At 49.0% G+C, this 71,710-nt stretch overlaps 1 protein-coding gene across 1 annotated transcript; it reads left to right on the top strand.

The window, feature by feature from the left end:
- The first annotated feature begins 24,473 nt into the window (after positions 1–24,473).
- LOC138246651 (zinc finger protein 574-like) lies at positions 24,474–53,913 on the top strand. Its single transcript, XM_069201385.1, has 2 exons — positions 24,474–24,745; positions 50,749–53,913. The coding sequence occupies exon 2, from the start codon at positions 50,829–50,831 to the stop codon at positions 53,823–53,825; it is 2,997 nt and encodes a 998-aa protein (XP_069057486.1). The 5' UTR covers positions 24,474–24,745; positions 50,749–50,828; the 3' UTR covers positions 53,826–53,913.
- Positions 53,914–71,710: the final 17,797 nt, after the last annotated feature.

Genomic DNA, 71,710 nt, shown 5'->3' with positions numbered 1-71,710 from the left:
CCATCACAAGGGAGCTCCCATCGGCGGACGAGTCTGTGTCGCTGCTTGGTGATCCGGTGGCCGACGTGAAGCTCCCCTCGCCCTCCGTCCCACTGGTGCATTCTGAGTCCGTGGTGTGGCCCTCCATGGCCATGTGGGATGCAGCTCCCTCGTGCTCCGGTGCCACTGTACCTCCGCCTGATAATGCTGATGCACAAAAGAACAGGGAGACCACAAAAAGGGGGGGGGAGACAGAAGATAGACAGGTTGAGTGCATGGCATACCGCTACCGTTGGCGGACCATACAGACACAGCAGCCCCCTGCACTACGCCGTGCTCCTGGCCTCTGCAGATGCAATTTCTGGGATCTGGCCTACATGGCGGACATCTGCACACATGGATGACACAGGGGTATGTATAGCTGTACTTTGCACTCTACTGTGGTGGGGTGGAGTGCCACATGGCCTGCATTACGGAGGGGCTTAGTCTACGTTTTTCTGCCTGGCCTAGGTACACCCACAGGCCTCCTCCCCCACCCAGACCCCTCCACTGCACGCAAAGTCCGCAGATTGAGAGTGTACTCACCCCCTTGTGTCTGCTGTGATGCCCTGAAGCGCCCATCCAACTCCGGGTATGCCACCGCCAGGATCCTGAACATCAGGGGGGTCATGGTGCGACGGGCACCCCTACCACGTTGGGAGGTCATCCCCAGCTGAGCCTCCGCCGTCTTCTTGCTCCAGCGGCGAATGTCCACCCATCTTTTCCGGCAGTGGGTGCCCCGTCTCTGGTGGACCCCCAGGGTCCGGACGTCCTTGGCGATAGCACGCCAAATGTCCTTCTTCTGGTGGGCGCTGACCTACATGACATGCACAAGGGAAGACGAGAAGTCATTACCAACTGCACCGTCGATGTGAGTGGCCCTCCTTCCTACTCTAGCCATGTGGCCCATTCATTCACATGCATTAATGTTCCCTGAACTCTGCCCCCTTCCCTCTTACAACCAGCCCTCTCCACCCAGGCCTAGCCCATACAACGTGCTCCCTGTGTACTAACCTGTTGGTCTGGAGGACCATAGAGTAGCGTGTACTGGGGGAGGACCCTGTCTACCAGTTTCTCCAACTCCTGAGCAGTGAAGGCAGGGGCCCTTTCCCCAGACGCAGCAGCCATTGTCTCTTCCAGACCGAGGTCACAGCAGCTCTTGCAGTGTAGGTCCTCTCCTGTCGAAGATCGGGTATCGAGTGATTGAACAGATAGAAAATGGCGGTCACGTCCGCGGCGGTGACGTCCGCGGTGGTGCATATCATCACCGCCGGCGCACCTGTTCATTGGCTCCTGGGACCCATAGGGTCCAATGTTAACCAATGCAGCATTGCGCCGCGGTCTACGACCGCCTACCGCGACAGTGTGCAACGGCAACGCAGTTACCCCACAATCCCATTGTCCCAGTTTAGAGGTCAGGCAGCCACCATTTCCGGGGCCCACATGGCTTCATTTACTTCTGCGTCACACATAGCTAGGCCTACACTCAACACACATACAGGAAGGGTTTTGTGTTTGGTGTCATCTTCTGTGTAACTGTGGGTACATACCTGGAAAAAAATTGATTTGATCGTCGCTGTTGTCCTTCCTAGGCGCCGTCAGCTGGGACATTTGAGAAGATGGTGGAATCCTCCGGTGTACCGACCGCTGGTGGACCTGTTGACAATGGAGGAGAGACATTTAATCGTCACCTACAGGTTTGACCGTGCCACAATCCAGGAACTATGTACCCAGTTGGAGCCAGACCTGATGTCACCAATCCTCCATCCCACTGGAATCCCCCCTGACGTGCAGGTGCTGTCAGTGCTCCATTTCCTTGCAAGTGGGTCATTTCAGACAACAGTGGCCATGGCATCAGGGATGTCCCAGCCTATGTTTTCCAACGTATTGTCCAGAGTGTTGTCTGCCCTGCTGAAACACGTAAGGAGATACATCATTTTCCCTGAGGTGGAAGATTTGGCTACAGTGAAAGGTGACTTCTATGCCCTTGGACATATCCCCAACGTCATAGGTGCCATTGATGGGACCCATGTAGCTCTGGTCCCCCCCCACAGGAGTGAACAGGTGTACAGGAACAGGAAGAGTTATCATTCCATGAATGTACAGATGGTATGTTTGGCAGACCAGTACATCTCCCAGGTTAATGCTATGTTCCCTGGCTCAGTGCATGACGCCTACATCCTGCGGAATAGCAGCATCCCTGATATGATGGGTCAACTCCAGAGGCACCGTGTGTGGCTATTAGGGGACGGACTAGGAGGGTGATCAAACGCACCTTTGGCCTCCTTAAGGCCAGGTTCAGGTGCCTCCATATGACAGGTGGTTCCCTATTCTACTCACTGAAGAAGGTGTGCCAGATCATCATCGCCTACTCAATGCTTCACAATCTTGCTTTGCGCCGCAGGTGCCTTTTCTGCAGGAGGATGGTCCAGATGACGGTGTTGTGGCAGCTGTGGAGCCTGTGGACAGTGATGAGGAGGAAGCTGAGGAAGAAGACAACGACAACAGGGAGTCAGTCATACAGCAATATTTCCAGTGACACACAGGTGAGAACATTTTCATTTTTACCATTACATTCACTGTCACACGTCCTCCTCTATCCTGTGTGTAATTTCATGGGATTATTTGGTAACTGAGTTGTTTCTTTCCATTACGGTTTCACAGGTGTGGTTACCAACGTGTGTCATCTGCTTGCATCCTTCAAGGACTTGTGATGTGTGACATTGGTATGTTGCCTTTACATCTAACAACGCATTTTGACACTGTCATAGATATTACATTTTACCAAATCATAGACTGACTCCAGATTGTTTTGTGTTTCAAGGGTGTTTATTGAAGTGCTCAAAAATGGAGGGGGGTTGTAAAATGGTGATGGGTGATGGCGGAGGAATGTCCATGGCAGAGTCCAGTCTATTAGTCTCACAGGTGCACAGCCCATATGGGCATAGGAAGTGGAGCTGGGGCAGTTTAAGTATGGACAGGGTAACAAAGTGGGACAGTGGGGTGGTCTCATTTCCTGGCGGGGTATTGCCATCTTGCTCGGTCCTGTTCCTGGCTCTCAGGGACCGCTTGCGGGGTGGTTGTCTGTCTGCAGGGGGTGGGGTGCTGGTGTGGTGGTCCTGTGGCGGGGCGTCCTGTCCACTAGCGCCGGCGGAGGTGGTGGGCAGTTCATCGTCCATGCTAGTGTCAGGGGCCCCTTGGAGTGCCACGGTGTCCCTCATGATCTGCTGTATGTCCTTCAGCACCCCTACAATGGTGCCCAAGGCGGAGCTGATGGTCCTGAGCTCCTCCCTGAACCCCAAATACTGGTCCTCCTGCAGGCGCTGGGTCTCCTGAAACTTGACCAGGACCATCGCCATCGTCTCCTGGGAGTGGTGGTATGCTCCCATGATGGAGGATAGGGCCTCGTGGAGAGTAGGTTCCCTTGGCCTGTCCGCCCCCTGTCGCACAGCAGCCCTCCCAGTTCCCCTGTGTTCCTGTGCCTCCGTCCCCTGGACCGTGTGCCCACTACCACTGCCCCCAGGTCCCTGTTGTTGTTGGGGTGGTGGGTTATCCTGGGTTCCCTGTAGTGGTGGACACACCGCTGATTGACCTGTCCTGGGTACGGAGGTTTGGGCCCGCTGGGTGGGTGCTGTGCTGGTGTTACCAGAGGGTGGAAGGTCAGTGTTGGGCTGTGCCTGTGCGAGGGGAACCGACTGTCCCGAGGCCCACGATGGTCCGGGCTGGTCATCAGGCTCCAGTAGGGCAGAGCTGCTATCGTCACTGTGGGCCTCTTCTGTGGGTGGAGTGGAGTTGTCTGGACCCTCCGGTGTGGTGACGGTCCTTCGTGATCCTGCAGGGGCATAAGAGCATGATTATTGCATGTGTGTGTGTGATGGTGTGCAATGGGTGGGTGTGCGTGTACCCCAGTGCAAGCATTCCTGTGTGGGGGCTTGTGTGATGATGGTTAGGGGGTTGTTATGGGTATGTGCAGTGGCCATGCTTTGGTGATGGGTGTCCATGCTTAGTTGTGTCATGCAGGGCTTGGTGTTGAGATGTGTAGTTTGTGTTATTAGTACATTAATGAGGAGTTTGGGTGATAGGGGAGGGTGTGAGGGTGGGGGTGTGTGATAGCATGCAGGTAGGGTGGGGGATCTGATAGTTAAGATTTGACTTACCAGTGTCCATTCCTCCACCGACTCCTCCGAGGCCCTCAGGATGCATGATGGTCAAGACTTGCTCCTCCCATGTTGTTAGTTGTGGGGAAGGATGTGGGGGTCCGCCGCCAGTCCGCTGAACCGCGATGTTGTGCGCACCTTCCCCCGTAGGTCATTCCACCTCTTCCTGATGTCCTCCCGATTTCTTGGGTGCTGTCCCACAGCGTTGACCCTGTCCACTATTCTTCGCCATAGCTCCATCTTCCTGGCTATGGATGTGTGCTGCACCTGTGAGCCAAATAGCTGTGGCTCTACCCGGACAATTTCCTCCACCATGACCCGGAGCTCCTCTTCGGAAAAGCGGGGGTGTTTTTGGCGTGATATGGGGTGGTGTGTGTGATGTGTGGGGCGGTGTGAGTGTTGATGTGTGTGGTGATGTGTAGTGGTGTGTGGTGTTTTGTGCGTGGATGTTATGTGGGTGATGGTGTTGTGTGCCTCTGTATGGTGGGGTTGTCTTTGCTGTGCTGTCTCTCTGGCCTTCGTCTCTGATTTTTGGTCGTAGGGGTTTGTGGGTGATGTGGGTGTGTGTTTTATATTGTATTGGGTGTGTGGGAGTGTTGTTTGTATGTGTATCAGGTGTGTGTATTTGGAATTGTCCAAGGTGGTGGTGTTTTGGAGATGTGTGTGTATTTTGGGCGCGGCGGTGTGTACCGCCAATGGAATACCGCGGTTGAAAGACCGCCGCGTGGATTCGTGGGTCGTAATAGCATGGGCGTGTTTCTGTTGGCGTGGAGGTGGAGGATTTGTTTTCGCCAGTTTAACACTGACCTTTGGTGTGGCGGAGTTGTGTGGGTGTCTGAATTTTCGGCGGATTCTGAGATTTGGGTCATAATAGCTGTGGCGGGATTCCACGGCCGCGGCGGTGTATTGGCGGTCTTCTGCACGGCGGTAAGCGCCTTTTACCGCCAATGTTGTAATGACCCCCATGGTATCTAGAAGAGTGGCTACCTTAGAGTCTAATGGTTTAACCATGTGGAGGTTGAAATCTCCTAGCACTTAAAAAATGGGCATATTTGAGAGACCAAGAGGCCAAAGTGCTGCCCAGGGATCTAAAAAAAAGTACCAGAATGATATACATGAAACCAATTTTCTTCATCTAGAAAGTTAGAAATGTGCATTTCATGCTTTTGCAATGAGCGGACATTCAGTAAGGCAGCCACGGACTGCGCTGTGACTGGGCTATTTAATTGGGTACTAGCTGTAGTCATACTCTTTGCTGAAAGGTTGGGGGGCCCAATGACAGTGTGTACAGGAAAGATCATCTGTTAGTGTACTACGTGAGAAATGGGGCACAGAAGCTGACTTAGGGGCTAGGCTGCGCAGAATGGAGCTATCATAAGTAACTGTAGGAAAGTACCATCTTTCTCGGCATGTTACCCCCAATTTTACATGTATGTCAGTATGTTTTTGCCTGTCTCACTGGGATCCTGCTAGCCAGGACCCCAGTGCTCATAGTTTGTGGCCTAAATGTGTATGCCTGTGTAGTGCCTAACTGTGTCACTGAGGCTCTGCTAATCAGAACATCAGTGCTCATGCTCTCTCTGCCTTTAAATTTGTCACTATAGGCTAGTGGCTACATTTACCAATTTCAATTGACATATTTGACCTCCCCCCCCCCCTTATAAGTCCCTAGTATATGGTACCTAGGTACCCAGGGCATTGGGGTTCCAAGAGATCCATATGGGCTGCAGCATTTCTTTTGCCACCCATAGGGAGCTCAGACAACCCCTTACACAGGACTGCCATTGCAGCCTGCGTGAAATAGTGCACACAATATTTCACAGCCATTTTCACTGCACTTAAGTAACTTTTAAGTCACCTATTTGTCTAACCTTCACTGGCTGAAGGTTAGGTGCAAAGTTACTAAGTGTGAGGGCACCCTTGCACTAGCAAAGGTGCCCCTACATAGTTCAGGGCCATTTCCCCGGACTTTGTGAGTGCGGGACACCATTACACATGTGCACTACATATAGGTCAATACCTATATGTAGCTTCACAATGGTAACTCCGAATATGGCCATGTAACATGTCTAAGATCTTGGCATTGTTCCCCCATTCCAAATCTGGTATTAGGGAGCCAATTCAATGCATCCTGGTGACTCCACCATGGACCCCTAGTACTGCCAAACCAGCTCTCTGAGGCTTGCACTGCAGCTACAGCTGCTGTCACCTCACAGACAGGGTCCCAGGGCCCAGTCCCAGGAAGGCAGAACAAAGCATTTCCTCTGAGAGCAGGATGTTACACCCTCTACCTTTGGAAATAGGTGTTACAAGCTGGGGGGGTAGCCTCCCCCAGCCTCTGGAAATGCTTTGAAGGGCACAGATGGTGCCCTCCTTGTATAAGCCAGTCTACACCGGTTTAGGGAACCCCAGTCCCTGCTCTGGTACGAAACTGGACAAAGGAAAGGGGAGTGACCACTCCCCTGTCCATCACCACCACAGGGTTGGTGCCCAGAGCTCCTCCAGTGTGTCCCAGACCTTTACCATCTTGTTTTCAGAGGTGTGGGGGCACTCTGGAGGCCTCTGAGTGGCCAGTGCCAGCAGGTGACGTCAGAGAGCCCTCCTGATAGGTGCATACCTGGGTAGGTAGCCAATCATCCTCTCAGGGCTAGTTAGGGTCTCAAAGCTATTGAGGCTTTTCTTCAGATTTCGACTTGCAACAATCCACCAGGACTCCTTTGCACTTCTCTCTTCGATTTGTGCCAACGATCGACCGCTGACTGCTCCAGGACGCCTGCAAAACTGCAACAAAGTAGCCAGAAGACTACCAGCAACATTGTAGCACCTAATCCTGCCGGCTTTCTCGACTGTTTCCTGGTGGCGCATGCTCTGGGGGCTGCCTGCCTTCATCCAGCACTGGAAGCCACGAAGAAATCTCCCATGGGTTGATGGAATCTTCCTCCTGCTCCAGCAGGCACCAAACTACAGCCTCACCGGTACTTTGGGTCCCCTCTCATCCTGACGAGCATGGTCCCTGGAACACAGGTGGTGGACCCAAGTGACCCCGACTGTCCAGAGGTCCAACTGTCCGAATTTGGAGGAGGTAAGTCCTTGCCTCCCCTCCCCAGACAGTAATCCTGTGTACCATATGATCTGCAGCTACAAGGGCTTCTGTGCACACTTCCAAGAAATCCTGCATGCACAGCCGAGCCAATGTCCCCAGCACTCTGTCCAGCGATGCTCAGCTCTGTGAGTTGACCTCCGGTGTTGTGGGACCTCTCTTTGCAGTGTTGAGACGACCGCTGTGTTCAGTCTTCTTGAACCCGTGTTCAAGGACTCCAGCGGGTGCTTCCCTCCTTCCAGTGGGCTCTCTACGTTGCTGAGGGCCCCCTCTGTCTCCCCTCCTGAGTGGCAACATCCTGGTCCTTCCTGGTCCCGGGCAGCACTCTTTTTCTTCAACTGTGACTCTTGCGTGTAGCAAGGCTTGTTTGTGGTATTTTGCCAAGGAAACCAGCCTGCATCCACCAGCACGCCGTGGGACATCTTCTGCACAAAAGCAGAACCTCCTATCTCACTCCATTGGTGCAAAACCAGCATCTTCTTACAACCAGAGGCAGCCATTTTGCACCTTCATCCAGGGTTTAGTGGGCTCCTGCCCACCCCCCACCCCGGCGGACACTTTAGCGACTCTTGGACGTGGTCCCCTTCCTTTACAGGTCTTCAGGTCCAGGAATCCATCTTCAGTGCTTTGCAGTGTGGTGTGGTCCTTACAAAATCCTTTACCACGGCTTTAGTGTGTTTTGGGGGAAATAGTAGTACTTTGCTCCTGCTTTCCTGGGTCCTGGGGTGAGGTCTCCTCTATACCCTTGGTGTTTTCTAACACTCCCAGCAACCCTCAACACACTACACTTGCCTAGGGGTGCATTTGTGGTTCGCATTCCACTTACTTAGTATATGGTTTGTATTGCCCCTGGGCCTATTGCATTCTATTGTGTTTTACAGTGTTTGCACTACTTTCTGACTGTTTTACTTACCTGATTTGGTTATTTGTGTATATTTTGTGTATGTTACTTACCTCCTAAGGGAGTATATCCTCTGAGATATTTTTGGTACATTGTAACTAAAATAAAGTACCTTTATTTTTTTGTAACTATGAGTATTGTCTTTCTTATTATAAGTGGTATTGAATGAGCTTTGCATGTCTCCTAGTTCAGCCTTGGTTGCTCTGCTATAGCTACCTCTATCAGTCTAAGCTGCTAGAACACTTCTACACTCTACCAATAAGGGATAACTGGACCTGGTATGAGGTGTAAGTATCATTGGTACCCACTACAAGCCAGGCCAGCCTCCTACAGTAACGTATGGCCTATCTTCTAACATAGATCTGGTATAGTGGCTGGCCGCTTCTGGGACGCTGATGGGTGCAGAAGGGCTTGCCTTTAGTACGCAAGTAGTGCATCCATGCAGTATATCTACTTAAATACATGTGGCCTAAACAGCACCTCTAAATGTCCCAAAAGAGGGAAACACATGGCCACAAAATGAACAGATTACCCACAGTGGATTGTTAGCTACTCTCATCTCCCTTTCTAGCCCAAACAACAATTTCAAGTTCCCCTTTCCAAAATGCAAATTAGCGATATGTGCCAAGAAGTTAAAACACACTTAAAATGAACAGCAATTATGCATAAAAAAGGCCTTACTGCGTCTGCGCAGTGCCTCTACTTAAATACACGTCTAAAGACTAGAGTACACACTGCCCAAGATGGCACCTCTAAATGTCCCAAATGGGGAACAAATGACAGAAAAATGAATAGATTGCCCACAGGGGATTTTTAACTGCTCCCATTTCCATTTCAAGCTCCCCTTTTCAAACTGAAAATTAGTGATATGTGCCAAGAAGTTAAAACACATTCAAGCACTCTAAAGGTATGCTGGGTATCGAGTGCCTTGAAAGCGTTAAGTGGGGAGTTTGGTTGGTGCTGGTTTGTTTATGGTGTGCCAGAGGAGCTCTTTCGGACGTGATGTGATGTATGTCCAGCATGGGATGTTGAAAGTGAATCTGGCCACTGAGTTCTGAATGGTTTGCAGCCTCCTGTTGAGCTTTTTGTTGATTCTGCCATAGAGGGTGTTCCCGTAGTGTTCACTCTGCAAGGTTTGTAAAGAACAGTCAGTACAACCGAAAGTGAACGTTTAAAATATGCGCAATAATGAAATGAAAACATGTACAAAGAATCTTCAATCTATAAACAGCAAATTTGTATGCAAAGACGCAGACGTGAACATACACAATGCGAAGCTGATAATAGGAATACAAAATTAATCACCATGGGGCATAGTTGCTTCTTCTTTCTCCCATCAGCACAAAGTCGTTGACCCCAGATCGACTGTGAAGAGACAAGAGATCTACTCTCATGGGTAGGATGACAGGCATCGGCGTCCCGACCCTGCCAGAGGTCTCTAAATCACTTCACCATCAATCTGGTTTTAGGTCTCGTATATACCTTAGACAAGCCAGAGAGGAGATTTCTAGAAAACCCCTCCCGCCCCGCAAGTTGTTGTCCAAAAAACGCTGGCTACTTCAGGTCAGAGTTGAAAGGACCACGTTGGAACTGGCCAAGATCCCAAGGTGCTCTTCCAAAACCAAACCATTCCCTGCCGTACTATAAACATCATCCTCGCACATCCTTATCTCTCCGACTCCCCCATGTTATGCCTTAGCCCTTGGTGAGAAAGAACATGCAGAGTGAAAACATGAGCATAACCATGTCGGCAGAAAAGTACTTGCAGCTTCTGCACTTCTAACATCTGCACCTCTAACGTGGCAGAGGCTAACGCTAAAACAAAGACAATAGGCAAAATGAAGCTGGTGGTCACCAATGTGACGGTGTGCTGCTAGACTAAGTGCAACATGAATTCAGTGGTCAAAACACAAATATCATTACATATAGCGGTGCATGGTTGTGACAAGGGCATGGGTGACAGAGTTCCCGGTGCTGATTGGAAGCCATTTAAAAATCTTCCTTTGCATCTTTACGTTATGGAAGCATGAGGCGAAGTCGGCATTGCCTTGGGCAGCCATGGTGATGATAATCCCATGGTTCTTGGCATGGGTGTTAAGGGGGGGTGTCAGTCCCAGTTCTGTTGGCCACTAGGTGGATCCCAATGGTGAAGTGCTCTTCCTGAAGATCACAACTTCAGTCCTGTCAGTGTTCAGCTTCAGACAGCTGGTCTGCATCCAGTGGGGTGTGTCAGTCATTGAACTTGATCTGGGTAATGGGTGTCTTGTCCATGAGGGAAAGAATGAGTTGAGCGTAGGAGAGGACGTTGATCTTGTGAGGGTAGATGAGGCTGGCTAGAGGGATCACGTATCTGTTGAAGAGGGTCAGCTCAGGGAGGAACCTTGTGAAACTCTGCAGTGGTCACGGGCAGCTGAGGCATACTGTGCCAGTCTGCTGAGAGGTACTGGGAATCTTGTGCATGAGGGAGAGAATGAGTTGAGTGTTGTCAGCGTAGGAGAGGACTTTGATGTAGTGAAGGCGATGAAGCTGGCTAGAAGGATCATGTAGGCGTTGAAGTGGGTCAGGCTCAAGGAAAATCGTTGCAGAATGTGACAGTCTGCTGAGAGCTCCAGGAAGATGAGGGCCATCATGTCTTCTTTGTACAGCATTATGCAGATGTCATTCATGGCAGCAATGAGGGTAGTTTCCATGCTGTAGTTGGGTCTGAAACCAGGCTGAGTGGTATTGAGGAGTTGGTAGTGGTTGAGGTATTCGGTGAGGTGTCTGTTGATGATTTTCTCTTAGACCTTGGCTGGGAATAGTAGCAAAGACATTAGTCCATAGTTGTTGAGCGTTGAAGTGTCCTCGTGGGGTTTCTACAACAATGAGAGGACAGTTGTGTATTTCCAAGCATTTGGGAAGGTCGCAGAAGAGTTGGAGGTGTTCAGAATGGGTGTGAGCTTGGAACAGATGGGTTGCAATCCTATGAAGTAGGCGTGGAGAGGGGTTCAAGGGGGCCCGAGTGGATGGGACTTCATGATGGTGGCGGTTTCCTCTGGGGTGAAGGTGGGCCTTATGGTTAGCATTGGTTCTCTGGCTAAGATAAGGAGGGATTTGGTGAGGTCTGTCTTCTGGTTGTGAGTTGAATTTGCTGTGTAAATGGCGGTGATTTTGTTGCTGAGAATTGAGAGAGATTGTTGTAGAGGTCTTGCAAGGGTGTGATTGAGATGAAGGCTGTAGGAGGCTGGTTCTCTATATAGTGTACAAAAACGATGTACACTGTGCAGAGTCCAAGCAACCACACCTTGGTATCCAGAGGCAAAAATAGATTTTCTAATGCTCTATTTTTGTGGTACCTTGGTCGAGGAGTTAGACTAATTCAGGAGAGTTGCTAAGCATTTGTTGTACTCACAGTATCAATAAATGTGGACACACACTCAGAAGAATAACTCAAGACCAATTTGTAAAAATACTTCAGATTTTTATAACATTTTTAAGATTAAGATCAAGTTCATCAAAATTGGATAAGTACTTTTTAAATTATGATTTTTCAAAGTTTAGAACATTTTCAGTTTCTGTGTGTAATTACGCACCGTAGGAATCAATGGGAGAAAACTTTAAAATTGCATATAAAATTAGGCAATGCCTTCACAAGTGTCACCTTTTGTTTCTAGGTCAAGGTCATCAAGATGTCCTGTAGGCCAGCCAGAGAAGTCTGGGCGGCTCCCAGCTCCGGCGGGAGCAGCAGTTGAATATCTTGGAGCTAGTCCACCACAGGGAAGGGAACCACTTGGAAAGACACTGCACAGGGGGACTTAATAGTAAGCGCGGTGGGTCCCCTTGGAGGGTTGATGTTGCAAGGTGTTAGCGCCCCCTAGAGCACAGCTGGTTCTCCGATGCAGGGGCCAGGGAGGCTGGGTGCAGCGCAAACAGGTCAGCCAAGGGTCATGCGTTAAGGAGCCTTTGGAGCTAGGTGCAGGTCAATTTGAAGGTGATTTGCAGGTTAGCCGGGCCACTTTGGAGGGTGGTTCTTGAGTTTCTTGAAGTCCCTTGTCTGGTGCTTGCTTTTGGTCCTTGGAAAATCCAATGTGTACTTTTCTTCTGGGTGTCTGACGCTAGACGTCCGGTACCCCTGGCTATGGCACGTCTCCACCGCTGGAGGTAGCAGTGCCACCAAACTTGGCACAATTGCAGGGTTGGTCCTCCAGGTTAGTCAAGTGGACTTTGGTTGGGCTGCTGTGTCCGATTCATTGGTCAGCGGCTGGTCAGTGAATTGGACTTCACAGAATACAAGGAGTGATGCCTTCACTCAGAGGGAAGTTCTTGCCGATTTTTAGAAGGTTGGAGGTCCTCTGGGAATTCTTAAGGTCACCCGGTGTCCAGTCGACCCCTCAGCGGCGACTGTTGAGTCCTGGGCAAAGTAGGTAGTTTGGCACCTTTTTCTTCTGGCTGCAGGACTTCTATTCTCGAGCCTCGAGTCTTCTTTGTTGCTGGCCTTCTTGTTGCTTCTTGTGCCCATTGAATCTGACTTGCAGGTCTAGGGATGCCCACTACTGTATTTAGTGGGCATGAGAGGGAGTTCCTGATAGTGACCAATGGGGCACATATGTTTGGGTGTTTACGCTCACCATGTGACCACTTCCTGTGGGAAGGGGTCATATCTCTAATCCTGGTTGGCTATTTTCCTGCCATCCAAGATGGAGGAAAATGAAATGGCGTGGTCACCTCGTCTGCCACACCTGAGGGGTGGTCACCCCACCTATCCTTTGTGTTTCCTGCCGTTCCTTCAGCCAACTGTGGGGTCTGGGATAGGGGGGTGGCCATCTGCTGCTAGCAGCAAATGGCTGGAGCACTGCTTTAAAAGGCGGCACGGCCTTTGATGCTTCTTGCAAGAGCAGGGCACATTCCTAGGGGAGGAGCAGTGACACTTCCGCCCAGGAAGGGCTTTGTCTTTTGGTCCCAGAGAACAGGAGCTCTCACCCCAGGGAACCAGAATTGTGCCTGGTGGGGGCAGGCTGGTTTGGACTAGCCAGCAACCGTGCCAGGGTGATGTAGGTTTTGCAGGGGCACCTCTAAGGCAGCCCCTGGGTACATAGTATAATAAATCCAACACTGGTACCAGTGAGGGTTTATTATTCTGAGTTGTTTGAACCCTGGGTTGTTGGTATCAGAGTAGCCATCATGTAGCTGCGTAACTCATAATGACCAGTGTCCAGCACATATACTCGCTATGGCTCCCCTGTACACTTACTATGCATTAAGGTTTGTAAAGACACAGTAGGGGCATATTTGCTCATGGAAACATATGCCTTCACATGTATTACAGTGCACCCTTAGGGCTGTAAGGCTTGCCAGAGGGGTGACTTACTTATAATGCATGCAGTGTTAGCGGACAGGGCACTCTTGGTGAGTGCCATGTTGAGTTTGTAACTCTTGAATACACTAGGTCAGGCACTTCCTCTGGCAGTCTGCATGAGTCTGGTGTGGGATCTCTCAGAGTGGCACAATTGGTGCTACAGCTCTGGGGACCCACTGCAGTATCCAGGCCCTAGGTAACAGGGGTACCAGTTACTAGGGACTTACAAGGGTAGCTGAAGTGCCAAACATAGTACAGTTTTGGGGGCAGAGATCCTGGAACCTGTTTGGCAGGGGCCCAGGGCACTTACAACCTGAAACCACATCATTTTCCAGGCAATAAGTGGGGAGCTAACCATGAAAAAAAGAGGCCTCTCTCACAGAGGCATCCCCTGGGTGTAGGAGGCTGGCCTGGATTATAGTGGGTACCTTGTGTTACTTACACCTTGTGCCAGGTCCAGTTATCCCTTATTAGTAGAATAGAGGGGTTTCTAGCAGCTTAGGCTGATAGAAGGTTGCTATGGCAAAGCAGCTTAGGCTGAACTAGGAGACATGCAAAGCTCCTAATATACCACTTATATCATATGCACAATATCATAAGAAAACACAATACTCAGAGTTACTAAAAATAAAGGTACTTTATTTTTATGACAATATGCCAAAAGTATCTCAGCGAGTACCCTCAGTTAGAAGGTAAGTAATATACACAAGTTATATGTACACAAACCCAAAACAGGTAACAGTAAGAAAAGTAGTACAAACAATGTAGAATCACAATAGGATGCAATAGGTGAACATAGGTCTAGGGGCAACACAAACCATATACTCCAAAAGTGGAATGCGAATCACGAATGGACCACAGACCTATGGGAACTTGTAGAGGGTCGCAGGGACTGTAAGAAAACAGTCAGGGTGTCCAAGATACCCCACCCCAAGACCCTGAAAAGTAGGAGTAAAGTTCCCCTACTGCCCCAAAAGGACACAATAGTTGTGATAGGGGGATTCTGCAAGAACCACAAACACCAGCAAAGCACTGAAGACGGATTCCTGGACCTGAGGACCTGCAAGGCAAGGGGTGGAAGAAGCCGAAGATTATGCAACAACGAAAAGGGCTAGGAACTTCTCCTTTGGATGGAAGATGTCCCACAGCATGCTGGATGTTGCAGAGGTGTTTCCATGCAGAAATACCGCAAACAAGACTTGCTAGCTGCAAGGGTCACAGTAGAGGTTTTTGGGTGCTGCTGGGGACCAGGATTGACCAGGATGTCGCCACTTGGAGGAAGAGACAGAGGGGGCGCTCAGCCACTCAGAGAGCCCCCACAGAAGCAGGCAGCACCCGCAGAAGTACCGGAGCAGGCACTTAGAAGATTGGTGTAACCGGAGTCACAAAAGGAGGGTCCCACGACGTCGGAGTCCAACTCAGAGGGTTGAGCACTGCAGGACTGCAGGACGGAGTGCTGGGGACCCAGGCCATGCTGTGCACAAACGAATCCTTGGAGAAGTGCACAGAAGCCAGAGCAGCAGCAAATCACGCAGTACACAGGTTTGCAGTCTAGCGTGGGTAGGCAAGGACTTACCTCCACCAAACTTGGACTGAAGGATTACTGGACTGTGGGGTTCACTTGGATCTAGCTCCTGTGTTCCAGGGACCACGCTCGTCAGGATGAGAGGGGACCCAGAGGACCGGTGAATCAGTCTTTTGGTGCCTGCGTTAGCAGGGGGAAGATTCCGTCGACCCACGGGAGATTTCTTCTTGGCTTCCAGTGCAGGGTGAAGGCAGACAGCCCCCAGAGCATGCACCACCAGGAAACAGTCGAGAAAGCCGGCAGAATGAGGCGCTACATCTGCCCATCAAAGCATTTCCAGAGGCTGGGGGAGGCTACTCCTCCCAGCCCTTCACACCTATTTCCAAAGGGAGAGGGTGTAACACCCTCTCACAGAGGACATTTTTGTTCTGCCTTCCTGGGCTGGGGCTGCCCAGACCCCAGGAGGGCAGAATCCTGTCTGAGGGGTTGGCGGCAGCAGCTGCAGTGGAAACCCCGGAAAGGCAGTTTGGCAGCACCCGGGTTCTGTGCTAGAGACCCACGGGATCATGGAATTCCATGATCTTAGACATGTTACATGGCCATGTTCGGAGTTACCATTGTGACGCTATACATAGGTAGTGACCTATGTATAGTGCATGCGTGTAAGTGTGTCCCCGCACTCACAAAGTTCGGGCAATTTGCCCTGAACGATATGGGGGCACCTTGGCTAGTGCCAGGGTGCCCACACACTAAGTAACTTGGCACCTAACCTTCACCAAGTGAGGGTTAGACATATAGGTGACTTATAAGTTACTTATGTGCAGTGAAAAATGGCTGTGAAATAACGTGGACATTATTTCACTCAGGCTGCAGTGGCAGGCCTGTGTAAGAATTGTCTGAGCTCCCTGTGGGTGGCAAAAGAAATGCTGCAGCCCATAGGGATCTCCTGGAACCGCAATACCCTGGGTACCTAAGTACCATATACAAGGAAATTATATGGGTGTACCAGTGTGCCAATGAGAATTGGTAAAATTAGTCACTAGCCTGCAGTGACAATTTTAGAAAGCAGAGAGAGCATAAACACTGAGGTTCTGGTTAGCAGAGCCTCAGTGAGACAGTTAGGCACCACACAGGGAACACATAGAGGCCACAAACTTATGAGCACTGGGGTCCTGGCTAGCAGGATCCCAGTGACACATATCAAACACACTGACAACATAGTGTTTTCACTATGAGCACTGGGCCCTGGCTAGCAGGATCCCAGTGGGACCTTAAAAACACCCTGACATATACTCACAAACAGGCCAAAAGTGGGGGTAACAAGGCTAGAAAGACGCTACCTTCCTACACTGGGGCAGTGAAATCCTTCACAATGACAAAGATTTCTTTGCTCCTGCTGGTGCTGGCATCAATGCGGTGCGCCAGAGCAGCACGTTTGGTGGTCTGGATCATTGGGTGGTAGCGTTTTAGGGCAGATGGAAGCGTGCTCCGGTCTGCATTGTTATGGCTAATTTTCCATTTATGCTCCAGTCGTTTGCAGTGGTGTTTCATCAGTCTAAGTTCCTCCAAGTACGAACTGACATGGGGTATAGATCTTGTTGTATTGCTGTGTTTCGGGGGGGGGAGGTAGTCAGGGCAGGAGATTATCCAATTGTTGATATTCTTGATGGCTTTGGAGAGGCTGCTGCTGTGGTCAGGCTGGTGCGCGTAGAGAGCACTGTTCTAGTCCTTGTCAGTGATCCTGTTCCAGTTTCAGCAGATTGGTTTGGCAGCAGTGTTTACGCACTGGATTGAGATGGAGATGCTTAGCTTGAGGAGGGCATGGTCTGTCCAGGAGACTGGTATGGGCTTGTCAACTCTCATGTTATCAAAAGTGGTGAAAACAGTGTCCAGCAATGTGGGTAGGTCCTTTTACTCGTTGGATGAGGTCCAGGCTTCCAAGGTCTTCGATGAGTGCTTTTGAGTTGAGGGCAGCATGGTCTTGCTGGTGGAAGTACAGGTCCCCAGGTTCGGTGTAAGAGCTAAAATCGAGGGTGAGTGGTGCAGGAAAGTCCTTGATGGTGTCAGTGACGTTGATGTGTGCCTTGCGAGTGGCATAGGACTGTTGGGAACGATTCAGTCAATGACATCTTGATAGCCCCAGCTGGAGCTATTGTATTTCTAAGCAATATACTGAAGTCTCATCTTTGAAAATGGATATCTTTTCTTGTGTATGTTGGGTTTTTGTTGTTTTGGTCTTGTTTTATTCAGATAAATATTGACTATTTTTCTAAACTGCTTGTGCCAAGCTACCAATGGAGGTGAGCAGGGGTTATCTTAGGTGTGTGACTCACTCAACCCGACGTTTTTCAACATCTACATGGCCCTGCTTGCCAAGATCATCAAACAACATGGGCTAAACAGTCTCCTACACCGACGATACCCAACTGATCTCTCCCTATCCAACGTCCCTGTAAAGGTCAAGAGAAAGTTCCACAATAGGATGAGAGAAGTCGCCGCCTGGGTCAAAGCCAGCTGCCTCAAACTCAACTCGGACAAGATGGAGATCCTCGTAATCAGCCACGCCCCCCTCCCCCTGGAACGACTACTGATGGCCTACCGCACTGGGAAATGCCCCCGCTCCCACTGACCACGCATGCAATCTGGGCATCATGCTGGACTCCTCTCTGTCCATGACCCACCAACTCAATGCTGTCTTGTTCTCATGTTTCTACACCCTCTGACTTCTTAGAAAGATCTTCAAGTGGATCCCCACCGGCAAGAGGACAGTCACCCAAGCACTCATCACTAGCAAACTGGACTACGGCAACAAACTCTGTGCCGGCATTACTAAGAAACTGCAATCAAGACTATAAAGAAACCAGAATGCAGCAGCCAGGCTCATCTTGGACAGCCACATCTCCTCCAACCTCGGAGACCTACACTGGCTTCCAGTCAACAAGCGCATCACATACAAAGGCACTACACAACATAGGACCAGCCTACTTCAACCACCACCACACCATCTAAGTACCCAACAGACAACTTTGTTCTGACCAGCTTGCCCTCGCAGCCATTCCCAAGATCTGGAAAAGTACAGCAGGAGAAAGATCCTTCTCCTACCTTGCAGCCCAGACATGGAATATGCCACCTCTCAAACTCAGACAGACTGCATCACTGAAGCAGTTCAGGAAGGACCTCAAGACCTGGCTTTTTGATTGAGCAGCACGCACGCAAACAGCACCTCGAGACCCCACAGGTGATTAGCCGCACTATAGAAGTATTGATTGATTGACTCCCTTACCCTGACTACAGTGAGGATCCCTACTTGGACAGGGGGCAAACCACTGCCAACTAGAGACCCCATTTCTAACAGGTACAATGTGCTATAAGGGCAAAGCAGAGCGCCGCATTGAGTCGCTCGGTGGGGCCTTTTAACCTTTATCTTCTCTCCTACACATACCACCTCCAGTACATTCCCATCAGTGGCAGAGACTCATTCAAGAGTATTCAGAATGGGGACAGGGAGAGAAGGTAGGGAGCGAGAGAGGAGAATGGGAGTTTATTTGGTAAGAGGGTTATTGTCATAGTCCTGATATTATTCACTTCTATTTCCTCCATGAGAGAGATTTGAAATGATTGCCCTTGTTTTATAATTCGGGTCTCATGTGGGTTGGGGTGGGTGAATGGGGAATAAAAGACTGAAAAATAAACGTTTACTTATGAAAAACCAGGGAAAGGGCAATATCCACATTACCATTCGCAAATGTAGCACAGTCCAGGTTTGTGGTGTAGTCTGGTGACCATTTATAAGTTTGCTTTCTCAGCTCCCAAACTCTGCACCAAGGTCTGGTAATCTTTGGCTGAATCTTTTCACTCTATACTGTATATTTTCTTTAGATACACTTCAGCATCCCTACACACAGCTCACCAGTAAGAACTGCATTTCCTTTGACAATTCCTATATTTCAAAAGCTCTGTGCCTTCTTCAAACACTTTCCCACGATTACAAGTGGTACACATGACCATCATGCTCTCTGCTCTGCAAAGAGTTCCATGATTGGATGTGCATGTAGCCTGAACATCTTTCTGAACCAATAACGGGCACAGTGAGAAATTTGCAGTGTCTTCATCTTCAACTCCAGAGCTCTCAATTGTGCCATGTCATAAACACCCACCTAAAACCTGAACTCACCCAGTTAGATGTGACTCACTTCACTAAATGTGCTACACTAGAGACTCATGTTGCATGAAAGAACTACAAAAAACCCACAAAATCTTAAAATAGCAACTCATGCAATGTAAGATGAAAAGTGAAGACACCTCATTGGTGGCAAAAACTAACTTAAGAGCTTTTCCAGTCATTGTTGAAGGACATGCCTTTGTTACTTACCAATAAATCTCATTATCCTTAGTCCCTAAAGTCCTTGTCACAGTCATTACTTTTGAAGTAAAATCTACCTCATGACACGAGAGAAAAAACAAGAAGTGTTGGGGTAACCCCATCCACCTAGGGATAGTATATACATCCCCCTTATCCACATCACTTCTGAACCATACCAAGCCACATGAAGGCCATCTGCCAGGATGGGTACTAATGAATGACAAGGACATTAGGGAGTAACGATATGAAGCTATTGAAAGCTACCGATACCTACCCGGGCATTGCCCCTACATTCCTGGTTCTCATCTCAGTCATTACTTTTAAGAGGTACCCAAGTGAAAAGCTGGCTTTCATGACCAACCTAACTCCAGAAAGATTACTGACATCATACATCAATCATGTTCTTCACAGTTTTAATCACTGTATTAACAGATGAAATTAAACCATGCAGAAAATAGAGTTGTCAAAACATTTCCCCAAAAGCTTTGCCAGCCAAAATATTTTCAATATGGTAATGTTTTAAAAATGTATGAGCAGAGGTCCAAGTGGCCGCTCTACGGATTTCTGCCAGGGGAACCTTTGAGCCTCAGCCCAAGAGACACACATTTCTCTGGTAGATCTACCACGGATCCCTTCAAGTAGAGTTATATAAGACCAAGAATATGACAACACAATAGTAACTCTAATCCATATACTCAAAGTAACATTGAAAACCTTGTGACCATGACTCGATGCCCCAAAGGTTACAAAGAACTTTCAGATTTTCTGTAACCCTCTGATCTCTGAAGGTAGATTTCAATCACTCTTCTGATATCTAACAAATGAAAAAACTCCTCTCCATGCAAGGGAAAAATAACCTGAAGCAATACTCCTCCTTCTTTCCTGTGCAACTTTGAAGCCACCTTGGGAAGGACAGCCAGATTGTGCTTGAATAAAACTCCAAACTCCTTAAGAAACGAGGTTTGCACAACAATGCAAACCAGCTCGCCAAACCTTGTAGCAGATGTAGCCCCCACTAGGAATACCACTTAAAAAGACAAGTATTTTAAATCTACTGACATAAGGGATGCCAAAGGTATAACCAGCAGTGCCTTAGGCACTAAATGTAAGTACCAGGGAGGGAGTGACACTCTACAAACAGGTCTGGATATGGAAACACTTTTCAAGAGTCGGACCACTAAATCAAAATCATTGCAGGGGGTTGGACCACGGTTCTGTAGAAGCCCTTATCACGGCCCGCTGGGCTCTTAGAGTAATCACTGTCAATTGCTTCTGAAACCTATCCAGAAGAAACTGAAGAATCGAGAAGATTTCACACTGGACCACAGAAATAGATCTGGAGGCACACCAAACCTCAAAAGTCCTTTAATGCTTGGCATGAGATCTTAGCGTGGAGGGGCATATAAAACCCTGAATAATCTCCACTAAGTGCAGTGGCTACTTTCTTCTCTGGAGCCCAATCCTTTCAATGCCCAGACAGACAAAGCCAGTCTCTGAAGAGGTAGACACCCCAATGATCTGAGAGGGGAGGGGAACAACAGGTTTCTCTAAGGCAGAAGAACCGCCCACTGCTCCTCATGAGAGGGAACTAAGAGTGTCTTGGCGAGAATGGGACCACTACTGTGATCTCCACACTATCTCTCTGGACCCCTAAGAGAAAGTGAGGAATAAGTGGTAATGCATACAGAGGTTGAGGAGGCTATGTTGAAGATAAAACATCTATTCCCCATGCTTCTGGATCCGGATATCTGGAGAGGAACCTCAAGAGTTGAGTATCTTACCCAGAAGCAAACAGGTCTCAAAAAGGTTCCCCGAATATAAGACATATTTAGGAGCATTCCAGCGGATAGAGGAACAGGGTTTGAAAAGAGTAGAAGGCCATGCTTAGTCTGCCTGCCACTGATTTGTCCTCTCCCTTGATGTAGATTGCCATCAAGGAAAGAAAATGTTTATCTGCCGAAATCCCAATCGTCAAGGCCACTACATTGAGAGAGGCAAACCTTGCTCCCCACTGTCCTTTCACATGATACTGCCATAGTGTTGCCCGTTATGATCAACACATGATGATTCAGAATGAGAGGTCCTGAAATGTAAGAGCTTGGAGGACTGCTGGCAACTCCTTCCAGTTTGAAGCTTTTGCTCTGTCCCTGAAAAACCATATCCCTTGAGCCTCCTTAGTCTGTAATGTTGCACTCAAGTCTAGGGAACAGGCATCTGTGGTTATAACCATCTCTTGTCGAGCATGAAGAGGAAACCATGTGCTCAAGGAATTCTCCTTCAGACACAATTGCAGCGGTGTCCTGATCGAGTACGTGAAAGAAATATACCTCTCCCAGTCAATGGAAGACAGTCTCCAATACCTCACTAGATTAACTAACAAAGGTCTTGTGCCCCGTTTCACCCAAGGAATCAGGAACACACAAGTAGCCATATGACCCTGAACTCTGAGCCATGCTCTTGCTGTTGCTTCCTTCTTGAATAAAAGAAACAAGAGTTTTCTTCCATCTCACCATTCTCTCCTACAGAAGAAATACCATGCCCAGACCAGTCCTGAAATGGTGCCATCATGTTGGTAAACACCCTTGGGGCACATTTGATACCAGTGGGCAGTACCTGGAACTGAAAAGGTTTCTTCAGAATGAAATCATGAAGGATTTGTCTAAAATTAAATGAATAATTATTCGTACAGTCACCATTTTAATGGAATATTCTGAATCCAATGGTTACACCCTGTTAAGAAGCAATCTGAATTCACCTGAAGGTCTGGCAACCAGGAAATACCAGCCTCAAGTACACTCATTTGCCCCTTTCTGATCTGGGGACAGGCACCACCGCATCCTTCTAAACTAGACTCTGAATTGCCTTCCTCAAAGCTGATCACCTTATCTCGTCTGGAAGAACTAGTGTAGCAATGATCCTCGAGCACACAGGAGTTTCCAGGAACACTTAAAGGTATTCCTTCCTCACCAATTGATAAACCCAAGTGCCAGAAGTAGATTATTCCCAGACTTCAAAGAAAGATTTTATCTTGCGTTCCACTGGAAGGATGAAATGTCTTTGGCATAGTCAGGAATGCTGCCTGGAAGGAGAAGAGGCTTTGCCCTTCTGTTCTCCTTGATTCCAAAAAGAGAACTGCTGCTGCTGTTGTTGTTGTCACGCTCTCCTTGATGGTTGGCAAAAAGAAGACTTGGAATAAAATGAGCGCGAGCTAAAAGTACTTCCACTCTTACAAAATGACTGAGAATGATTTTCTTTAGAAATACTATGTACTGTCTCCACCAGACCAGTGCCAAACAACCTAGGTCCTTCAAAAGCATATGTGAGATGGCCACCTTTTAGGCTACATCAGTGTGCCACTCTATTAAAAACAGGTTTCTTCTAACAGAGATGACTGCACTGCCAGCAAGGGCAGAGGCTTGCACAATGTCAAATGAGATGTCTGACAGAAACTCTGCTGGTTTCTTCCTAGCTTCAAGAAGTTCAAAACCCTCTGAGCTATCCTGAACTGCCTTGTAACGACTCTAAATCCAAGAGATGAGATTGAGAGACATAAGTACTATATATTCCAGCCCCCAAAGCTAGATTAACACCCACATAATATTTATTTAAAGCAGAATCGGTCTTTGTTTCCGTTTGACCCTTATGAATGCTCTCCTCTGCCATAAAGGTTCTGCCAACCAGGCTGGCAACAAGAGTCCAGTGCAACAAACTCAGGAACAGATTTATTCACTTCCTCCGAAGGATACAATTGAGAGATAAAGATATCTGGCCTGGATCCTTCCACTCTTTTCTAACATCAGAAACATGTTGATGTATAGGAAGACCCAAAGGATTAGGTTTTGATAGTACTGCTGTAGAAAAGGTTCTGAAGAAGTACTAGGGAGCTTTTCCTGAAGGAAAAACAGATTAAGTTGGTCTCTGCTCAGAGTTTCAGGTAGCAACTCCTTTTTGATGTACTTGTCCTTAAATTCAGAAGTAACTACCACTAAACCCTGCTTCTATTCACAACTCGAAATGGAATAATATTGGTCTTCGGCAGGATTTACAGAAGGTACCTCACAGCAGACAAGGTCTCTAAAACAACTGTCCTAATGTTGTCCTCCAAAGCTTTGTCTTCGTGTGTAGGCGTTTTAGACAGTCTAGCAGGAGAGGAACTTGAAGAGTTCGGATGGTTTCTAGTCCTAGAGCATTTAGGCATAAAAAAATCAGATTTCTATCAAATGTCTCTAGGTTTAAGGTGAGATATAGTTGTTGTTAACTTTTGGAGCAGGATTTGAAATCTTGTCCTGAAGGAGTCTGCAAAATCAAAACCAAGCGTCTGTCCCACTGAGCTATAGCTCCTGGCTGCCACCAAAAACAAATCCAGCACAGAGTCAGTAGTTAACATACTCTATTGCCCTCGCCGTGAGTTACACAAAAACAAAGTAACTCACAGGGATGGTGTTTAAACAGCTATAGTAAGTCTGCACCCAGCCAGGCCAGGAGCAAAAACAGGAAACGGTGAGTAAAAGGGGTGTATATACCATTCCTGGGGGGGGGGGGGGTTCCCCACCACTTCCTGTCTTTCTCTCTGGCCTTAGGTGGGCTCACCCCTCAATGAATGACTGTGACAAGGGCATGGGACAATACATTACTGCTGGGCCGAGACCCGGGAGGCCCTGCCTGGCTTTACGCCCTGGAGCAGTTTGATCTTCTAAGTTTGACCATTCACTGCTTTGTGAGGAGGTCCTTTGCAGTTCACCGAGCTTCCAGTGGTACGGATTATTTTGGCTCCGGGTAGAAAGCAATACTGGCCAGATTACCCAAGCCACGTACCAACACCTCCAAAAAGGTCAAGCTAAAATTATTGTCCGTATGAAAGTTGTTCCGCTTCGGTGTCAGTTAATGACAATCACAGCGCCTGCCCTCCAGTGTGAGTCGGTCGTGGCACTGCTGGTGCCCAGAGTGAGGCTGGCGTGCCTCTAAGCGCTGCACATTGCGCCACCCATCCGTGCCCAGGTCTGCCCCAGTTGTGCCCAATCTAATATGGCTGTCCTGGTACATCCGCCTCATACGTAATGAGCAGTACCTGTCCCTCTCCAAGATGGCAGCAAAGGCGGAAGAGCCGCCATGGCGCCAGCACGGTTCCCGTAGTCCTCCAAGAGCGCAGCTCTAAAGCTGTTACATAGTTACTACAGGCGTGTAGCCCGATCCAGCATGGCTACAGGCGTCACTCAACGCAGTCCTCTTTCTATGTCCATGCCCAGCCTGTCCCTCCCGCCCGCGCATTGGCCGCCCACATTCTTCCAATCGTGCCCTGGAAGGTGGTGCGGTCCGATCCCGGCAGCTGCGATCTCAGGGAGGCCGGTAAGTGTCCGGCGCCCGCGGTCGGGGTTCCGAGACGCTGGTGTTCTCGCGCCACTGCTTTGGCGGCCCAGAGAGACCACAGTGGGAGGGGCCGGACGCCGAGGAGCGGGGCAGGCGCCCGAGAGAGCCGGGATGAGAGCGGCTCCTACTGCGGGGGAGGGGGGCGCAGGCGACGCAGCGCCACCTGCCGACAGAGCCGCGAGCTGCAGCGCAGTGCCAGCAGTCCTTCCTTTGTGTCAGTAAGGGAGGCGGATTAGGATTGAGCTAGAACGCAAACTCTGACCGTATAATGTGCCACGCCCGGCGCCATGGTGGACAGTGCAGCAGCTGTGAAACCCACCTACAATACAGTGCAGTTCTACTTTATTGGGCCTTAGCTCCTGAGTATTCCTAGTAATGCATTAGGGTCTTATGAATTTGTAATGATTTTGATTAATCGCACCATAAATCATTTTTATCTTTTCCTGCCTAGTTTGACCAGTCCTGTGGTGTTTTTTTCTCTCTTGGAATTCAGGGACTACTGTTCTTGGTTTTATACTGTTTTTAATAAGACTACAAGTTTCAGATTTCTAAGAAAATAACAAGACTGGTCTAACTAGTCACACATGAACTGGGGAAACTTGGCCGATATGTTGTCCTTATTAGCCCGGGGCTCGAAAAATCTACTCAACCACTTGCTATAGCGAGCCCTACTTGATCAGGTGGAGATATTTTTAGGACTTACTGGCCCCTTCTGGTGAGTTAACAAAGAACAGGTGTTCTGTTCAGTCAGAAAGTGGAGGGGCAATAAAAGATGCCTTTAAATCTTGTTCTTAAGTCACATGTGCTCTGTGCTCACAGACAGAGGTCAAAAGTCAGTTTGTCTTGCAACTAATTTTCCTTCTTAATGCAAAGTTCCAGGACTTTGTAAGGTGAACTGTGTGACCTGCTGCTTAGAGTGTAAAATAAAAGGCTATAGGGTGTCAGGTTTATCCTAACATACATTTAAATGACTGTCAACTGTACAAACATTTCAAAATATATTTCAGTAGTAGCGAAAGCCCGTTTTTTTTGTATTTGTGTGATGAAAAAATAATTTAATACAATGAAAACAAATCCTTTGTGTTGATGTGCAAAAGTTATGTTTTCTGAAACCCAATTTTCACAGATTAATACACTATATAGTTTTATCAGTAAAGCTGCAAGTTAGTGGAAAGGTTTTTAGAAATTTCTTGGAAATGTACTGTGTGTAGATGACAATATGCTACCACATCATGGTTTAGTAATGTACTTATTAAAAGTGAGTGTTTAAACATAAACTGGGAATCACTCCTGCCCTGATGGCAGTGCTGTTAGTAAACTAAAAGCAAGTCATGTGTCCACTATATGTGGACTAGATTCTTGTAATACTTGCAGCAAACTTTAGTTTACTTAAACACAAGTATTTTTTGTACTGCAGTAATGCTGAGCTCACATATTTGAAGGTGCAATCATATGTGAGAATTAAGAAAAAGGCAACTCTGTAAACTATTTGCGTAGGATCACAAGATTTGAGACCCCTTTACTGGTCAAGTTCATTACAGTTAGGTCGAGTAGATTATTTAAGTTACTCGACCTGCAGGTCTACTAAAATTTTTATACTTTTGAGGCCTGCAACCCTAGGCGTATTGCCAAAACATAGTTGTTTCCAGGGCTTTATTTGAAATTTATTGAGATGTCATGTTTAGTTATGTTGGTGTCACAATTTAAAATCTGTTAGTTAGGCCTCTTCACCAGGTGGAGCTTTGAGTGGAATAGTTTGGACATTAAGAGTTTCTGAACTATTGAGGAGGAAAGTTTCCGTTTAATTAAAGGCTGTTTTGCTTCACTAATGACCAAGATGAAACATTCATGCACTGACATAAAAATCTCTGGAATGCAACTGTTAGTCCGAGAAATACATTTATTAAACCACTCTGCAATGTTCGTAGAGGAAGATTAGCATGCTGAAAGCACACATTTAAAAATGGTCATAGCAATGAAATAAAAACATGTTCAAATGATCTCCACTACAATATATACAACAAATGTGTCTGTGTGTGTGTGTGTATATGTATATATATATATATATATATATATATGTAATTTGTATGTATATATGTCACAATGCAAAGCAGATAACAAGAATTAAAAATGCATCACCATGAGGCACAGGTAAATCTGCATCATCTCCCTCCTTATCAGCATCAGGCCGCCAGATCCCAGAATCGATCGTGGAGAGAGAGAGATCAATTATGCTCACAGGAAGGATGACACACCTCAGCGTCCTGAGCATGTCCGAGATCTAAGTCACTCCCCCCTCCATCTGGTCTCGGCCTCTTATATACTTTAAACAAACCAGAAAGGAGAATTCTAGAAACCTCATCCCACTCCTTTTTATAATAAAAAAATGCTGCCTACTTCAGATCAGTTTTGAAAAGAACACCTTGAGAATTAGCCAAGATCCCAAGGTGCCCTCTCTCAAAACAAAAACGTTCCCCGCGTACCATAAAAATCATCCTAGTACATTCTTATCAGCCTAAGCCCTTGCTGAGAAAGAACATGCAAACACGCAGAATAATAACATGAGCAAGAAGCACATTGTATAACATAGGCATGGAAAAATACATCCAGCTTTTAACGTGGCAGTGGCTAATGCTAAAATAAAGTCAATAGGCAAATGAAGCTGGTGGTCACCAATGTTTGGACATTAAGAGTTTCTGAACTAGTGTGTTGCTAGGCTAAGTGTAACGTGGAGTCAGTGGTCAAAACACAAATATCATTACAAGGCACATAGGTGCTTTAACCTTTATTGATAGTTACCAAATTATCATGTGAATCCCTAAATTGAACTATATTTCCTGGGAACACAGGGAAAATAGCAAAACAATAGTCTACCATTCCCTTTCTTCTCCATTTCATAAACCTAAGTGATACCACTTCTGCCCTGCCAAGTACCACGCATTAGGGGTTACGCTAACGCATTTTAGTGCTGGAGTCCACATAACCACACTAAAATGCATTAGTCACACATCCTAAGCGCCCTAAATTACTGTGCGCATCACAAGGCACTTCAAAAGCTGGACCGCAGCGAGACCCTTAATGTATGCAATACTGCTCACAGTGCAGGCACTGCGTGCCAACAACAGCGGCTTACAGCCAGCCGACATGTGAGACTTTTTGGTTTTGTGGTGCAGTCTTCAACTTAGGATATATTTTATTAGCAGAGAGGCTTCTCAATCCTCCGGCGAGCAGAGCAAGTAAATGAACAGGAAGCTCTAGGTCGAGCCTTTTGCTGTTTTCCTAGGCCTGCTGCTGTTGATGGGTCCAGACTGGCAGCAGGCATGTCCAGATTGTGTTCCCTCCTCTGCTCTGTGCTGCTGCTGTGCTTGCTCACTCACATGGAGTCTGTTGGGTTGCATTTCTTTGACTTCAGTACAGCATTTACTCCTGCAGTTTACAGGGGACTCGTACCACCAGTCAAAGGAGTCTTTCTTGGCTTCTAGGTGTCCACTGGGGCCCTTCCTGGGGTTCCTCTTGCTGGAACCAATGAGCTTTCACCTCGGGCACACATCGGTCACTGAGTTTCAGTGGTGGTGTTTGCAGGTCACTTCTGTGTCCTCTCTTCGTGCTGTGGCTGGAGTTCAGGTCCTGTCGTTGGTGACACTGCCTTTTCTTTTTGCAACTTAGAACTAACCTTCTGGTGCCAGGGGAACCCCTTAAAACCTGGTTTTAGGGGGCGTTGAGGGTGAAGAAGACAGTGGCCAGTGAGCTACAGTTCTCCACGGCTAGCCCGTCACTGTAGTGAACACTTCCTGTGGGAGTGGGTCCCTTTCCTACCCAGAATCCATTAAACCAAAGGGTTGCCAAGATGGTACAACCCTTCCTTGATGGTATAGACCCCCCCCAGTACATCCTAAAGGTGTGGCTAGCTTTTTAAGGGTGTACGCCTCCTGCATAGCTAATTTTCCCACCTGTCATTCTGGACTGGGCTGGAAGGGCTTTATCCTCCCAGTGACAAGTAATTAAATTTCAAGGGCGGGTGAAGCCTTAGAGGCTTACCGCCGTGATTACCTTTTCACACTAGCCAACCTGGGAGGGAGGAGGTGTGACCTGCCTGCCCAGGCCCTTTGTCTCCATCCCGTGGAAGTGTTAGCGCAGCCAGCAGGAGGGCAGACTCTTGTCAATTGTGGCAGAGGCTTGAGAGACCCCGCCAAAACAACAGAAAGCTTGGTAACTTAGTGGGCACCCTCTAAGGGTGGTGGCACATGGTAGTTAAACCTGAGCATGGGAATCATGCTCGGGGTAAAAAAGCAAGATGCTTTATACCAAACATGGGGGTAATCGGCTGGGTGATCACGGAACTGGACATCTGGGAACTGCCCAGATGCCAGTCCATGTTATCCTATGGACCACTGGTTACTTGTGATAGTGTTGCGTTTTAAATGCTATAATGGGGTCAAAGATGCTCAGGGATATATATCCTGACTCATAGTACATTGATCCCTGCCTCCTGGGCTATAGGAGGCCTGCCTTAGGGCTGACTGACCTGTATAATGGGCAGTAAAGGGACTCTGCCAGCACCTGGTGTGGGCAGAGTCGCTCTCGAGCAGCAGGCTGATCGTGCAGGCTGACATGGCAGCTCTGCAGTCTCTCTTTTACTTGGGTCACCCAGGGTGCCACAATCAATGCTGCAGCTCTGGTGACCCCTTTACCACCCTTGCCCTGGGTCCCACTGGTACTAATTACTAGGGACTTACAGGGGTGGTAAAGTCCTTGCCAATTGGCCTAAGCAATTCAATACAAAGTTTAAGGAAAAGAGCATAATTACTGAGGTCTGGTTAGCAGGCCTCAGTACCCTAACAGGTCACAAACAACAGCTTCAGGCAACAAAAAGTGGGGGGAGCAGGGGTGACCATCCAAAAAAGGCACTTTAACCCTTATATAGGCTAGGATGAATTTGGTCCTTGAGTGAATGGGACATTGCACACAACTGTCAATATCTGAAAAGTTCTCTGTCACATCCTTCATAAATGTTGAAAGAATGTACACTGAAGCCACGCACGCTAATAGGTGCCATTTCTGTCTCTCTGTGCACACTATATATTTGTAAACTTTTGTCGGTATTGAATCATGCAACAGTTTTGGACTACAGAAGAACTTTTACTTGTTTGTAAGTTTACCTAACTGCCAAATAAACATATCTTTAAAAATTCTCCTGCTCGAATTGAGTCTATCGATATGCATGGTATAATCCTCACCTCTGTATTCCTAATATAATTTAAACACTCCTTCTCAGTAGGTTGGACATTTTACAGTTTTTGTCAGGACCAGATGCAAAGATTATGTATGTCAAACGCTTGCTAACTACCAGTAAACCCACCCCAGTGAAAGTGCTGAAGTAACGTTTCTGAAGATCATTCATTATATCTTTTAGGCGCTCCCCCTAAAGAAAAGGTTTTCAGCGTCATTACTACCCTGGCTGAATGCGCTCTGAAACCTAATACATTAATTCCAAGGGCCTGATTCTGACCCTGGCGGCTGGTGACCGCCAGGGTCACCGGCCACGGGAGCACCGCCGACAGACCGGCGGTGCTCCGAAGGGCATTCTGACCGCGGCGGTTCAGCCGCGGTCAGAAAGGGTAAACCGGCGGTCACCCGCCGGTTTACCGCTGCCCTTCTGAATCCTCCATGGCGGCGGAGCGCGCTCCGCCGCCATGGGGATTCAGACACCCCCTACCGCCATCCTGTTCATGGCGGGAAACCCGCCATGAACAGGATGGCGGTAGGGGGTGCCGCCGGGCCCCTGGGGGCCCCTGCAGTGTCCATGCCAATGGCATGGGCACTGCAGGGCCCCCCGTAAGAGGGCCCCGCAAAGTATTTCAGTGTCTGCTATGCAGACACTGAAATACGCGACGGGTGCCACTGCACCCGTCGCACCTTCCCACTACGCCGGCTCAATTCTGAGCCGGCGTCCTCGTGGGAAGGTTGATTTGCCCTGGGCTGGCGGGCGGCCTTTTGGCGGCCGCCCGCCAGCCCAGGGCAAATCTCAGAATCACCGCAGCGGTCTTTCGACCGCGGTGCGGTGTTCTGACGGGGTTACTTGGCCGCCCGCCAAAGTAAGAATGACCCCCCAAGTGTCTTGCATAGCTCATCCTATCCCGCTAGTGATGGATGGAAAAGAAACTGCCTTGAAAGGCTACTTGAGTGTAATCACTTCCCCTGCTAGACTGAGATCAGCAATCATTTCCTCGTAAGCCTTGATGGATTGTACTACACAGAGCTTGTGGCTCTCCAGAAAGGCCTGATAAGAAATTGAATGAATATAAGTCAAGTCTGGCATTCAGTCTGTGGCGTCCTTGATAAAACTGAAGTTCCAGTCCACCATTACATTGTGGTGATTTTCTGCCTCCCATGGAGCTCTCACCACACCAGTCTCACTCAGACCCAAAGGCTAGTGCCTGATTTCATAATCAGGTTCATGGGGGAGCTGAAAAATGCTCTCCCATTCCAAGTTTCCATGTAATCTAGCCTCCACTGGATCTCCACTCTGGCTTCCAGTGACAGTGCGATCATCTCTGAGTAATTGAAGCCATTCCTCAATGAGCATCCTTCATCCTCTAAAGGCCCCTGTTAAACATGAGTTCATGGAAAGATTGCTTTAATGGAGGATGAGAGCAACCCTACGCTAGCTGGCTAGCTGTCCGAGTGAAAGTCTGTTTCAGACAGGCCTTCTTGAGCTCTTGCTTGAGCCTGGATACCTTTTTCACTGGCTGACTGAGTGTGGTTTTGCTTGAGTTTGTGACAAACGCAAGGACGTTTTTCTTTTGTTTTTAATCTTTATTTAAATTTTCAGCCATGCATCACGATTGTCACCATAAATGCACCCATATACATACAGGAGAACCGTGTCCAAAACTTGACAGCAATACACTACTGTGCTTACATATTGTTCTCAAAGGCAAAGAAATGCTTTGTCGCATCCCTGTATGGTCTCCCGTACATATCCTGTGCCTGACAAACCCCAGGTAGTTAAGGGTGTGTTCAAGTTTCAGTTGTGACTTCACCTGCTTGATCACCAAGCCCAACTCGTGTAGAAGCGCAATAGCTGTGTTCAAGTGAGCCCTGATCCATCAAGAGGATGATGAACCTGAGAAAGGTAGCTAATGAAGCCTAATTAAGCACCAAGTGGCCGAGGGCAGCCTGAAAAGCAGTACTGTGAACTCGTAGATCTGTCCTCTACAGCCTGGTTGAAGGAATTGCCCATACAGTACTAATAAGGGGACATCGGATAGGCTCCCTCCCTTGAGGTCTAGCCTGACCATAAAGTCCTCTGGGAGAAAGACATTCCTCAACAGATAGATGCCTTCCATCTTGAAACATCAATAAGCTATTTGTTGAACTTTATCAAGTTTATAACTGATCTGTTCCCTTTGTCTTTCTTTTTCACTGGGAAAATATTGCCCAGGAATCTTCTTGGGTGAAGGGTAGGCTGTGACTGGCTTTTTTACATTCCATTTAGTGTCTGTAAGAGCTGACTGCTGCTCTGAAAAGCTGAGAGTTTTGGGTTTGTACTGAGAAATCCTCAGACCCTTTATGAAACATTGGGCTATCTGCAGCGTCCATTGTCTCCCTGTGTTCCCACTTGGGTAGGACCCCCCAGCCTTCCCCTAAACCTGAGGAGGCAAAAAGGGATTACTCTTACCAGATAAACCTCTTGGGGCATGCAGATGTCTCTGCCTTTCCCTCTGGAGGGAAAGAATGTTCTTGATTGCCTGTTTTGTCGCCCATTGTTGCGCATACTTCCTCATCCTTTCTGAGGGCCTTCTTGACCATAGTGGTTGGATGAGCATTTCCTGCCTCAGGTAGCCCCAGCAAAAACCTTGCCTTGAAATATTGTTTTAATATATGTTCCAGCTTCTGATGGGCTGGTCCCCCAGCTTCAGGTTCAACTTCATGAAAAGGGATTGGAGTCTCACTGTTGAGGGAGCACAGTCCGAGTTCCAAAATATGCAGATTTCTCTTTGACCCATCTAGAGACGAGAGCCGGAACATAGTGCGCTTCTTGGGCCCATCTATACAAGAGACCCAGGTCACGGTGCTACCTATGCCATCATCTCCTTTGCCATGTCTAGAGTCTTGGTGAGGGGGCCATCATGTGCAGGAGTTTGTCCTGCAAGCCCAACAGGAACAGCCGATCTCCTTCTTGGGAACTTTTATTGCCAAAAACATTGACATCTTCGCTTTGCTTTCAGCAGTGAGGGTGACCATGCCCTCCAGAGACGGTTGGGGGTATTCTACCGCAAGGAATCTAATGTATGCTTTGCGATGCACTGTGACCTGAAATCAGGAACACTTGAGACTCTTTAGCGCTCCTAGTTCACTTGGCATATGCTTCTAAGTGGCTGACACATAGAATTCACTTATAATGGCTGCGCACCTCTGCACTGCCAACCAATATGACATGGAGCTACAAACTGGCGAGAGGAAGGAAGAACTGTTCATGCACCATTGGCCTCATGTAGCACCTCATAGCTGTGCTGGCTGTATTTATAAGTCCTGAGGATCTCTCTTGATGCTCTCGGGCTTCCTGAGAGATGGGTCACTTACCATGTTGAGTGGGTCATCTGCGGGGGCCATCCGCTCTAACAGCAAATCAGGGAATATGCTGGCAGTGGAGTCTAGGAAATGAATAAACCCACTGAGGAAGATAACTTTTACCCATAAAAGATTTTGTTAGATTTGAATGATAAAATGGATAAGAAAAGAAAGACCTCTTATGTTTTACACCTGGGCAGTGAAGAAAGAGGGCGAGTAGGAGCATTTTAGGAGATTATAGACTGTGGTGGATATTGATTAGTGGACTGCCATTTTCTCTGTGTTCATGGGAAATGTAGTTGTAACTGGCTGATGAGCTAAATGTGAAGAAAGGAGTGCTCATTTGTGGTCCGTGCATGATTTTATTGGTTAAGTAGAAATTATTTTATTCTACTCATGAAAGAGATGTAGGAAAGTGTAGTCCTCAGATTGGGGGGATGATATTGCAGATCTTTGGTCCCTTTACCGGAGAAAGACTGAGAGTTTTCTGTTTGGTGAATTTCTGATTTTTGAGCACAAGTTCCTCTTTGTTTCTGAGGTTTCTGTTTTCCCTACTATATGTAATGTCTGTGCCAGGTAGATTGGTGAGTTGCAGTGACCTGCTTTCTAGGTTATGCGTGTCGCCATTAGTAGGCAGCAATCCTCTAATCTAGTCTTACAACTGCTGAGACGAGGATCGTCCGTTTCATGTTTATAACAAGTCTCTCTGCTGACTTTCAGGGAGTCAAGCTTGATTTTGGTTGGCCAGTAAGTAACGCAGGGCCGTAGTCCAATCTATAGATGGCTAAGTATTGAAGGACCTGTTGCAGGTCTTCTTCCGACAGTGGATGTCTAAGATCAAGAACGGAGCACAGTGGCCTCTGAGCATTTTTTACCCTGGTGTTGATGTGACCTTGTAGTGAGATTTGATGGTCCCGTAGAACTTGGCTTTATTAACAAGAGTTGGTTTGGATCTTAACCACTTTGAATCAAGTAACCAATTGTGGACAGGGAGGTTATGTTTTTTTTTCTCCTGATTTAGCTTTAGTAAGTGTTTTGATATCCCGAACTGAGTTATTGTGAGGCCTTTCTTCAGAATAATCACACCTTATTTAAGACCCAAGAAAGACACCAGCCATGTTGAAAGCCGTTTGTACAGCAAGAGCAGAAGTGAAAACTTCGGATTACCTGATGACTCCACGTCTTCACAGGCACAATGCACCAGTCCTGGGCTTTTCTTTCACAAATTGTTGTTTTCAGCTGAGCCATTTCAGTTGGAGGTTTGTAAGCTAACCAGGACTACATTATAGGAGGCTGGCCTGGCTTATAGTGGGTACCAATGGTACTTGCACCTTGTGCCAGGTCCAGTTATCCCTTATTAGTAGATTAGTTGTGTTCTAGCAGCTTAAGCTGATAGAGGTAGCTATAGCAGAGCAGCTTGGGCTGAACTAGGAGACATGCAAAGCTCCTACTACACCACTTATATCATATAGGTACTATATCATCAGAAAGACAATACTCAGAGTTACTAAAAATAAAGGTACTTTATTTTAGTGACAATGTGCCAAAAATATTTGAGGATACTCCCTTAGGAGGTAAGTAAAATACACAAAATATACACACAAACCAAAATCAGGTAAGTAAAACAGTCAGAAAATAGTGCAAACACTGTAGAATACAATAGGATGCAATAGGCCTAGGGGCAACACGCACCATATACTAAGAAAGTGGAATGCGAACCACAAATGGACCCCAAGGCTAGTGTAGTGTGTAGAGGGTCGCTGGGAGTGTAAGAAAACACTAAGGGTGTCCAAGATACCCCACCCCAAGACCCTGGAAAGTAGGAGTAAAGTACTACTATTTCCCCAGACACATACTAAAGTTGTGATAGAGGATTTTGCAAAGACCACAACAGACTGCATCGCACTGAAGATGGATTCCTGGACCTGAGGACCTGTAAAGGAAGGGGACCAAGTCCAAGAGTCGTGAAAGTGTCCGGGGGGGCAGGAGCCCACTAAACCCCGGATGAAGGTGCAAAATGGCTGCCTCCGGATGGCAGAAGCTGAAGATTCTGCAACAACGAAAGGTGCTAGGAACTTCTCCTTCGTGCAGAAGATGTCCCACGGAGTGCTGGAGGATGCAGAGCTGTTTCCTTGGCAAAATACCGCAAACAAACCTTGCTAGCTGCAAGAGTCGCAGTTGAAGAAAAAGGGTGCTGCCCGGGCCCAGGAAGGACCAGGATGTCGCCACTTGGGAGAGGAGACAGAAGGGGCCCTCAGCAACGTAGAGAGCCCACGCACAAGAAGGTAGCACCCGCAGAAGTCCTTGAACACAGGTTCAAGAAGTCTGAACACAGCAGTTGTCTCAACACTGCAAAAGAGGATCCCATTACACCGTAGGTCAACTCAGGGAATTGAGCAACGCAGGACAGAGTGCTGGGGACCTAGGCTTGGCTGTGCATGCAGGATTTCGTTGAAATGTGCACAGAAGCCCTTGTAGCTGCAGTTCACGTGGTGCACAGGATTACTGTCTGGAGAGGGGAGGCAAGGACTTCCCTCCTCCAAATTTGGACAGTTGGACCACTGGACAGTCTGGGTCACTTGGGTCCACCACCTGTGTTCCAGGGGCCACGCTCGTCAGGATGAGAGGGGTCCCAGAGTACCAGTGACGCTGAAGTTTGGTGCCTGCTGAAACAGGGGGAAGATTCCGTCGACCTACAGGAGATTTCTTTGTGGCTTCCAGTGCAGGATGAAGGCAGGCAGCCCCCAAAGCATGCACCACCAGGATACAGTTGAGAAAGCCGGCAGGATTAGGCGCTACAATGTCACTGGTAGTCTTCTTGCTACTTTGTTGCAGTTTTGAAGGCGTCCTGGAGCAGTCAGCAGTCGATCCTTGGCAGAAGTCAAAAAGAGAGGTGCAGAGGAACTCTGGTGAATTCTTGCAAGTAGTTATCTGAGGAAAAGCCCACTGGAGAGACCCTAAATAGCCCTCAGAGGAGGATTGGCCACCTAGTCAGGTAAGCACCTATCAGGAGGGGTCTCTGGCGTCACCTACTGGCACTGGCCACTCGGAGGCCTCCAAAGTGCCCTCACACCTCTGGATCTTAGACGGCAGAAGTCTGGGACACACTGTAGGAGCTCTGGGCACCACCCCTGGGGTGGTGATGGACAGGGGAGTGGTCACTCCCCTTTCCTTAGTCCAATTCCGTGCCAGAGCAGGGACTTGGGGTTCCCTGAACCGGTGTAGACTGGTTTATGCAAGGAGGGCACCATCTGTGCCCTTCAAAGCATTTCCAGAGGCTGGGACAGGCTACCCCTCCCCAGCCTTTAACACCTATTTCCAAAGGGAGAGGGTGTAACACCCTCTCTCAGTGGAAATTCTTAGTTCTGCCTTCTTGGGACTGGGCTGCCCAGACCCCAGGAGGGCAGAACCCTGTCTGTGGGGTGGCAGCAGCAGTAGCTGCAGAGAAAACCCCAGAGAGCTGGTTTGGCAGTACCCGGGGTCCATAGTGGAGCCCCGGGGATGCATGGAATTGGCACCTGAATACCACGTTTGGAACGGGGGGCCAATTCCATGATCTTAGACATGTTACATGGCCATATTCGGAGTTACCATTGTGAAGCTACATATAGGTATTGACCTATATGTAGTGCACATGTGTAATGGTGTCCCCGCTCTCACAAAGTCTGTTGAAATGGCCCTGAACTATGTGGGTTACACCTCTGCTAGTGCAAGGGTGCCCTCACACTTAGTAACTTTGCACCTAACCTTCGGCCAGTGAGGGTTAGACATATAGGTGACTTAAAAGTTACTTAAGTGCAGTGAAAATGGCTGTAAAATAACATGTGCGTTATTTCACTCAGGCTGCAGTGGCAGTCCTGTGTAAAGGTTTGTCTGAGCTCCCTATGGGTGGCAAAAGAAATGCTACAGCCCATAGGGATCTCCTGGAGCCCTAATACCCTGGGTACCTAGGTACCATATACTAGGGAATTATAACGGTGTTCCAGTGTGCCAATTGAAATTGGTAAAAGTGGTCACTAGCCTATAGTGACAAATTTAAAGGCAGAGAGAGCATAAGCACCGAGGTTCTGGTTAGCAGAGCCTCAGTGACACAGTTAGGCACTACACAGGTATACACATTCAGGCCACAAACTATGAGCACTGGGGTCCTGGCTAGCAGGATCCCAGTGAGACAGGAAAAAACAAACTTACATACATGTAATAATGGGGGTAACATGCCAGACAAGATGGTACTTTCCTGCACACATGTACCAGAATGCACTAGGTTGCTAAGCTAAAGCGATGTGTGGTGCCATCTGGTAAGCTTATGTGCAACTAATAGGCTACTGTCAATATAATTATAGCTGTCAGTACCTTAGGAATAGATGGACTAATTATTTAGGTATTTTAATAGCAAGCCTTCCTTATGTCTGGTTGTGCTTGATCGATTTTGGATCTGTTTTGAAATAATTAGTCCATGCGATCATCGAGGACAGCTGAACCTAAACCTCGTCTGAAGTTGGTAAATTGAGTTCCATTAAATTGGGTAATAGTAACAATTGTTATTTAAATCACTTATGGCCAAATGTATGTAGCCTTTGTCGCAAAATACTAGTTGCATTTTGCAGCCAGTATTTTTATGCGACCTGTGTGCTATTTTGCAAACCGACCTATGTACTAACACGTCGGTTTGCAAACTACCGATTCCTAGTGGGTCACACTTCGACCTACCTCATGAATACTAGTGAGATAGATCTCCAATTGCAACCCATTACCAATCGCAGCCATCAAAGGGATGGTTGCCTGTTGAGGTCAGCAGAGCGCCTTGTCCATGATTACTTTTAAATGAAGCAATCATTTTTTAAAAATGCATCCCATTTTTATTAAAGGACAACTTTAAAATAAAAAAGTCACTTTTTTAAGAGTAGGCAGTAGTCCAGGTTTAATTTTTTTTTTTTTAACATTCTCAAAAAAGAGTTGGTAAGGTATTAATGCTTCAGTCGCAAAGCATTAATACACGCCATTCTGACTTGGTATTTGTAAGGGACGCCCTCAACCCTCCACTTCCAAATACAGAATCAATATTAGGTCTCAGAGCCAAATTGAGATTTGATAACACATACCAAAAGGACTTTTTGCAGTCACAAATGACCCGGTTCTGTGAATTGGACCTTTTGCCAATGCTAAAAGGCATTGTAGGCTGGCCCTATGAAACTAAACGACAGAAGTGTTTAATGAAGGGGGATATGAAACACACTTGCTAGTATTATTTAGGCGTAACTGGTTCTTGGCTGAGCTCCTCCCAGTTGTGAAATCAGGAGAGGCTACTCATAAATTCTATACCCTGTCCTAGGATAGCCATAAACGTTTAAACTGGTTTTTCACCTGGGAGAACAGGTTTAAACTCTTGCTTCGAGTGGGGTTTCCTTGTATTTTGATATGATTGGCACACAGTTCTTTGCATTGGTGCAGTTCTGTTTTAACAAGCATCAACTGGAACAGGTTATAGCTTGAACACCACATGTCTGCTTTATAATAATTAAATAATTTCCTCTGCTTATCTGGAGCTTTTATAAATCACGACTTTCTGATTTTGTCAACGGAAAACACAGCACTTTCAATATGATCACATCAAACCCTCCATATTCAGCCGAGTTTGATTTTTATAGTTTAGCACTTTACATTAGAACTACAAACATTATGAAACGTGGGGTATGTTCACTCAATCAAACACGGTAAAACCGCAGGAGAGGTTTAAGACACACTATGCAGACCGAATTAGTAAAACCAATAGTTAGGTTAATGCAGGTCATTTGATAGGCCAGTCTCTGGATCTCACAGCTGAAGTCCAACCAGGAAGATCTGAGGGCCCATTGTAGAAGAGCCCATCTACCCCAAGCATTGTGCACTTGAGTGGTTGTTTGAGTGACTGCCAAATCTGTCTCCTGGTTTTGAGCTTCATCCTTCTGGTGATCCAATCCTGGCTTTTTGCCATAGGCCTTCCAAAAGACCGATGGCCATGAAATGTATGTCCTTTGCGTAATAGTCCACATACATAATATGGATTGAAAGTAATATAAGCATTTCTAATTACTCACAGGGATGTGGAATTCCTATCGCCCGACGCCAGGGACATATTGTTTTGGGTCAAGGGCAACAAGTTTTCTTGTTTATTTTGTCCTTGGGACAAGTAGACCCACCCCCTGCAGCACAAACCCTTTGGCTGCCAGTTTACAGACAAAGGGAACTGTCTGCAGTTGAGGTAATATGTGTGTCCATATGTTATTGCTGTTCGAACTTGTATTTATGGTTCATTAATAAAAAGCCCTAATTATTAGGGTAAGCGCTGTAAATAAAGGTCTTAAGGCCACACTGCACTACTTACAGTGGTTCCAGTAAAACAAAAAAAGTGTACACACATTTGAAAAGTTTAACAGTATGAGGCTAAGTATAATGCTCCCAGAAAGCGCTCTGATTAGATGCAAATGTTTGCAGAAACTTGTAAGAAACAGTGAGGAGTCTTTGCTTTCAAAATAAAATATTCAGAAAAAATGCAAGTAAGAAAAAAAGTTTTGCTCCTATGAAATGTTAGGTGCTATTTCTTTGAAGCATCATTTAGTAAAATGTGTTAATGCATGCTAGTATTTCCCAAAAATATTCCTACTGGAGAATCAGTGTAACGATTTTCAACAAGATTATGGTATGAAAATAAACAAGCACTGGCAAAGCCAACCGATCTGAGATATTTTGAGTTTTTTGGTTTTGTCAATGCATGTCTTGTTTTGACATGGCTTTTGTAACACTTTATTGTTGTGGGAGCTGACATGCCCGCACCATTGTAACAAACATTGGCAAAAAGAAAAAAAGGTTTTTGATCTCAGAAAGCACACATTGCCACCAGTGGTGTGTAAAGGCCCCTCAGCCCCCCTCCAGGGGTTCCCTCAACACAGCACCAACCCTGAGTGAGTCTTGGGGGACCCTCTGTATTCTTTGCAGGGAAGAGCAGAATGCAATCACTCACAGTAAAGCCAGCCAATAGATATAGAAATAGAAGTTAAATAAAAACAAAATGTCTTTGTTACCGGCAGACCTAATTAGGGACCTCATTCTTAAAGTCACTGAAGTGCACCCATGGTATAGGTCTTTGAATTAGTGGCTTCCATAAATTCACAAGAACTTACAGACGTAGACCAGGATATCGTACCCCTAAAAAATATTTGTGAACTATATTTTAGCATGAGCATGTGTAGATGTGCTCATGTGAAAATCTGTTCAGCGTTTACAAGTTCACTTTCCCTCCAACCACTTTTTACCCAACTTCTACTTCTGCCATTGTCAGGAGTAAATTTCCAACCTTTCTCATTATGGTAAACAATTAGAGAAGAGCTGGTGAAAATCCTTAAAACATGCAAGTTAGTAGGTTTGCAGACTCAAATGCATTCCAGCCCTGGAACTATTACTTATTGCTTCCTACAGCCCCAGTATATAAATTTGCAAAAAGGTGGCAAAATAAGGAAATTGCAATAGTAGGGTTTGAAATTGCAAGTAGTCAAGCCCTACTATCGTAGTAGCCCTGACATAATCAGAGAGGCTATTATCAGAGCTCTTACATAATGAGATTGCTTCCATAATTTGTCGCCGCACTAAATGGCACCAAGGGGACGAGTAGATTATTTTTACAGAACAAGTAGATTTAGGAAGCAACCAGCACCATGGACAAGTGGACATTTGATTAAATTCCACACCCCTGCTCATGCCACCTTCTGTTACGAAAACACTGTGATGATGCTTGAAATAACAGAATTGATATTGAATAAAATGTTGTTAAAGGTAACCGATACAGACAGAAACAGGTTGGTAAATTGACAATATATCAATCATATGCACTGGTCCCAATGAAGCCTCCACGAGATTGCAAATTATTTATTTGCTAACCCTTACAACTTGCAGTTCACTGTGACAAGAATCCATTTTTGGGCTTATTGTTATACATTAATGATGATAAAATTGAGAGTAAAATTGCCAGGAAGCCTGCCATGTGTAACTCAGTCTTTCATACCATAAGTTGCACATCTGAAGACCCAGACACCATACGGAAGGAAACCTGTAGTGAACTGTAGTGGGACTCTTCCAAACAGAACTAACAGATATGGAATCTAGATCCTGTACAAAAACCTAAAACCTAAAAAATAACTATTTAAGTCAAGAACTACCAAGCGGTCAAAGAAAATAAGGTTACTAATTACTCCCAACGTGGCAATTAATGTCTTACGAAGACATTGGAAATGCATTTGTTGTGACTGAGCCATGAAAAGAAACTTAAGCCTAAGCCACTTAAAACTTACTAGTGGTCCGCGGAGGTGAGCTACAGAATATCCCTCTACGCGGACGATGTCCTTCTGTTCCTGGACAACCCTGAGGAATCAGGCCCTTGTACCCTTCAAATCCTCCAGACCTTTGGGCCCTATTCAGGCCTCTGCATGAATGAGGACAAAGCGTCCATCTATTCCATAGCTCCTCGCCCACAGACTATGCCCTGGGCACCCAGGCTGAGGGTGCTCCTGACGGGTTAAAGTACATAGGAGTACTTATTACCTTGGACAAAGGCTGCGCATACAAGTCCAACTTACAGTCACAAATCAATGGGCTAGCCGAAGACATGAAATTCTGGGCCACTCTCCCACTGTCCCTACTGGAGCGCTGGACTATTTTTAAGATGGTGGGCCCTGCTGAGGCTTCTGTACCAGCTTCAGAATTATCCCTATCCGATTGGTCGATCTTTCTTCATCAGAGTCAACATCTTGCTACGAACGTTGCTATGGGGCCCCACAGATATCCGGGGAAAATGTTGCCATCCCATACATGCTGGCGAGATCGCTACTCCATACATACTCCTATACTACCAGGCAGCCCACCTTCTTGTCTTGAACAACTGGTGGATTGATGGATTTGACACGACTGAACGGTAGATCATAGGTTGCTCTAATCTTCCACATTTTCTTTACAGGGGTGCACACCCCAATCAATTACCTTCCGCCACACAAGTCGTGTTGATGATGTGGATGGATGCGCTCTAATCTATGGGCTGGGCTGACAAACTCACGCTGGAGACCCCACTATGGCAAGGGAACAGTCTTCTACAGGTCATTGCCCTTTGTGTCTTCTTCGCCTGCGACACCATAGGCAGTTTGGTGCTTGGGGACGTCCTACACAATGGGACACTGAAGTCCTTCCAGGACCTGCAATCAGAATATGACCTCCACCGTTCCCAGTTTTTCCACCACATCCAACTCCAACAAGCCCTCCAGCCCTATATACAGTCAGTGGGAGACATCCCGAGTACTCCCCAATGGAGGCTTAACTTCTCCTGACTCACATCAAGGAAAAAAAACTCTCAGACATATACCATATACTCCTCTGAAATAAGCCAGACTCTATGAAAGGTCTGAGGGAGGCGTGGAAAAGAGACTTGGGCTCCCTGGATGATGAGGACTGGATACAGACGGTCGCCACCCCCAGGGAGGTGGCAATCAGGTCTCAGTTTCACCTGATCCAACTTAAATTGCTACACCACACATATTTCAACCGGGCTTGATTGTTCAGTATGGGACTGATCCCTTCAAGCAATTGCTTGCGATGCGACCACCCTGAGGGAGACAGACTACATACTTTCTTGCAATGCCCCACCCTCTCTACCTTTTGGGACCATGTACTGTGAACCCTGGATGGGATATTTGAACTGAAAGTTCCCAGGGACCCCAAGATAATTTTTTCACATGTCACTTAGGGCTCGGATGGAAATAGGTATCACAGGGCACAACAGTGGCTAGGATTGGTGACTGCAAAACACAACATAGCACAGGAATGGAAAACCACAGTGGTTCGGTCCATCGCCAAAATGGGCCAAAGGCATGGACGACTACTTGGCCCTAGAATGTCCAAAATGCATATCGCAGGCTGCTTGCAAAAAGCATAAAAAATATGGAAGGGTTGGGCTTACCTTAGAGGCATTACACTAAAACAGTGCCCACCACCACGTTGGTCCATAAGCGGAGATCCACACTTCCGCAGAGGAGAATCCGATTAAACACTCACTGGTCCTTTTAAATGAGAACAAGTGGCTGTACTATGTGTAGGAAGTTGGCTCTGTATATACTATCTCAAAGTAAGAGATAGTGTGCACAGAGTCCAAGGGTTCCCCTTAGAGGCAAGATAGTGGCAAAATTAGATAACTCTAATGCTCTATTTTGTGGTAGTGTGGTCGAGCAGTAGGCTTATCAGAAGGTAGTCTTAAGCATTTGTTGTACACACAAAGGCAATAAATGAGGAACACACACTCAAAGACTTACTCCAGGCCAATAGTTTTTATATAGAAAAATACCTTTCTTAACTTATTTTAGAACCACAAGATTCAAGATTTGAAGTAAATACATAAAATGCAAGGTACTCCACACAGGGAAGTTAGGAACTTTGAATTAGAGCAGTAACATACACAGTTTTAGTTAACATGGCAATAAGCTATTTTAAAAGTGGACACGGTGCAAAAATCAACAGTTCCTGGGGAGGTAAGTAATGGTTAGTTTTTCAGGTAAGTAAGGTACATACAACTTCAAGTTCCTGGGCATATGCAGCCCACTGTAGGGGGTTCAAGGCAACTCCAAAGTCACTGCACCAGCAACACAGGGCCGGTCAGGTGCAGAGGTCAAAGGAGGGCCCAAAACACATAGGCGCCTATGGAGAACAGGGGTGCTCCGGTTCCAGTCTGCCAACAGGTAAGTACCTGCGTCTTCGGAGGGCAGACCAGGGGGGTTTTGTAGACCACTGGGGGGGACACAAGTAGGCACACAAAACACACCCTCAGCAGCACAGGGGGGGCTGGGTGCAGTGTGCAAAGCATGCGTCAGGTTTTGAATAGGAATCAGTGGAGGGACCCGGGATCACTCTAGCGGTGCAGGCAGGGCACGGGGGCTTCTCGGGCCAGCCACCGACTGGGCTGGGCAGAGGGTCGCCTGGTGGTCACTCTTGCACTGGAGTTCTATTCCTTCTGGTCCTGGAGGCTGTGGGTGCAGTGCTTGGTCCAGGCGTCGGGTTCCTTGTTATAGGCAGTCAGGGTCAGGGGGAGCCTCTGGATCCTCTCTGCATGCGTCGCTGTGGCGGCACAGGGGGGTCGTCTCGGGTTACTCACGAGGTCGCAGTTGCCTGGGAGTCCTCCCTGTAGAGTTGGTTCTCTGGAGCTCTACCCAGGGGCGTCGGGTGCAGAGGGTGAAGTCTCACGCTTCTGGCGGGAAGAGTGAGTTCTTTAAAAGTTGCAAGAAAGTTGTTGCTGTTTTTGAACAGTGCCGCTGTTCACAGGAGTTTCTTCGTCCTTCAGGTTCAGGGCAGTCCTCTGAGGCTTCAGAGGTCGCTGGTCCCTGTCGGATGCATCTCTGTGCAGGTTCTTTGAGTCTGGAGACAGGCCAGTAGGGCTGGGTCCAAAGCAGTTGTCGTCGCTGCAGGGCTTTCAGGTCAGCAGTCCTTCTTCTTTGTGTAGGTTGCAGGAATCTGATTTCCTGGGTTCTGGGTCGCCCCTAAATACTAGATTTAGGGGTGTGTTTAGGTCAGGAGGGCAGTAGCCAATGGCTACTGTCCTAGAGGGTGGCTACACCCTCTTTGTGCCTCCTCCCTGAGGGGAGGGGGGCACATCCCTAATTCTACTGGGGGAATCCTCCAATCTCAAGATGAAGGATTTCTAAAGGCAGGGGTCACCTCAGCTCAGGACACCTTAGGGGCTGTCCTGACCGGTGGGTGACTCCTCCTTGTTTTTCTCATTATCTCCTCCAGCCTTGCTGCCAACAATGGGGCAGTGGAGGGAGGGTTGGGTATCTCCACTAGCTGGGATGCCCTGGGGTGCTGTAACAGAAGGCATGAGCCTTTGAGGCTCACCGCCAGGTTCTTACAGTTCCTGCAGGGGGAGGTGAGAAGCACCTCCACCCAGTACAGGCTTTGTTCCTGGCCATAGAGTGACAAAGGCACTCGCCCCATGTAGCCAGCAACTCATCTGGTTGTGGCAGGCTGGCAGAAACTGGTCAGCCTAGCACTAGGAGTCGGACAGGTATTCAGAGGGCATCCCTATGATGCCCTCTGGGTATATTTTACAATAAATTCCACACTGGCATCAGTGTGCATTTATTGTGCTGAGAAGTTTGATACCAAACTTCCAAGATTTCAGTGTAGCCATTATGGAACTGTGGAGTTCGTGTTTGAAAAACTCCCAGACCATATACTCTTTATGGCTACCCTGCACTTACAATGTCTAAGGTTTTGCTTAGACACTGTAGGGGCATAGTACTCATGCACATATGCCCTCTCCTGTGGTATAGTGCACCCTGCCTAAGGGCTGTAAGGCCTGTTAGAGGGGACAACTGCTTTGGCCCCAGCCCTACCGGCCTGTCTCCCAACTTCGAAGAAAACTGCAACAGTGACGCATGCAACAGGGACCAGCGACCTCTGAAGCCTCAGAGGACTGCCCTGCACCCAAGGACCAAGAAACTCCTGTGAACAGCGGCTCTGTTCAAAAACCTGCAACTTCTTTGCAACAAAGAAGCAACTTTAAAGACTTCACGTTTCCCGCCGGAAGCGTGAGAGTTCCCACTCTGTACCCAACGCCCCCGGCTCGACCTGCAGAAAACCAACACCTCAGGGAGGACTCCCCGGCGACCGCGAGCCCGTGAGTAACCAGAGACGACCCCCCCCGAGACCCCACAGCGACGCCTGCAGAGAGAATCCAGAGGCTCCCCCTGACGGCGACTGCCTGTAACAAGGGACCCGATGCCTGGAACAAACACTGCACCCTCAGCCCCTTGGACCTGAAGGAACCGAACTCCAGTGCAGGAGCGACCCCCAAGCGACCCTCTGCCTAGCCCAGGTGGTGGCTGCCCCAAGGAGCCCCCCTGTGCCTGCCTGCATCGTTGAAGTGACCCCTGGGTCCCTCCATTACTTCCTATCTAAAACCCGACGCCTGTTTGCACACTGCACCCGGCCGCCCCTGTGCCGCTGAAGGTGTACTTTCTGTGCCTTCTTGTGTCTCCCTCGGTGCCCTACAAAACCCCCCTGGTCTGCCCCCGAGGACGCGGGTACTTACCTGCTGGCAGACTGGAACCGGGGCACCCCTGTACTCCATTGAAGCCTATGTGTTTTGGGCACCTCCTTGACCGCTGCACCTGACCGGCCTTGAGCTGTTGGTGTGGTAATTTCGGGGTTGCCTTGAACCCCCAACGGTGGGCTACCTATGCCCCAACTTTGAGACTTGTACGTTTTTTACTTACCTTCAAACCTAACCTTTACTTACCTCCCCCAGGAACTGTTGATTTTTGCAGTGTCCACTTTGAAAATAGCTTATTGCCATTTTTACAAAGACTGTATATGGTATTGCTTTTATTCAAAGTTCCTAAAGTATCTAAGTGAAGTACCTTACATTTAAAGTATTACTTGTAAATCTTGAACCTATGGTTCTTAAAATAAACTAAGAAAATATATTTTTCAATATAAAAACCTATTGGCCTGGAGTAAGTCTTTGAGTGTGTGTTCCTCATTTATTGCCTGTGTGTGTGTACAACAAATGGTTAACACTACCCTCTGATAAGCCTACTGCTCGACCACACTACCACAAAATAGAGCATTAGAATTATCTCTTTTTGCCAATATCTTACCTCTAAGGGGAACCCTTGGATTCTGTGCACACTATTTCTTACTTTGAAATAGTATATACAGAGAAAACTTCCTACAACCCCCACCACTGGAAGTGGAATGAGGGGAGCCTTTGGATGGCCACCTGTCTTAACACTGGCTTGACAGGTGACACAGGAGGTGCAAAACTCCTTTACCTTCTGGAACATATTGGGCCAGTAGAAATGGTTGACTAATCTCTCCCATGTCTTGGTTTGTCCCAAATGCCCAGCAAGGGGAATGTCATGGCCTAAGGTCAGATTGAACTCCCTAAACTCCTGAGGCACTACCACTCTCCTATTGGCACGAGGTTTGGGATATCTTGCCTCAGTGTAAAGGAGTCCATCTTCCCAATAGACCCTGTGGGTTCCACTGACATTTCCTTTTTCTTGCTCAGCTGATTCCTGTCCTAGGCCTTCAAGAGAGGGATAAGTTTCTTGCCCCTTACACAGCTGTTCCCTTGAGGGCCCCCCGGGCCCAAAAGCTCAACCTGGTAAGGTCCAGCTCCATCGACTCAGTTCCCTCAGGGGATAGAACATCTTCCTGGGAAGAGAGGTTATGTTTCTTGTGCTGTGTTGAAGCTGGTTTCCCGTCTTCTTTCATTTTATCTTGGAAGGTTGGGCCAATATTCCAGACTCCAACACTTCTTTTTCACCCGAGCCCTGCACTGTGTCCTTGTCTTGACACACACCAGTTCAGGGATACCCAGCATGGCTGCATGGGTCTTGAGCTCTACCTCAGCCCATGCTGAGGACTCCAGATAATTTCCTAGCAGACATTCTACTGGGATTGCAGAGGAGACTGCCACCTGTTTCAGGCCAGTAACTCCTCCCCATTCTAAAGTCACCATTGCCATGGGATGGACTTTAGTTTCATAGTCAGCATTGGTGACTGGATATGTCTGTCCAGCTAGGTACTGTCCTGGGAAAACCAGTTTGTCTGTTACCATAGTGACACCTGTATCCCTCAGGGCTTCTACACTTGTCCCATTGATTAAGAGCTGCTGCCTGTATTTTTGCATGTTAGGTGGCCAGGCAGCAAGTGTGGCTAAATCCTCCCCACCCTCAGAGACTAATGTAGCTTCAGTGTGAACCCTGATTTGCTCTGGGTACACTGTTGATCCCACCTGGACACTGGCTATTCCAGTGCTAACTGGAGTATTACTTGTGGGACTTTTCCTGGGACATGCCATGTCTCCAGTTTGGTGTCCATGCTGTCTACAGTTGTGACACCAGGCCTTCTTGGGATCAAAGGTTTTACCCTTATACCCATTTGAGGACTGTGAAAAGGCTCTGGGCCCACCCTCCTGAGCAGGTTTTTGGGGCCCTGTAGAAGACTCTTTACTTTTTCCCTTGGATGACTCAACACTCTTCCCCTGGGGAGGCTTTGTGACCCCTTTCTTTTGGTCACCCCCTGTGGAAGTCTTCGTCACCCTAGTCTTGACCCAATGGTCTGCCTTCTTTCCCAATTCTTGGGGAGTAATTGGACCTAGGTCTACCAGATGCTGATGCAGTTTGTCATTGAAACAATTACTTAACAGATGTTCTTTCATAAACACGTTATACAGCCCATCATAATCATTTACACCACTGCCAGTTATCCAACCATCTAGTGTTTTGACTTAGAAGTAAACAAAATCAACCCAGGTCTGGCTCAAGGATTTTTGAGCCCTCCTGAACCTAATCCTGTACTCCTCCGTTGAGAATCCAAAGCCTTCAATCAGGGTAGCCTTCATGAGGTCATAGGATTCTGCTTCCTTTCCAGGGAGTGTGAAGAGTCTATCCCTACACTCTCTAGTGAACATTTCCCAAAGGAGAGCACCCCTGTGAGATTTGTTTACTTTTCTGGTTGCACAAGCCCTCTCGGAAGCTGTGAACCATTTGGTGATATCATCAACATCTTCATATTTTGTTACAAAGCCTTTGGGGATTTTTAGGTTGTCAGTATTCTCCCTGACCCTATTTATGTTGCTGCCACCATTGATGGGAGCTAAACCCATCTCTTGTCTTTCCCTCTCTATGGCTAGGAGCTGTCTCTCCAAAGCCAATCTTTTGGCCATCCTTGCTAAGAGGAGGCCATCTTCATTGAGGCTGCCCTCAATGCTTTCAGAGTTACAGGTCTCACCTGTGGAAGAACCAGTCTCTCTGACTATGATTTGTGGAATCAGGGTTTGAGAGACCCTGTTCTCCCTAATTAGGAAAGGAGGGAGGGAATCGCCCTCCTGGTCACTAATTTCCTCATCTGTAGGATTATCCTCAGAGGGGTGGTCTTTTGCAAACTCTGCCAAAAGCTCCTGGAACTTTATTTTGGTAGGGTTGGACCCAGTCTTTATATTTTTTTAGCTTACAGAGAGTCCTTAACTCTGACATCCCTAGATGCAGGTAAGGGGTGAGGTTGAGTTCCACCACCATCTCATCTGTGCTAGACATTATGGGCCATATGTACGAACACATTTTCCCATAGATACAGAATGGGTAAAACCCTTTGCTACACCTGGCCCTATTTCTCTTAAAGTTGGGATTACTTTTTAAGAATCTAAAAACTACTTCTAGAACTTAAATCCTTACAAACTTTTAAACTCTAAAAGAAATGCTAACATGGACTTACACAAGGCCTTAGCAGGACTTATTGAAAGGAATTTAGAAAAATAGCTAAAATTTCAAAAATCAGTTTCTAATGACATTTTTTGGAATTTAGTTGTGTGATCAGATATTAACTGAGTAGTCCAGCAAATGCAGACTTAGACCCCACTGCTGATCCACCAATGTAGGAAGTTGGCTCTGTATATACTATCTCAAAGTAAGAGATAGTGTGCACAGAGTCCAAGGGTTCCCCTTAGAGGTAAGATAGTGGCAAAATTAGATAACTCTAATGCTCTATTTTGTGGTCGAGCAGTAGGCTTATCAGAGGACTAATGTTGTGTGGATCCTTGTGGATGACGCTCCGGGGTTAAGATACTGGTGGTACGTGGACACTCATAGGAGACACCCAGACGTGAAGAGGCTGGTGAAAGTGGGAAGACCTACTTCCAGACTGAGAACCAAGACAATCATGTAAGGAGAACTTTGTAGAAAGATGTAATACTTGTGTACTTCGTACTTCTCAGCTTGAAGCCGTGCCATGTAAACAGCAGAAACTTCAGCCCACCACACTTACAGAAGGAGGATGGGGGCCCAAACTGCTTTTAACATCCACTGAATTTCAGAGTACCCCTGTGACTCTTCTGGACCTTGACATTCTTTGACTGCCCCTCCTCATTCTTTATGTTAAATTGTACATAACATTATTTTTAAGTGAATGCAACCTTTAGTGTGACATTGTAGGATTGAGAGTACAAACCTAACTAAAACACAAAGAACACTCTACAGCCTTCTCTACCCTCTTCTCTTAACTATGCTTTTGAGATGGGCTTTGAATTCTGTCTGCCCTACACCAGCGTCTGGGCACTTTGGAACTCGGACATTCATAGGTTTTGATAAACTGGGTAATTGCTGCTCTACATCATTCGTTGAACTGCAGGCACCAGTTGTTGGAGAGCAGCTCAGTATATCTGTGGCGTATTCTAGGGCACGTTTGAGAGTGTGGCATAAACTGCAGTGGCACACAGCCAATGCACTGAGGAAACAAGTATGGGATGTTTTAGTCTTTAACATGCTTTTCCAGCCTTAGTGTGTTTGGAAAGTGATTTCTCTTTACCCATGTGACTTGTTTTTTTTCTCTGCCAGGAATCCATGCCATTTGACTGCTTGTGAGTGTTGCCATCGTTCGAGGGCATGCAGCGAAGAGCGGAGGAGAGCAGGCAGCCATGGCCGAGGAGACACAGGAACCCCTTTTCTTGCATCAGTATATGTGCTCGGAGTGTGGAACGCTCTACAACACCCTGGAAGAAGTCCTTGTGCATCAACAGGACCACATGGGAGACAACTACAATGAAGCTGGCACAGAGGCTCCCAGTGTAAGCAGTGGGCAGGTCCAGGGCGTGGCCAGGCAGAGCCACTACCAGTGTCTAGAGTGTGGGGAGTTTGTGCTGTCACCCAATGACCTGCTGCAGCATCAAGAGTCTCACACAAGGGTGAGCGCCCAGCATAGCAGTCGAACAGAGTCTCACAGTACCCTTGGCAGCCAGATCCATTATCAATGCTGTGAGTGTAAAGCACTCTTTACATCACCGGAGGTGTGGCTCGCTCACCAGAGAGCCCACACCAAAGATCTCACCCAGAACATCATCCTGCAGGTGGACAACGGGCTTGTCAACCTGCAGAATGTGGTCGTGGGTGACCATATGTATGAGAGCAAGAATGTTTGTGGGACACTAGCAGCTGTGCTAGAACGGCAACCACCATCACACACTTTGCCAACTCAAACTTACTTGCAAAATACCCAAAGTGAGATGACCCAGGCCGTGCCTGTAGATAAGACACTACAAAGTGAAGATCTGAAGGAGAGTGAGGACATCCAATCCACAGTGCAAGTAAAGCAGGAGAATCACCATGTCACAGAAAGGTATGAACTGCGCCCAGAGCCTGCAGCAATCCACCCGTACGAGTGCTCTGAATGCACACAGTTGTTCCAGACTCCAGAGGAGTTCCTGGAACACCAGGGAACACATTTTCTGGAGATGGAGAAAGAAAGCGGAGAGTGTTCTCTTCATGAAAGTAATGCAGCTGGTGGCATTAAGAGTGAAGTCAGACTCCTCGGGGCTCTTCCATCAGCAGCTCATGAAGGACAACAGAATGTGACCATTATTAGTGAGAATGGAGGACAAGCGCTTGTCTGCAACTCGCATCAGAGGGTGGCGCTTCCAAGCAGTCAATGCAATGCTCCAAGAGAAAAGGGTGGACCAACACTCCGTCCCTTTAAATGTACTCATTGCAAAGATGCCTTTGCGTCATTGGAGGAATTGAAACAGCATTGCAGGTTCAACGCCACAGAGCAGTTTTTCTGCGCACATTGTGATCGCCAGTTCACATCTGCAACGCGTCTGCAGGCACACCAGAAGGCACATGTCAATGGCACCTTTGAGTGTCCAAATTGCAGCAAGGTGTTCAAGAAGGCAGTGTCCTTGGAGCAGCACATGAGGATACACCGCGGAGAAGCACTCTACCTCTGTGTGGACTGTGGCTTAGGCTTTGGAACAGAGATGACCCTCATGCTGCATCGCAAAACTCACACCGCAGACCCCCTGCATCACTGTGTGTGTGGCAAGACTTTCAGCAACATGACCAAGTTCTTGTACCATCGGAGGACCCATGTGGGCAAGAGTGGTGTCCCACCAGAGAAATTAAAAATGCATGTGGAGCCACTGGGTGCGGAACCCTGCCTGTCAGCGTTACAGCCAATGCCAGAACCAGCTGTCCAGGAGCATGGAAACATGACCAGAGCTGAGATTGATAGTACAGCTGCTGAAGTCTTTGAAACCTCCACTCCAGTGGAGGGGACACCTGTCCTCCTGAAAGAGCCTTCTCTTGCCAATGTGCATGTGAACGGTGTAGCCCAAGAACATCTCCAGCGGGTGGAGACCAGCAAGTCTGGGAAGGGTTTTAAGTGTCCACAGTGTGAGAAGGAGTTTTCCACCCACATCCGCATGGTCCGTCATAAAAGGGTTGTGCATATTCTTGAGAGGACACACAAGTGCCAGCTGTGTGGGAAAAAGTTCAAAAAGCTGGTGCATGTGAAAAACCACATGCGCATTCATACAGGAGAGAGGCCATTCCAGTGTACAGAGTGTGGCAAGACCTTCACCTCGCTGGCCAATCTGATGAGACACAACCTGATCCATACGGGTGAGCGGCCATACAAATGTGACATCTGCAACAAGACCTTCACTCAGTCCTCGAACTTGCAGCAGCACCGCATTGTGCACGATGGAACCAGCCCCTACACCTGCAAGGAGTGCGGGCTCTCTTTCTCCCGTGCATCCAAGCTGGCCCTTCACCTGTACGGTCATACAGGTGAGCTCCCCTTCAAGTGTAAAGACTGCGATAAGTCTTTTCTGCGCAGGAGGCTGCTGGAGTTGCACCGCTTCATCCACCTGGGAAAGGAGCCCCATCACTGCAAGCACTGCGGGGCCATCTTTGTTCATCTTTCCAAGCTGGAGGAGCATCATTGCAGCCAGAAGATGCACTATGAATGCCCCATCTGTGGAAAGAGGATGAACTCCCAAGCCAACCTGACTTTGCACAAACTAGTGCATGCTGGTCAGCGCCCTTTCAAGTGCCCCCAGTGCAGCAAGTCCTTTTCTAGCCAAAGTGGCCTAACGCGCCACGAGCAGAGACACTCAGGAGCTCGGCCCCACCAGTGCGAGGTGTGTTCGAAGACATTTGTGGCAGCCTCTGGCTTGCAACTGCACTACCGTACCCACACTAATGAGAGGCCCTTCCCTTGTCAGGTGTGTGGTAAGGCCTTCCGTCAGGCCACCCACCTACGGGAGCACCGCCGCCTGCACACTGGTGAGCGACCCTACAAGTGTGATGAGTGTGGAAAGCGGTTTGTTCAGTCCATGCACTTAGTGGAGCACCGGCGCATCCACACTGGTGAGCGGCCACACACTTGCCATGAGTGTGGCAAGGCCTTCAAAACCCAGTCAAACCTGAGGAGTCACCGGAAGACCCACAAGGAGCTTTCACCTCAGGCCCAGCAGACCATCATGTGTAATGAGTTTGGAGAGACCATAGCCATCATTGAAACCAGTGAACCTATCCCGCTGGCAGAAACAATCGAGATTTACCAGGCCACGCTGGACGGGAGCCTTGCGGTGGAGAATGTGCAGGTGGAAAATCTCCAGGTCAATGCATTTGTGTGAGGATACTGAAGAGAACCGCCAAAGATGTTGGCCGAAGAAGCAAGAAGTGCTTCACATCCTGATTGCAAATAAAGCCTTGTGAACACCAGACTCTGTGCACATTTGTCTTTGAATTCGCAAACCTCTCTCCATTCTAATGAAGTTTGTGTGTCTGCCCTGGCACATAGATATGGTTCATAGGATTACATTTTTAGATTCCAAAGACCTGATATGTAATCTGGTAGGTTTTGTTGGCCTGCTTCAATAATCCTTTCGAAATCTAAAAGCTTACAGAGAAGGCATGTTCACCACACTGGTATTAAGAATGCAGTCTCGTCTAGGACCTGTTATTGGTCTATGTATGTTCTGGAGTTAACTTCAATGGAGTGACCAGAACCAGGTGCCGTGCAGCAACGGATATTTATCTTATGTTGTGTTGTGTTATGTTGCTCATTTCTCAGGAAAGTTCACCATGTGCTTCACCAGTCTATTGTTCGTCATCTGTTTTTTGAGGTCTAGGATTGCATATGTCCTTGGTATAGATCATGGCATTTTGTGTACAAGAGCTTTCTGGGTTGACCTCATGAAGTCCAGGGGACAGTATGTGCAGGTGTCATATAGGGTATAAATAAGGATACTGATGAAATGGTTACATCTGATGCTCTTATAATCTATGACTTAGAAGGTTATACACTCATGTTATAGGTGCAGCTCCAGTTGTGCACTGTCTCCACCTAGTCAACGGGATGCTTGGGCTGCACAGTACTGTGTTTCTTGCAGAATCTGGGTGGTTTTGACTCTGAGAGCTCATAGCTAAAGGTTTCTGGGTCCTCACTTTGAAAGAGTCACATCGAGCTCCTCGTCGGTATTTCATAAGCAGCCGAGAAAGTGTTTGTGTAGGGGAGCAGTGATTAAACGGCATGGTGAGGAACAAGCTTTGATGCAGAGGAATATGACGGTCATTCTGGACACTAACAGAACATTGGGAAAATGATTCTGTGGAGCCAAACTTTGTGTACTAAGCACACCGGACAAGTAGGGTAATAGTGAACCCCTACGTGAATCAGTGGAGGATCCGCAGGGCAGGCTTTCCGAGACCTAGGGCAAGTAGTGTAAAAGTGATTCTTTACATGGATCAGTGAAGGATGCTGAAGGAAGGCTTTGTGTAGTACGGGAAGTGTTGTAAAAGTGAACCTCTGTGTATCAGTGGAGGATCCTGAAGGAAGGCTTTGTGTAGTAGGGTAAGTATTGTAAAGGTGAACCTGTACGTGGATCTGTGGAGGATCCGCGGGGCAGGCTTTGTGTACTTTGTGTACTAGGTAAGTAGTGTAAAAGTGAACCTCTACGTTGATCAGTAGAGGATCCGTGGGGCAGGCTTTGTGTACTAGGTAAGTAGTGTAAAAGTGAACCTCTGCGTTGATCAGTGGAGGTTCTGCAGGGCAGGCTTTGTGTACTAGGCAAGTAGTGTAAAAGCGAACCTCTGTATGGATCATTGTAGGTGCCTGAGGACATGCATTGCGTAACATGGGAAGTAGTTTAAAAGTGAACCTCTCTGTGGATCAGTGGAGGATGGTGAGGGCAGGCTTTGCGTACTACGGCAAGTAGTGTAAAAGTGAACCTCTACGTTGATCAGTGGACGATCTGCAAGGCAGGCTCCGTGTATAGGGCAAGAAGTGTAAAAGTGAACCTCTGTGTAAATCAGTGGAGGATCCTCAGGGCTGGCTTTGTGTAGGAGGGCAGTTAGTGCAAAAGTGAACCTGTACGTGTATCAGTGGAGGATCCTGAGGCAGGCTTTTTGTAGTAGGAGAGGGAGTGTAAACGTGAACATCTACATAGATCTGTGGAGGATCCTGAGGACTGGCTTTGTGTACCAGGGCAAGTAGTGTAAAAGTGAATCTCTGTGTGGATCAGTGTAGGATCCTGATGGCAGGCTTTTCATAGGACGGCAGGTACTGTAAAAGTGCACCTCTCTGTGGATCAGTGAAGTATCCTGAGGGCAGGCTTTGCGTACTAGGGCAAGTAGTGTAAAAGTGCACCTCTGTTTGGATCAGTGGAGAATCCTGAGGGTATGCATTGCATATTAGGGCAAGTAGTGTAAAAGTGAACCTTTACGTGGAACAGTCGAGGATCCTGAGGTCAAGCTTTGCATACTAGGGGAAGTAGTGTAAAAGAGAACCCCTGCATGGATCGGTGGAGAGTCCTGAGGGCAGGTTTTGTGTAGGAGGAGAAGTAGTGTAAAAGTGAACCTCTACGTGGATCAGTGGAGGATCCTGAGGGGAGGCTTTGTGTACTAGGGCAGGTAGTGTAAAAATGAACCTCCATGTGCATCAGGGGAGGTTTCTGAGGGAAGGCTTTGTGTACTAGGCTAAGTAGTGTAAAAGTGAATCTCTACATGGATCAGCGGGGATCCTGAGGGCAGACTTTGTGGACTAAGGCAAGTAGTGTAAAAGTGAACCTCTGTGTGGATCAGTGGAGGATCCTGAGGGGAGAGCTAGCAGAGTAAAAATTAACCTCTACATGGATCAGTGGAGGATCAACAGGGCAGGCTTTGCGTACCAGGTCAAGTAGTGTAAAAGTGAACCTGTACATGAATCAGTGGAGGATCCTGATGGGTAAGCTTTGTGTATGTAGGAGGGCAAGTGGTCTAAAAGTGAACCTCTGTGGATCAGTGTAGGATCCTGAGGGCAGACTTTGCGTACATGGGGAAGTAGTGTGAAAGTGAACCTCTCTGTGGATCAGTGGAGGATCCTAAGGGAGACCATGTGGACTAAGGCAAATAGTGTAAAAGTGAACATCTACATGGATCAATGGAAGATGCCGAATGCAGTAAAAGTGAACCTGTATGTGGAACAGTGGAGGATCATGAGGTCCGAGTTTGCGTAATGGGACAAGTTGTGTAAAAGTGATCCTGAGGGCAAGCTTTGCGTACTAGGGCAAGTAGTATAAAAATGAACCTCTACTTGGATCAGTGGAGGATCCACAGGGCAGGCTTTGTGTACTTGGACAGCTAGTATAAAAGTGAACCTCTACGTGGATCAGTGGAGGATCCTGAGGACAGGATTTGTGTGCTAGGGTAGGTATTGTAAAAGGGAACCTGTATGTGGATCAGTGGAGAATCCTGAGGGCAGGCTTTATGTTGGAGGGCAAGTAGTATAAAAGAAAACCTCTACATGGCTCAGTGGAGGATCCGCAGGGTAGGCTTTGTGTACCAGGGCAAGTTGTGTAAAAGTGAACTTCTATGTGGATCAGTGGAAAATCCTGAGGGCAGGCTTTCTTTAGGAGGGGAAGTAGTGTAAAAGTGAACCTCTGCATGTATCAGTGGAGGAGCCTGAGGGCAGGCTTTGCATAGGAGGGCACATCATGTAAAAGTAAATCTCTTCATGGATCAGTGGTAGATCCTGAGGGCAGGCTTTGTGTAGCAAGGCAAGTTGTGTGAAAGTAAACTCTACGTTGATCAGTGGAGCATCCGCAGGGCAGGCTTTGTGTACTAGGGCAAATAGTGTAAATGTGGACCTATAGGTTGATCAGTGGAAGATCCTGAGGGCAGGCTTTGTGTGCTAGGGCAAGTAGTGTAAATATAAACCTCTAACTAGATCAGTAGAGGATCCTGAGGGCAGGCTTTGTGTACTAGGGGTAGTAGTATGAAAACGAACCTCTCTGTGTAACAGCGGAGGATCCTCAGGGCAGACTATGGCCCTCATTCTGACCCTGGCGGTCCTAGACCGCCAGGGCCGGGGGCAACGGAAGCACCACCAACAGGCTGGCGGTGCTTCATTGCCCATTCTGACCGCGGCGGTAAAGCCGCGGTCAGAAAAGGGGATCCAGTGGTTTCCCGCCAGAATACCCCTGGCAGGGCTAAACCTCCATGGCGGCGCTGCAAGCAGGGCTGCCATGGGGATTCCGACCCCCTTCCCGCCAGCCTGTTTCTGGCGGTTTTGACCGCCAGGAACAGGATGGCGGGAACGGGTGTCGTGGGGCCCCTGCACTGCCCATGCCACTGGCATGGGCGGTGCAGGGGCCCCCTAACAGGGCCCCAGCATGATTTTCACTGTCTGCATAGCAGACAGTGAAAATCGCGACGGGTGCAACTGCACCCGTCGCACCCCTGCAACACCGCCAGCTCCATTCGGAGCCAGCTTCTGTGTTGCAGGGCCTTTCCCGCTGGGCCAGCGGGCGCTCCTTTGGCGGGCGCCCGCCGGCCCAGCGGGAAAGCCAGAATGGCCTCCGCTGTCTTTTGACCGCGGAGCGGCCAAATGGCGGTAACCGCATGGCGGGCGGCTACCGCCGCCCACCGCGGTCAGAATGACCGCCTATGTGTACTAGGGCAATTAGTGTAAATGCGAACCTCTGTGTGGATCAGTGGAGGATCTGCATGGCAGGCTTTGTGTAGGAGGGTAGGTAGTGTAAAAGTGAACCTCCTATGTGGATCAGTGGAAGATCCTGAGTCCAGGTTTTATGTACCAGGGCAAGTAGTCTAAAAGTGAACCTCTACTTGGATCAGTGGAAGATTCTGAGGGCAGGCTTTGCACATGAGGGTAAGTAGTGTAAAAGTGAATCTTTGTGGATCATTGGCAGATCCTGAGGGTAGGCTTTGTGTAGCAGGGCAAGTAGTGTAAAAGTAAAGCTCTATGTGGATCAGTAGAAGATCCTGAGGGCAGGGTTTGTGTACTAGGGCAAGTAGTGTAAAGGTGAACCTCTCTGTGGATCAGTGGAGGATCCCCAGGGCAGGATCTGTGTACTAGGGCAAGTAGTGTGAAAGTGAACCTCTCTGCGGATCAGAGGAAGATCATAAGTCTAGGCTTTATGTACCAGGGCAAGTAGTCTAAAAGTGAACCTCTACTTGGATCAGTGGAAGATTCTGAGGGCAGGCTTGGCTTAGGAGGGCAAGTAGTGTAAACGTGAATCTTTGTGGATCAGTGGCAGATCCTGAGGGTAGGCTTTGTGTAGCAGGGCAAATAGTGTAAATGTAAAGCTCTACATGGATCAGTGGAAGATCCTGAGAGCAGGGTTTGTGTACAATGGGAGATAGTGTAAAGGTGAACCTTTCTGTTGATCATTGGAGGATCCCGAGGGCAGGCTTTGTGTACTAGGGCAAGTTGTGTTAAAGTGAATCTCTGCTTGGATCATTGGAGGATCCACTCAGCAGGCCTTTTTGTACTAGGGGAATAGTAATCCTGTGTGGATCAGGGGAGGATCCTTAGGGCAGGCTTTGTGTACCAAGGCAAGTAGTATAAAAGTGGACCCATGCGTGGGTCAGTGGATGATCCTGAGGGCAGGCTTTGCATAGGAGGGCAAGTAGTGTAAAAGTGAATCTCTTCGTGGATCAGTGGCGGATCCTGAGGGTCGGCTTTGTGTAGCAATGCAAGTAGTGTAAAAGTAAAGCTCTACGTAGATCAGTGGAGTATACTGAAGGCAGGGTTTGTGTACTAGGGCAAGTAGTGTGAAAGTGAACCTCTACGTGGATCAATGGAGGATCTGCAGGGCAGACTTTGTACTATGGCAGGTCGTGTAAAAGTGAACCTTAACGTGGATCAGTGGAGGATCCTGAGGGCAGGGTTTGTGTACTAGGGCAAGTAACGTGAAAGCAAAACTCTGTGGTTCAGTGGAGCATCCTGAGCACAGGCTTTGTGTGCAAGGGCAAGTAGTGTAAAAGTGAATCTCTGAGTGGGTCATTGGAGCATCCGCACTGTAGGCTTTTTTTGTACTAGGAAAGTAAAGTAAAAGTGTACCTCTATGTGGATCAAGGTAGGATCCTGAGGGTAGGCTTTGTGTACCAGGACAAGTAGTGTAAAACTAAACTTCTGTGGATCAGTGGACGATCCTGAGTGTAAGCTTTGGATCGTTTGTGATGGAGTAACCCATCTACCAAACTCTAAATCAGGCTCTAAGTCAGAAGACCTTCGGTCATCTGATTGGGAAAACCTCAGGGAGCAACTGATTGCATTCCTTTGATATGCCTCTGCTCTAAGATGTGAGGTCCTGTCCTAAGAGGGAGATGGCTCGCCCACAACGCAAATCATTCATCACCGTTAGTCACTTAAGAGATTTGTAATCTATTTGGACCATAAACCTAGTCCAAACTAAGTAAGTCCCAAAGGTCCTAAAAGAACACAGATTTACAAAGTACTCCTTTTCAGTTGCAGTTGTTCTTCTTGTGTAGTAATGTTGCTGGTGACCACCGAAACTGCTCAAACCCCCTAGTTGGAAGCAACTATTTGTACTAAAAGGCTGAAGATTGGTGCAGCCTTCCATACAGGTGCTTTCACAGTGACTTTGAAGTTGTAAGAGGTTCTTTTTCAAAAGTATTGCATTAAACAGCAGTGTTGTTTAGATAGGTCACACAAAAGGCATTCAGACCATTCAGCATAAGGTACACCAGTCTCTGTAATGCGGCCTGGGCAATCGTTAATCGAAAGGGCATCACCTTAATTTTCATAGAGCCATTCAGGTGTGGAGAATGTGGTCTTCTCTTTCAGTATAAGCACTATCCAGTACCTGTGCCCAACTTATCAATAAGCGTGTCAACTCAAGGACTTGGATCAGTTGTTGAGGTTCTGATAGTTCATAGCCTTGCTTTGACACCAGCACCACAGGACTGGCATGTGGACCACGGAGCACCCTTGTAGTCCCAGTCCCAACTTTTTGACTACCTCAATGTAATCTTCGGTCAGTCCTTTAGGTCTTTACAAGCAGGCTGTCCACAGGCGAGTGGTGTGCAAATAGAGTGGTGTTAAGCCAAAGGTCCAGGAGGTGGGCAAAGCAGCCCAGCAATCTGTTACCCTCTGCCTGCTGGTTAGGTATTAAATATAGGTGATAGTCACTCCCTCTACCAACCAGTTCTTTTCTGCTCCATGCAGCTGCACAGGAAGGTCATCAGGACGGTCATCCCAGTCCTGAGCCTGGACAGTGGCTACCATAAGTGTCCGGAAGTAACTCCTACTCCTTCTCAACCTGGGCAGTGCCTACAAGAAGTTCTGCCAATTCCTGTGTCCCTAAGTAATGTTTCAGCAAAGTGACATGGAACCTTTGGTGGCTTCCTGGTGGCACTAACATAGGCTAAATTGGTGACCTCAATATCCAGTGTATAGGTCATTCTCCAGACAGTGTATGTGCCACTTCAATTCTCCTCTAGATGTAAACAACTTGCAACACCCATATCCAGTGCCAGTGAACAATATGTGATTAACGCTCCCTTTTCTACTTCAATGAACTGCAACATAAAACTAAAATGGCAAAACCCCCCCACCCGTTTCCTTCCCCGGGTAAATGCTAATTAACAACAAAACATTGTGCTTACCCATCTTATTGGGCGATAGTACGTTTCCAAGCCTATCCCTCTCAATTCCACAGTGCAGACAAAATAATACTAGTAAGCTCTACAAACGTCTAGGTGCCAACTAACTGATGAAATATGCAGGAGCAAGGCAGTACAAAGCAGGTCCCCCGTCCTGGAGGGACAGGGCACCACCAGGCACAGCACTCCAGTTTCCCTATAGTTCCTTATCTAGTACTTGATGGGTCCCTCTGTTGTATATCAGATATGCTTCCGCTGCCAATTGGGGTTTGTTGAGTCGCACAGATCTGTCTCCTGTATTCCCTTAGCGCCCCCTCTTATGGAGCTCAGATATCTGGCACGTTCAGCAAAGGCAAAGTACCGCCCTGCCACTGAGCCTTTTTATAGTTCATACCCTCCGTCCTCTATGTTCTCCTGTTGCACATTCATCGTCCATCATCTGCTCCTTCTCCCGCTACTTTCCAGCTCCCTTTCCAGCATGCCATCCTGTTGGACAAGCATCTGTGGTGTAAACTGGCTTTGCAGTGACTCCAAAGCGTGGGATCTGTCGTTGCTTCTGCATCTAGATCTCCTAGTTCTGGATCAGCCCTAGGTGCCCCACTCTCATACCTAGAAACTCGGTCCAAAAGTTCTAACCATGTCCATGCTTTCTCCAGTTTTTCGAAAAGGTGTGTCTTTCCATTGGCTATTATATTAAGCCTGACAATGTGCATCACCATGTATGAGAGATTCATGGCTTTGAGTATCTATTTAACGTCCATTAAGGTTTTCCTTTGGGACTATTCCTTGCGTGTATAGACCAGGAAGATAGCAATTTTATGGTTTTCATAACAGATGACTCCCACTTCTCGGGCAACACTCAAAATGCTGTTGCCGTCGCTGTAATGGAAGATTCTGGCTATCGTTGCCCTTGGCGGTGCCTCCAGTGTCTGCCTCTCGATCAAGGCCCTATGGGCTCTCTCAACTTTGAAGAAGCCGACAAACGTTTAGACTTCAATGTATTTATTAGCCAGTTCTCCAGGAAACTTTCAGCAGAGTCATCCTCTGCTGGTTCAGGAAGCCCAGGAGTCATAGGTTATTCTTACGTGATCGGTCCTCTACATCTTCTGCTCTACTCTCCAGCATTTAGTCGCCCCCGTCGACCATGGTACCATTTGTGGCTCTGTGGGCCACTTTACGTAGATCTGTTCTGAGCAGGCACACTTCACGGGAGACCTCATCTATTTTTCTCTTCAATGGTGTGCGTGAGCCCTCTGTGGCCTCCAGTATTGCGGCACAAGCTGGCTCTTCCACTTGGTATGGTGCATTGGACCTCATTAGTCTAGTAGCCCGTGGGGTAGGTCCCTGCGGTGTGGTGTACTGCACAGTGGTATTGCCCTGGCGTCCCCTGGAGTTGTGTCTTTACTCATGCTGGGGGGTGGTGTCGGGGCCACCCCTCCAATGAAGGTCAGTCCGTCTCAGCCCAGGGGCAGGCCCAACGCTGAGGTGCGGGAAGGCCTTTCACTCTTTGTAAGCCTAATGTTGTAAAGCAGACCCCCGCCACCCCTTGCATGAAGATACTCAGTCCTTGCAGTCAGAGGGCCTTTAATCACAAACCCCACCCCACACTCACTCACTGCAGCGCTGCCTCCACAACAGCAATCGTGGCCCCGACTGTGCCATCTCTGCAGTCCCAAAGGTGGTTATTGGGCTCAGGACAGGATATCCAAGCTGCCACACAATCGTACCCTGCACAATCCCACATGGGGACAGCCCGCTTGGCCACCCTAATCCTTGGTGTTTGGGGTCACTTCTAGAGCCTTTCTGCTCTCCACCCTGCACCGCTCCAGCTGGGGCAGGGGTCAATGTGAGAGGGCTCCACAGTGTCAGAGGTACTGCAATGATCTGCGGCTCTGGGAAGCCTCAGGGAGGCCCAGATGTGCTATGGGCTCAGCAGCTTCTGTTCATGATCCCTCCACTCCTGGGTCACCAGTCACTTCGGGGTTATCCACAAGGATGTACTGCCCTGGCTGATAGCCCAAGGCATCTGTGAGTCACAGCACCTCTGTCACGGGCAGGACACAAGCAGACTGACCCCACAGTCTCCACTCCTGGGTCACCAGTCTCCTCTGGGCTATTCACAAGGATGTAGCTCTGGCCGATAGCCCAAGGCATCTGTGAGTCACAGCCGTGTCCCCTCCACTGTCGCACCTCTGTCACAAGCAGACCCCACGCAGCCTCCAGTCCCAGCTGCAGGGGTGAGGTGATCCACAGTGCAGCCCCCAGAACCGCAGGCCTAGACTAAGCACCCGAGGTCTCCACTGAGGCCCCATTCATGAGTCCATCGTCCCGCCTTCAGTCCGCAGTTTCCACTTCTTACCCCTCCGCCTTCCAGTGCTTCACTCCCAGCATGGCTCCAGTGCTTCACTCCCAGCATGGCTCCAGTGCTTCACTCCCAGCACGGCTCCAGTGCTTCACTCCCAGCGCTGCTCCAGTGCTTCACTCCCAGCGCTGCTCCAGTGCTTCACTCCCAGCGCGGCTCTAGTGCTTCACTCCCAGCGCGGCTCTAGTGCTTCACTCCCAGCGCGGCTCTAGTGCTTCACTCCCAGCGCGGCTCTAGTGCTTCACTCCCAGCGCGGCTCTAGTGCTTCACTCCCAGCGCGGCTCTAGTGCTTCACTCCCAGCGCGGCTCCAATGCTTCACTCCCAGCGCGGCTCCAATGCTTCACTCCCAGCGCGGCTCCAATGCTTCACTCCCAGTGCGGCTCCAGTGCTTCACTACCAGCGCGGCTCCAGTGCCTCACTCACAGCAAGGCTCCAGTGCTTCACTCCCAGAAAGGCGCCAGTGCTTCACTCTGGCTCCAGTGCTTCAATCCCAGCGTGGCTCCAGTGCTTCACTCCCTGCGTGGCTCCAGTGCTTCACTCCCAGCGCGGCTCTAGTGCTTCACTCCCTGCGTGGCTCTAGTGCTTCACTCCCTGCATGGCTCTGGTGCTTCACTCCCAGCGTGACGCCGGTCCTTCACTCCCAGCACGGCTCCAGTGCTTCACTCCCAGCACGGCTCCAGTGCTTCACTCCCAGCACGGCTCCAGTGCTTCACTCCCAGCATGGCTCCAGTGCTTCACTCAAGCATGGCTCTAGTGCTTCACTCCCAGCGCAGCTCTAGTGCTTCACTCCCAGCGCGGCTCCAGTGCTTCACTCCCAGCGCGGCTCCGGTGCTTCACTCCCAGCGCGGCCCCGGTGCTTCACTCCCAGCGCGGCTCCGGTGCTTCACTCCCAGCGCGGCTCCGGTGCTTCACTCCCAGCGCGGCTCCGGTGCTTCACTCCCAGCGCGGCTCCGGTGCTTCACTCCCTGCGTGGCTCCGGTGCTTCACTCCCTGCGTGGCTCCAGTGCTTCACTCCCTGCGTGGCTCCGGTGCTTCACTCCCTGCGTGGCTCCGGTGCTTCACTCCCTGCGTGGCTCCGGTGCTTCACTCCCTGCGTGGCTCTGGTGCTTCACTCCCTGCGTGGCTCTGGTGCTTCACTCCCAGCGTGGCGCCGGTCCTTCACTCCCAGCACGGCTCCAGTGCTTCACTCCCAGCGCGGCTCTAGTGCTTCACTCCCAGCGCGGCTCTAGTGCTTCACTCCCAGCGCGGCTCTAGTGCTTCACTCCCAGCGCGGCTCTGGTGCTTCACTCCCAGCGCGGCTCTGGTGCTTCACTCCCAGCGCGGCTCTGGTGCTTCACTCCCTGCGCGGCTCTGGTGCTTCACTCCCTGCGCGGCTCTGGTGCTTCACTCCCTGCGCGGCTCTGGTGCTTCACTCCCTGCGCGGCTCTGGTGCTTCACTCCCTGCGCGGCTCTGGTGCTTCACTCCCAGCGCGGCTCTAGTGCTTCACTCCCAGCGCGGCTCCAGTGCTTCACTTTCAGTGCTTCACTCACAGCAAGGCTCCAGTGCTTCACTCCCAGCACGGCTCCAGTGCTTCACTCCCATCACGGCTCCAGTGCTTCACTCCCAGCACGGCTCCAGTGCTTCACTCCCAGCACGGCTCCAGTGCTTCACTCCCTGCGTGGCTCTAGTGCTTCACTCCCTGCGTGGCTCTAGTGCTTCACTCCCAGCGTGGCGCCGGTCCTTCACTCCCAGCACGGCTCCAGAGCTTCACTCAAGCAAGGCTCCAGAGCTTCACTCAAGCAAGGCTCCAGAGCTTCACTCAAGCAAGGCTCCAGAGCTTCACTCAAGCAAGGCTCCAGAGCTTCACTCAAGCAAGGCTCCAGTGCTTCACTCAAGCAAGGCTCCAGTGCTTCACTCAAGCAAGGCTCCAGTGCTTCACTCCTAGCAAGGCTCCAGTGCTTCACTCCTAGCAAGGCTCCAGTGCTTCACTCCTAGCAAGGCTCCAGTGCTTCACTCCTAGCAAGGCTCCAGTGCTTCACTCCTAGCATGGCTCCAGTGCTTCACTCAAGCAAGGCTCCAGTGCTTCACTCAAGCAAGGCTCCAGTGCTTCACTCCCAGCGCGGCTCTAGTGCTTCACTCCCAGCGCGGCTCTAGTGCTTCACTCCCAGCAAGGCTCTAGTGCTTCACTCCCAGCAAGGCTCTAGTGCTTCACTCCCAGCAAGGCTCTAGTGCTTCACTCCCAGCGCGGCTCTAGTGCTTCACTCCCAGCGCGGCTCTAGTGCTTCACTCCCAGCGCGGCTCTAGTGCTTCACTCCCAGCAAGGCTCCAGTGCTTCACTCCCAGCATGGCTGGAGTGCTTCACTCCCAGCATGGCTCCAGTGCTTCACTCTGGGTCCAGAGCTTCACTCCCAGCACGGCTCCAGTGCTTCACTCCCAGCAAGGCTCCAGTGCTTCGCTCTCAGCACGGCTCCAGTGCTTCACTCTCAGCAAGGCTCTAGTGCTTCACTCCCAGCGCGGCTCTAGTGCTTCACTCCCAGCGCGGCTCTAGTGCTTCACTCCCAGCGCGGCTCTAGTGCTTCACTCCCAGCGCGGCTCTAGTGCTTCACTCCCAGCGCGGCTCCAGTGCTTCACTCCCAGCGCGGCTCTAATGCTTCACTCCCAGCAAGGCTCCAGTGCTTCACTCCCAGCAAGGCTCCAGCGGCTCCAGTGCTTCACTCCCAGCGTGGCTCCAGTGCTTCACTCCCAGCGTGGCTCCAGTGCTTCACTCCCAGCGCGGCTCCAGTGCTTCACTCCCAGCGCGGCTCCAGTGCTTCACTCCCAGCGCGGCTCCAGTGCTTCACTCCCGGCGCGGCTCCAGTGCTTCACTCCCGGCGCGGCTCCAGTGCTTCACTCCCGGCGCGGCTCCAGTGCTTCACTCCCGGCGCGGCTCCAGTGCTTCACTCCCGGCGCGGCTCCAGTGCTTCACTCCCGGCGCGGCTCCAGTGCTTCACTCCCGGCGCGGCTCCAGTGCTTCACTCCCAGCAAGGCACCAGTGCTTCACTCCCAGCAAGGCTCCAGTGCTTCACTCCCAGCAAGGCTCCAGTGCTTCACTCCCAGCAAGGCTCCAGTGCTTCACTCCCAGCACGGCTCCAGTGCTTCACTCCCGGCGCGGCTCCAGTGCTTCACTCCCGGCGCGGCTCCAGTGCTTCACTCCCAGTGCGGCTCCAGTGCTTCACTCCCGGCGCGGCTCCAGTGCTTCACTCCCAGTGCGGCTCCAGTGCTTCACTCCCAGTGCGGCTCTAGTGCTTCACTTCCAGCGCGGCTCCAGTGCTTCACTCCCAGAAAGGCACCAGTGCTTCACTCCCAGCAAGGCTCCAGTGCTTCACTCCCAGCAAGGCTCCAGTGCTTCACTCCCAGCAAGGCTCCAGTGCTTCACTCCCAGCAAGGCTCCAGTGCTTCACTCCCAGCAAGGCTCCAGTGCTTCACTCCCAGCGCGGCTCCAGTGCTTCACTCCCAGCGCGGCTCCAGTGCTTCACTCCCAGCACTGCTCCAGTGCTTCACTCCCAGCATGGCACCGGTCCGTCACTCCCAGAGCGGCTCCAGTGCTTCACTCCCAGTGCGGCTCCAGTGCTTCACTCCCAGTGCGGCTCTAGTGCTTCACTCCAAGCGCGGCTCCAGTGCTTCACTCTGGCTCCAGTGCTTCACTCCCAGCATGACTCCAGTGCTTCACTCCCAGCAAGGCTCCAGCGGCTCTAGTGCTTCACTCCCAGCGCGGCTCCAGTGCTTCACTCCCAGTGCGGTGCCAGTGCTTCACTCCCAGCGCGGTGCCAGTGCTTCACTCCCAGCGCGGCTCCAGTGCTTCACTCCCAGCATGGCTCCAGTGCTTCACTCCCAGCCCAGTGCTTCACTCCCAGCGCGGCTCCAGTGCTTCACTCCCAGCGCGGCTCCAGTGCTTCACTCCCAGCGCGGCTCTAGTGCTTCACTCCCAGCGCGGCTCTAGTGCTTCACTCCCAGCGCGGCTCTAGTGCTTCACTCCCAGCACGGCTCTAGTGCTTCACTCCCAGCGCGGCTCTAGTGCTTCACTCCCAGCGCGGCTCCAGTGCTTCACTCCCAGCGTGGTTCCAGTGCTTCACTCCCAGCAAGGCTATAGTGCTTCACTCCCAGCAAGGCTCCAGTGCTTCACTCCCAGCACGGCTCTAGTGCTTCACTCCCAGCACGGCTCTAGTGCTTCACTCCCAGCACGGCTCTAGTGCTTCACTCCCAGCACGGCTCTAGTGCTTCACTCCCAGCACGGCTCTAGTGCTTCACTCCCAGCACGGCTCCAGTGCTTCACTCCCAGCGCGGCTCCAGTGCTTCACTCCCAGCATGACTCCAGTGCTTCACTCTGGCTCCAGTGCTTCACTCCCAGCATGACTCCAGTGCTTCACTCTGGCTCCAGTGCTTCACTCCCAGTATGGCTCCAGTGCTTCACTCCCAGTATGGCTCCAGTGCTTCACTCCCAGCATGGCTTCAGTGCTTCACTCTGGCTCCAGTGCTTCACTCTGGCTCCAGTGCTTCACTCCCAGCATGGCTGCAGTGCTTCACTCCCAGTATGGCTCCAGTGCTTCACTCTGGCTCCAGTGCTTCACTCTGGCTCCAGTGCTTCACTCTGGCTCCAGTGCTTCACTCCCAGCATGGCTGCAGTGCTTCACTCCCAGTATGGCTCCCGTGCTTCACTCCCAGCACGGCTCCAGTTCTTCACTCCCAGCATGGCTCCAGTGCTTCACTCCCAGTATGGCTCCAGTGCTTCACTCCCAGCATGGCTCCAGTGCTTCACTCCCAGCATGGCTGCAGTCGCTGCTGTTGCTCATCGCAGCTCCTCATCCTTTCACCGCTGGAGCACCCCATCACAGGACAGGCCTTAGGGGAGCCAAGTCTGGGAGAGTCTCCCCTCCCAGCCAGCGGCAGCCGACAGGTAGGCTGCAGTGGGTGTTACACCCCCAGCATACTCACAGGGTCTCAGTACTGTCCCACGGGGAGGGCTCCTACAATCAGCAGGTCGGGTTTCATCCCAAAGCAGACTGGGTGGGACTATCGAGCAGGATTGTGCAGGATTACTCTTTGGGCAGTGGAGCGCTCTAACTGCGCATCCAATCGGCCGTCTTGCTTGACCATGCCCGCACTTGGCCTTCAACGTTAAGGACTTCCAGGATAAACCGCTCACCCTGCACCCGTCCACCGACCACTTCACATTGGCATTTCATATTCTTCTCAAACAGAATTACGAATTTACCAAGACTCAACCCATTCGAGACAGCTGTGGGTAAAAGCTATTAAGACATCCTTAGATCTTTTTTTGGGTCGAGCGCAAAGCGATCTGTCCCTGGTGTAATCTCTCTGTGGGCTTTTCACCACGCCCATGTCACGCCCATCACTTTGGTTGGTTTGTGGGCTTGCCTTTTACAATCTGCTTGATTTCATTAGTGAAAGGCACGCATATGTCATGCCTTTTCCGGTGTTTAGCCCTCCTGGAGCGGACTGGCCAACTGCTGAAAACAGACGAGGCTCCTTGTATGGTTTCTGCACTATTTATTTTCTTTATTTCGCATAACGATCTCGGTAGTCGAGTGCTTTGCATGACATCAATCTTGTTACATCCCTAATTGCACTTTTGCTGATACATTTCACTGCGAGCAAACCTCTGTTTCCTTTTGTGTGTCTCAGTCACGCTTTATGGTGGCCGTGGGCTCGCTTATGTGAAACTGTTTTACTTTTCAGTTTATGTGGCAAGAAAAGTCCGGTTAGGAGCTTAAAACGCGAATAGTTCTAACTCGAGCAAATATAATACCCGTTGCATTGCAAATGCTTCTTTTAATGAGTTTTTATTCAACTTTACAACTTCATACACCACAATACTACAGACAGACTGTTGGAACATCTCTAGTCTCCGTGTGCATTCCGAGCATACTGTAGTGCAGTGGCCTTCAAACCTTTTACTGTTGCACTCCCCCAACAGAAAAAAATAGCATTGGGGGGCCCCCTCCAATTTCATAATTATTCCATTAAATTGGCAATGTTTAAATTTGTATAGACGTATTGAAACATTGCGGTTAAGTTCTGATGCTGTTTTAAAACTGCAATCGGATACATGATGCCAAACACACTATTCTGGTCAGGCCGGCCTTACTAAGGTGTAAAGGTATCCACAGTGTGATTATTAGAAGTGAGGGTGGGGTTTGAAGAGTGCTTGGAGTCCCCTCCCTTTGGACACACACTCCCTGCTTGGATATAAATGACGCAACATGCCAGTGATGCCCACCACAGAGGGTCACTGCTGCTCATTTGTTTCAGCTTAAAACAAAGCCCTGTTATCTGCATAATGCTTCTTTTAGCCACAGCTTGGCGCCCCCCCCTGGGATCACGTGAGGCCCCCTTTGGGGGACCTGCACCCCAGTTTGAAGACCCCTGCCGTAGAGGGACATACAATAGTTAAAAGGCAATGATCACTCACACAGGTATATTTCGTGGATCCCAGGCACCGCCCCTTTACACCGGTGCCACAGGTCTAGGCAGTAAGTATGGCCTGAGCGGGCCCCATATGTCCTTAGGTGGGGATGGTTGTGGAAGCTCCTCTGCTTATAATTCCAATTGCTCTTGAAAGTAGCGCATGTCCTTTAGCCAACCAGCTACTGTCAGGCTTGTTCTGCTCCTCCACTGGATAGCCACTCTCCATCCTGCCAACAAGAGGGCTCTCGCCGTGAGGTTGCGATTGCTTGGTTGCAGAGATTTCACCAGGCCAAGAAGGCACATTGTAAGTGTACATTCCACCGTTTCCAGCATCTTGTCAGTGAGGACCTGTCACCCCAAAACAGTATCTTTTCCTGCATCCCCAAGCCATGTGCATGAAGTCTGCTCCATCCATCCTGCAGGTCATAGAATTATCAGTTCGCAACCCGTACTCAAATTACTTTAGCGGCATGTAGTACCTTTGCTGCGGGTACTTGAAATGAACTACTCTAAGGTTACAATTAGGTGTAAGTGTCCTTGTAGTTTTACAACAGAAGCGCCCGTTCTCAGGTCTTCCAGTACAGCATTCCACTTCTGCAGTTAGCGAATGAGTCTCAGGCCCATCTCGCTGGGATATACCATGTAAGTGCGTTACCAGTTCCCTCGGGGATGGGGGGTTCAGCTGGGGAGGGCAGGTATAGTTCCTTTATAGCTGATCGGCGGTGGTGATATGTGAACACCAATAGCAGGCAATGCGGTTGTTCTGTCCGCGATCTCTACTAAGTGCCCACCTGGATATACATCCCTGTGGAATTAGGGCCTAGGTTCCCCAACACGGCGATTGCTTGTTTTTTCCTGCATAACAGAAAGGCTCGGATGATACTGCAGTGGGAACGCCAGTGGCACAGCGGACGTTTACGCGTGCGGGTATCTAGGGTGCGCCAAGCCACTTTTGGACAGTCTACTGTGTTTAATTCTCCCCGGTGTTGCATTTGTCTTTTATTTGTCAACACAGCCTTGAGAGGGACGAGGTGTGCATCGTGTCCTTCGACCGTCAGATGCGGCATGCATATCTGGGGGATATAGCCAATACTGTGCGTATTGCGCTTCGGCACAGACATAATATAAATGGAAGTCAGGCACCCCAAGCCCCCCTTGATCATAGGACCTAGTCAGTATATTCCACCCATTCTTAGGGTGTTTCCCCGCCCAGATCAGAGTTAATGCCTGCGAGCGTAAAGTCTTGAAAAAATGTGGGGTCAGCGGGATGGAGATATTGGCAAAAAGGTATAGGAACATCGGGAGCACAATCATTTTACAAAGTGTTACTCTGTCAGGCACCGACAATGGCAACTGTATCCATTTTGAGACCTGATCTTCAAGTCCCGACACTGCTTTGTGTTAATTACAGCAAAGAATGAGCTCTGGGTCCCTCTGTGTCCAGACGCCCAAGTATTTGACTGGGTCAGTACTGCATTCCGGTGGGTAGTCTAATTGGTGAGGCAACGTGCTGTGAGCAAGTGCCAATATAGTGGACTTCACCCACTTTATACTCAGGCCGGAGTGATGCTTGTATCGGACATATTCCAGGATGACCTGAACATGGAGCACCATATCCTCTGCATGCAGGGATATGGCCAAAGCGCAGCTAGTAACGCGCCAGCCAGCTGACGCATGTCGCTACCTAGTTATGCATGCCAGCGGTTCTAGGGTAACGCAAACAAGATGGGGGAGATGTGCCTCTAGGTATAATCAACGGTTGAGACGTGTGTCCATTGATTCTCACCCTGGCTACTGGATCAGT

Source organism: Pleurodeles waltl, chromosome 7 (assembly GCF_031143425.1).
Source record: "Pleurodeles waltl isolate 20211129_DDA chromosome 7, aPleWal1.hap1.20221129, whole genome shotgun sequence".
In the NCBI taxonomy this organism is placed as follows: domain Eukaryota; kingdom Metazoa; phylum Chordata; class Amphibia; order Caudata; family Salamandridae; genus Pleurodeles; species Pleurodeles waltl.
This window is presented reverse-complemented; position numbering and strand designations above follow the sequence as displayed.

What these genes read in the sequence shown, in the direction of transcription:
- LOC138246651 (XM_069201385.1), top strand. Translation starts at nt 50,829, where the DNA reads ATGGCCGAGGAGACACAGGAACCCCTTTTCTTGCATCAGTATATGTGC.